General features: G+C 43.7%; 3 protein-coding genes across 6 annotated transcripts; 1 reads left to right on the forward strand and 2 right to left on the reverse strand.

The window, feature by feature from the left end:
* Window positions 1-9541: 9541 nt before the first annotated feature.
* Window positions 9542-30416, forward strand: PLEKHF1 (pleckstrin homology and FYVE domain containing 1). Of its 4 annotated transcripts, none has more exons than XM_070760272.1 (2): window positions 9542-10008; window positions 29016-30416. In XM_070760272.1, the coding sequence occupies exon 2, from the start codon at window positions 29029-29031 to the stop codon at window positions 29836-29838; it is 810 nt and encodes a 269-aa protein (XP_070616373.1). In that variant the 5' UTR covers window positions 9542-10008; window positions 29016-29028; the 3' UTR covers window positions 29839-30416. The 4 variants fall into 4 exon arrangements, with proteins under 4 accessions (XP_070616373.1, XP_070616374.1, XP_070616376.1 ...); XM_070760273.1 differs by lacking the exon at window positions 9542-10008 and adding an exon at window positions 22653-22810; XM_070760275.1 differs by lacking the exon at window positions 9542-10008 and adding an exon at window positions 22954-23068.
* Window positions 30417-38738: 8322 nt separating this feature from the next.
* LOC139172503 (protein C19orf12 homolog) lies at window positions 38739-42122 on the reverse strand. Its single transcript, XM_070761652.1, has 4 exons — window positions 42094-42122; window positions 41950-42001; window positions 39975-40150; window positions 38739-39071 (listed from the first exon to the last, which is right to left on the reverse strand). The coding sequence occupies exons 2-4, from the start codon at window positions 41967-41969 to the stop codon at window positions 38815-38817; spliced, it is 453 nt and encodes a 150-aa protein (XP_070617753.1). The 5' UTR covers window positions 41970-42001; window positions 42094-42122; the 3' UTR covers window positions 38739-38814.
* Window positions 42123-50418: 8296 nt separating this feature from the next.
* LOC139171832 (protein C19orf12 homolog) lies at window positions 50419-58212 on the reverse strand. The gene is made up of 3 exons (XM_070760276.1): window positions 57871-58212; window positions 53725-53900; window positions 50419-51525 (listed from the first exon to the last, which is right to left on the reverse strand). Exons 2-3 carry the CDS (start codon window positions 53882-53884, stop codon window positions 51260-51262), a joined length of 426 nt encoding a protein of 141 aa, XP_070616377.1. The 5' UTR covers window positions 53885-53900; window positions 57871-58212; the 3' UTR covers window positions 50419-51259.
* Window positions 58213-71072: the final 12860 nt, after the last annotated feature.

A 71072-nucleotide genomic window follows, 5' to 3' on the forward strand; every position in this document is an offset into this window, starting at 1 on the left:
CAGCCCCGTTTCCTCCCAGGAGATTCCTAAAGAGGCCCCGTGGAGGCTTCTTCCTGCCTTTTCCAGCCCCGTTTCCTCCCAGGAGATTCCTAAAGAGGCCCCGTGGAAGCTTCTTCCTGCCTTTTCCGGTTACAGTTTCAGAAGCTCAGGTTTGTAAGTGGAAAATGGTTCTTGAGAAGAGGAAGAAAAATCTTGAACATCCGGTTCTTATCTAGAAAAGTTTGTAAAGTAGAGATGTTCTTAGGTAGAGGTACCAGTGTACAGGGAGTCCTTCAATTACGACCACAATTGAGCCCAAAGTTCCCATCACTAAGCTCAGTGAATTTTGTTCCGTTTTACGATTTCCCTCACCGCAGTTTTTGGGTGAATAGCTGCAAGCAGTGATAGGCTGCCAAAATTTTTATTGCTACACTGCGGGCGTGGCTTATTTTGTGGGTGTGGCTTGATAGTCATGTGACCAGGTAGGAGTGGCTTGCCACCCATGTGACCAGGCGGGAATGGCTTGACAATCATTGTGACCGGGGATGGTTTAAAGATCATGTGACTGGGTGGGAGTGGCTTACCAAGCAAGATAAGTTTTCAAATAGGGGCTTGGACTGTTTTTTTAGTGGATTAAGTCACATTATTTGAATAGCCCCAAAAAGGACAAATGATCGACAACCTTATTTGTTGAGGAGCACAGTAGTTTAGTTTAGTTTAGTTTATTTAGATTTGTATGCCGCCCCTCTCCGAAGACTCGGGGCGGCTAACAACAATAAAGAAAACAATGTAACTAATCTAATATTAAAAAGTAATCTAAAAAACCCCAATTTAAGAGACCAATCATACCAACAAACATACCATGTATAAATTCTATAAGCCTAGGGGGAAGGGAGAAAAAATTTTCAATTCCCCCATGCCTGACGACAGAGGTGGGTTTTAAGGAGCTTGCGAAAGGCAAGGAGGGTGGGGGCAACTCTGATATCTGGGGGGAGCTGGTTCCAGAGGGTCGGGGCCGCCACAGAGAAGGCTCTTCTCCTGGGTCCTGCCAAATGACATTGTTTAGTCGACGGGACCCGGAGAAGGCCAACTCTGTGGGACCTAACCAGTCGCTGGGATTCGTAACATTTTAAGGTTTTGTACTGAACCCACAAGGTCCAGTACAAAACCTTAAAATGTTTTTCAGAAAATTCCCTTGCCTTTTTAATCAAAGCCATTTTTTCCCCTACGCACTCCGGTGAAGATTTGTGCCTATAACAGCGAACACACCGTTACAATTTTTTAAATTAACTTATCACGATCACACACGCTTGTTCCCGGTAATATTTTCTTTCTCCCCCAGTTCTAATATTTGAACTGGCTAATCTACCTAAGCTTTAGTGTTTGAAATATCTAATCATTTTGTCACGATTTCCTTTTGTACAATAAAAGAAAAAAAGGGTGGGGGGGGAAACCCAAGCAGGGGATTTTTTTTAAAAAAGGCTCTTTCAATAAAAGAAGAAGAATTAAAGAGAGAAATGTGCTGCCGTATAGTAAGGCTATAAAGTCAACAAACGCGCCATAAGTGGCTCAGCTCAAGACAAAAAATGAAAGCCAGTTGAAATATTGCTTGCGAACAGGCAGGCTTGGAAATTGAATTTGACACTGCGACAAGGTGGAAGATTTACATTAGAGAAATACATTTCATCAGCGGGAAAGGAAAAAAAACGTCACAAACTCTCAGCAGATGATTGCCCAACCACTCCTTGGCCACCATTTGTTTGAAATAGTATAGGGCAGTGATGGTGAACCTTTTTTTCCTCGGGTACCAAAGGAGAGTGGGTGCGCACTATCGTGCATGCGCAAATGCCCACAATGCTTGTGGAGGGCGAAAACAGCTTCTCTCGCCCCCCAGAAGCCCTCTGGAGGTCAGAAATGGCCTATTTCCCAACTTCTTGTGGGCCCAGTAGGCTCATGTTTTGCCCTCCCCAGGCTCGGAAGGAAGGAAGGAGAAGGAGGGAGGGAGGGAGGAAGGAAGGAAGGAAGGAAAGAAGGAAAGAAGGAAAGAAGGGAGGGAGGGAGGAAGGGAGGGAGGGACGGAGGGATGGAGGAAGGGAGGGAGGGAGGGACGGAGGAAGGGAGGGAGGGAGGGAGGGAGGGACGTAGGGATGGAGGGACGGAGGGAGGGAGGGAGGGAGGGAGGAAAGAAGGAGGGAGGGAGGGAGGAAGGAAGGAAGGGAAAGGAGAGGGAGGGAGGGAAGGAAGGAAGGAGGGAAGGGAAGGAAGGAGAGGGAGGAAGGGAGGGAGGGGGGACGGAGGAAGGGAGGGAGGGAGGGACAGATGGACGGAGGGAGGAAGGAAGGGACGGAGGGAGGGAGGAAGGGAAAGAAGGAGAGGGAGGGAAGGAAAGGAGGGAGGAGGGAAGGGAAGGAAGGAGAGGGAGGAAGGAAGGAAGGAGAGGGAGGGAGGGAGGGAGAACAAGAAGGAAAAAGGTAAGGAAGGAAAGGTGAAAAAGAAAGAAGAATAGGCAGAAGAAAGAAGAAAAAAGGGTGAAGAGGAAGGAAAATCAATCATTCCCATTCCGAAACAAACAGACACATATTCCATTCGTCGGCCAGGGGGCTAGGATCTAATGGCCCTGAGCCTGACAACAGAGATGAGTCTTCAAACTCTTGTGGAAGGCGAGGAGGGTGGGAGCAGTGTGAATCTCTGGGAAGTGCTGATTCCAGAGGAATGGAGCCACCACAGAGAAGGCTCTTTCCCACCAAATGACATTGTCTAGTTGACGGGACCTGGAGAAGGCCGACTCTTTGGGACCTAACCAGTCACTGGGGCTCATGCGGCAGTTTTTCCTCTACCGAAAACCCTATCAATTGTGGAGCTGACCAGAAACAGGGAGCCACAGAAGAAGAATGAAAAAGCCGCATGCGGCTCCAGAGCCGTGGGTTGCTGACTCCTGCCCTAGACCATTTCAGACAAACGGATGTCGAATCTCATCTTTAAAACCCTCCAGTGTTGGAACACCCACAACTTCTGGAGGCGGGTGGTTCCACTGAGTAATTGTTCTGACCTTCTGGAAAAAAAGAGAAGAAGTGTAATAGAGGACATGACTTCTGGGTTCTCCTTCCCCTCCTCCGGGTGAAAGTTAACGATTGCTTGGGGTTAGATCAAGGACATCTTCTCAGCCAGCGGAGATCAGATGAAGGGCATCCATTATACTAAACGCGGGACGGGACAACTACAATCTCGGAAGTGAGTCCAATCTTCTTTTCTTTCAGGACAGGGGTCTCCCAACCTGGACAACTTTACGACTTGTGGACTTCAACTCCCAGAATTGATTGATCGTGCAGAACGCGGCGAGAGCCATCGTGGGGCTTCCCAGATTCGCCCACGTTTCCACAACACTCCGTGGCTGCATTGGCTGCTGATCAGTTTCCGGTCACAATTCAAAGTGTTGGTTATGACCTTAAAGCCCTACATGGCAGTGGACCAGAGTACCTTCGGAACCGCCTGCTACCGCACGAATCCCAGCGACCGATAAGGTCCCACAGAGTTGGCCTTCTCTGGGTCCCGTCGACTAAACAATGTCGTTTGGCGGGCCCCAGGGGAAGAGCCTTCTCTGTGGCGCCCCCGGCCCTCTGGAATCAACTCCCCCCCAGAGATTAGAACTGCCCCCACCCTTCTTGTCTTCCGTAAATTACTCAAGACCCATCTATACCGCCAGGCATGGGGGAGTTGAGACACCTTTTCCCCCAGGCTTTTTATATTTTTATATTTATGTTTGTTATGTATGTGCTGTTTGCTTTTTAATATGATAGGGTTTTATATGCTTCTTTTAATATTAGATTTGTTTCGCGTTAATATTGTTTTATTACTGTTGTGAGCCGCCCCGAGTCTTCGGAGAGGGGCGGCATACAAATCGAATAAATTGAATTGAATTGAATTGAATTGATTGATTGGACTTGTATGCTGCCCCTTTGGGCAGGCGGCTCTGAGGACGCTGTGTGTTCCCTTGAAGAACGGGATGTGGGGGGAAACCAAAGACAGGGGGGGCAGAGGAAGGGAAGGGAAGTGCTTTGGGGCAGAGCAGCCGCCGCGTAGCAACTGAGCAGGCCAGGGGAAATAATAAAATAAAATAGAGGCCAGCAGGACCCAGCCAGGTGCTTTAAAAAAAATAAAATCTTTGGCCTGTTTTTCTCCTCCCTGCCTTTGGAATTAAAAAAAAAAACACCTAGAAATGTGAACACACACACACACTTGTGTCAGGGGTGGATTCTGTTACTGGTGCGCTTCAGGTCTCTTGCGTGCGCTCACATCTCCCTGCTAAATTGTGTTTCTGTGCATGCACCAGAAGCAAAATCGTGCACGCGTGTGAGATTTCGGCAATTGTTTTTGCTTTTTTGCGCGGAAGCAAAAAATCCCCAAAGCAAAACCATGCTGGGACGCAGCCACATACAAGGTACCCGAAGCTGTGCGTGCAGTGATCACTACTGGTGCGCCATAGAAACATAGAAGACTGACGGCAGAAAAAGACCTCATTTATTTATTACTTAGATTTGTATGCCGCCCCTCTCCGAAGACTCGGGGCGGCTCACAACATGTAAAAAAAACAAATCATAAGCAATCAAACAGATGTAAAATATTTAAATATTTAAAAAACCCCATATGCTAACAGTCACACACACAGACATACCATGCATAAAGTAAACGTGCCCAGGGGGAGATGTTTCAGTTCCCCCATGCCTGACGGCAAAGGTGGGTTTTAAGGAGTTTACAGAAGGCAGGAAGAGTAGGGGCAGTTCTAATCTCCGGGGGGAGTTGGTTCCAGAGGGCCGGGGCCGCCACAGAGAAGGCTCTTCCCCTGGGGCCCGCCAACCGACATTGTTTAGTTGACGGGACCCGGAGAAGGCCCACTCTGTGGGACCTAATCGGTCGCTGGGATTCGTGCGGCAGGAGGCGGTCTCGGAGATATTCTGGTCCGATGCCATGAAGGGCTTTAAAGGTCATAACCAACACTTTGAATTGTGACCGGAAATTGATCGGCAACCAATGCAGACTGCGGAGTGATGGTGAAACATGGGCATACCTAGGTAGGCCCATGACTGCTCTCGCAGCTGCATTTTGCACGATCTGAAGTTTCCGAACACTTTTCAAAGGTAGCCCCATGTAGAGAGCATTACAGTAGTCGAACCTCGAGGTGATGAGGGCATGAGTGACTGTGAGCAATGAGTCCCGGTCCAGATAGGGCCGCAACTGGTGCACCAGGCGAACCTGGGCAAACGCCCCCCTCGCCACAGCTGAAAGATGTTGTTCTAATGTGAGCTGTGGGTCGAGGAGGAAGCCCAAGTTGCGGACCCTCTCTGAGGGGGTCAATAATTCCCCCCCCCAGGGTGATGGACGGACAGATGGGATTGTCCTTGGGAGGCAGAACCCACAGCCACTCCGTCTTATCCGGGTTGAGCTTGAGTCTGTTGACACCCATCCAGGCCCCAACAGCCTCCAGGCACCGGCACATCACTTCCACCGCTTCGTTGACTGGGCATGGGGTGGAGATGTAAAGCTGGGTATCATCCGCATATTGATGATACCTCACCCCATGTCCTTGGATGATCTCGCCCAGCGGTTTCATGTAGATGTTGAATAGCAGGGGGGAGAGGACCGACCCCTGAGGCACTCCACAAGGGAGAAACCTAGGAGTCGACCTCTGGCCCCCCACTAACACCGACTGCGACCGGCCAGAGAGGTAGGAGGAGAACCACTGAAGGACAGTGCCTCCCACTCCCAACCCCTCCAGCCGGTGCAGAAGGATACCATGGTCGATGGTATCGAAAGCCGCTGAGAGGTCAAGGAGCACCAGGACAGAGGATAAACCTCTGTCCCGGGCCCGCCAGAGATCATCCATCAACGCGACCAAAGCGGTTTCCGTGCTGTAACCGGCCCTGAAACCCGACTGCTGGGGACCTAGATAATCGGCTTCTTCCAAGGACCGCTGGAGCTGGAGTGCCACCACCTTCTCGACAACCTTCCCCATAAAGGGAAGGTTGGAGACTGGACGATAGTTGTTAAGTACGGCTGGGTCCAGGGAGGGCTTCTTGAGGAGGGGGCGCACAAGCGCTTCTTTATAGAGTGATGGAAAAACTCCCCTCCCCAAGGAAGCGTTGGTAATCTCCTGGGCCCAGCTCCGTGTCACCTCCCTGCTGGCCGAAACCAACCAGGAGGGACACGGATCCAGTAAACAGGTGGCGGAACTCACAGCTCCGATGGCCTTGTCCACTTCATCAGGTGTCACCAGATCAAACTCTTCCCAGACAGGTGGACAAGTACGTGCCCCAGTCACCTCGACTGACTCGTTGTCAGTCGACTCTGTTACACAATTGGAGTCGAGATCGGCCCGGATCCGAGCGACTTTATCAGCGAAAAACGTGTTAAAATCCTCGGCACTACTCTGTAAGGGCTCCCCAACTCCCCCCTGGTTAAGAAGGGAGCGGGTCACCCTAAACAGAGCGGCCGGGCGGGATTCCGCTGATGCAATCAAGGCGGCATGGTACGCGCATCTTGCCGCCTTGAGCGCCACTTTGTAAGTCTTAATAAAAGCTCTTACAAGTGTTCGATCGGATTCAGACCTACTCTTCCTCCATCGCTTCTCTAGACGTCTCTTTTGGCGTTTCAACTCCCGGAGCTCCTCGTTGAACCATGGGGCTCTACGGGGTCTAGCGCCATGGAGAGGTCGCAAAGGCGCAATCCGGTCAAGAGCCCCCGCTGCAGCCCTGTTCCAGGCCTCCGCGAGAGACTCCGCCGAACTGTGGACGAGTGCCTCTGGAATAACCCCAAGCGCCGTCTGAAAGCCCTCTGGGTCCATCAGGCGCCTGGGGCGGAACATCTTCATTGGTTCCGCCTCCCTGCGGGGGAGGATTGGAGCCAGGAAGTCAAGCCGTAGTAGAAAATGGTCTGACCATGACAAAGGCAACACTTCTAAGCCCCTTAGTCTCAGATCATTACTCAATTGCTCGGAAAGGAATACCATGTCAGGTGCGTGCCCCCCCTCATGAGTCGGACCCTGAACTACTTGAGTCAGGTCCACGGCTGTCATGGTGGCCATGAACTCCTGTGCCAACCCAGAGGTTTCGCCGAGTGACAGCAGATTAAAGTCCCCCAAGACAATAAGTCTGGGGAACTCTACCGCCAACCCGGCTACCTCCTCGAGTAGCACAGGCAGGGCTTTTGACACGCAGCTGTGAGGCAGGTACGTGAGAAATAAGCCCACCTGAACTCCTAAGTCCAACTTCATCAAGAGAGACTCGCAACCCGCTATTTCCGGAGCAATGAGTCTACGCAGGCAAAGGCTCTCCCTGGCTACAATAGCCACTCCTCCCCCCCTCCCCTGGGGTCGCGGTTGATGCCATATCTGAAACCCGGCTGGGCAAATTTCAGAGAGAGGAACACCTCCCTCCGGGCCCAGCCAGGTTTCAGTAATACATGCCAGGTCGGCCTCCTCATCCAGGATCAAATCCCGGATGAGGAGAGCTTTATTAACCACCGACCTGGCATTCAACAGCAGCAACCTGAGCCCAGGGCCAGAGTTACACTCATCACCAGTACCCAAGATTGGGCTCACAGAGCCAGAACAGGGGACCGTTATTAAGCAACGGTCCCTCGTTCCCCTGGAACGGCTAACTCTGTGGCCCCCGCCATATCTGCCTCTCCCCAGCAACACAGGGATATTCCGACCCCCCGCCACCCCAGAGATCGGTGCCCCTCCCTCTCCTGTCTCCCGGGCGTCAGGTGGGCCAGACATATCATTCACACTACTATCGGTACATTCATCCATACCATACCTCATGGTCCATCTAGTCTGCCCTTATACTATTTCCTGTATTTTATCTTACAATGGATATATGTTTATCCCAGGCATGTTTAAATTCAGTTACTGTGGATTTACCAACCACGTCTGCTGGAAGTTTGTTCCAAGGATCTACTACTCTTTCAGTAAAATAATATTTTCTCATGTTGCTTTTGATCTTTCCCCCAACTAACTTCAGATTGTGTCCCCTTGTTCTTGTGTTCACTTTCCTATTAAAAACACTTCCCTCCTGGACCTTATTTAACCCTTTGACATATTTAAATGTTTCGATCATGTCCCCCTTTTCCTTCTGTCCTCCAGACTATACAGATTGAGTTCATTAAGTCTTTCCTGATACGTTTTATGCTTAAGACCTTCCACCATTCTTGTAGCCCGTCTTTGGACCCGTTCAATTTTGTCAATATCTTTTTGTAGGCGAGGTCTCCAGAACTGAACACAGTATTCCAAATGCGGTCTCACCAGCGCTCTATATAAGGGGATCACAATCTCCCTCTTCCTGCTTGTTATACCTCTAGCTATGCAGCCAAGCATCCTACTTGCTTTTCCTACCGCCCGACCACACTGCTCACCCATTTTGAAATAATGAAATCACTACCCCTAAATCCTTCTCTTCTGCCGCTTATGCACACCCTTTACAGACCTCTTAGAAAGGAGGAGAGATCAATTGTAGATAGTCCAAAGTTAAAGGTTTTGGGGTTAGGAGTAGAAACCACAGAATCAGGTGTAGTGCATTCCAGGTGTTGATTACTCTGTTGCTGAAGTCGTATTTTGTGCAGTCATGTTTGGAACGGTTGACATTTAGTTTAAATCGATTTCGTGCTCGTGTGTTGTTGCAGTTGAAGGTGAAGTAGTCGTTAACAGGTAGGACATTTTGGTATATGATTTTATGAACTATAATTAAGTCGGAACTGGGACGATGGAGTTGTACGTTGTCTAATCCAAGAATTTTAAGTCTGGCGGAGTAAGGTATTTTGTTGTGAGAAGAGGAGTGAAGGACTCTTCTTGTGAAATGTTTCTGGACTCTCTCAATTGTGTTGATGTCAGATATAATAATAATAATAATAATAATAATAATAATAATAATAATAATAATAATTTATTAGATTTGTATGCCGCCCCTCTCCGAAGATTCGGGGCAGCTCACAACAATGAAAAAAAACCAATATTATACTGGCACAAATCTAATATTAAAAAAAACTAAAAACCCTATCATAATTAAAAACCAAACAGCACATACATACCAAACATAAATTATAATAAGCCTGGGGGAAAGGTGTCTCAAATCCCCCATGCCTGGCGGTATAAATGAGTCTTGAGTAGTTTACGGAATGTGAATTATGCAATGTGGGTTCCATACAGGTGAGCTGTATTCGAGGATTGGTCTGACAAATGTTTTGTAAGCTCTTGTTTACATTGAGTTCGAATCTATTGTGCCCTCTTGTATTGTTGCGGTTGAAGCTGAAGTATTCAGCTTCACCGCTACGTGGGATTCCCCAAGTCTCCCCTACTTCGCTTGTCACATTTCTGCACCGTTCATTTTTTCCTCTCTTTTTTTTCCCATCCGTCCCCTCCCCACGCAAACAAATAAATAAACCACCAGGCTTCTATTGCGCCTTTTGTGATTGGCTTCTTCCTTTTCTTTCACGATTGTCCTCTCTCCTGCTCGGGGGCGGGGCGTGGGCGTGGTTTAAAGCCTTTGGAACGCCGAGGCTTGAGCGTTCCAGAACCGGACGGTCTGGCTTCGCTGGCGCCGCGCTGATTGGTTGGGACGCTCACATCATGGGGAGGGCTTGGAACATTGGGGAGTCCGAGCGTTCCAAAGATACTTTCTCCCGGGTCACTTTCTAGTCCTTCGGTCTCCTCGCCGCGGAGATCGAAAAAGAAAGAAAAGGAGGGGTGGAGAGGCATATAAGCGGGCATCTCTATTGGGATCTACTCTGGAATAAGCCGCTGGGGGGGGGGGTTCAGCGGATCCCGTTTCCAGTCGGATCCAGTGGATCTCTTATTAAGTCAGAACTCCAAAGTCTCGGGTTTGCAACGAACGTAGACCCGCCCGCTCTCGTGTTCCGTGCGGATCGGAGCAGAGGGATCTTTTTGTGAACCTGGCCCCCTGGGATCCCGGGGATCGAGAGGGCGGACGCCGAGGGCCGTCTCGTGTTTTGGAGCGGAGCCCAGAAAGTCACAAGAAGGTAGGTTGGGAATTGGGTTGGGCTCGTCCCGACGGTCTCCGCCCCGCGGTTCTTTCAGCATTGAAGAGGCGCGGGGATTAGGCGTGCTTTTCAACTTTGCACCGCCGCTGGGAAGTTGGACTTGGGGGGGGGGGGGGTTTGAGGGGGAAAAAGGATTAAAATACAATGCATCTGTCTGTCTGTCTATCCGCCCACCTACCTACCCTGACTGACTGTCTTTCTCATCTATCTATCAATAATCTATCTATCATCTATCTATCTATCTATCTATCTATCTATCTATCTATCTATCTATCTATCTATCTATCTATTATCTATCTATCCATCTATCATCTATATATTATCTATCTATCTATCTATCTATCTATCTATCTATTATCTATCTATCTATATATTATCTATCTATCTATCTATCTATCTATCTATCTTTTATCTATCTATCTATCTATCTATCCAGTCTATCTGTCTGCCTGCCTGCCTGCTTCTCTCTCTCTCTCTCTCTCTCTAACTATCTATCTAATCTCTCTCTCTCTATCTCTCTATCTCTCTATCTATATTTGTTTATTTGTCAAACATGCATAGGATAGTAGTTGTTTGTATAAACATAACATAAATTTAAAAAAGTAAGGATAAAAGAGGACAGTATGACGGGGGGGGGGTATGCACGCCCCATTCCAGTCCCATCCCTTCCTTTTCCCCCATTCCCCCAATACCACAAAGTTCCAACTTCATCAGACAGAATTCTTATGGGAATATTCCAAGAATAGTCTTCATACTTTGTTTCAAGCTGAGCGTGAAAGCCGCCTGTCCTTTCCAAGGGAATTTGGAAGTCCCTGTGCTGTTTGTTTGTTGATTTGATTTGATTTGATTTGATTATTCGATTTGACTTGATTTGTATGCCGCCCCTCTCTATAGACTCGGGGCGGCTAACAACAATAAGAAGAAACAGCATAAAACAAATCTAATATTTAAATTACTAAAAGCCCTTATTAAAAACCAAACATACACATAAACATACCATGCATAAATTGTATAGGCCTAGGGGGAAGGGGATATCTCAATTCCCCCATGCCTGACGACAGAGGTGGGTTTTAAGGAGCTTAAAAAAGGCGATGAGGGGGGGCAATTCTGATCTCTGGGGGGAGCTGGTTCCAGAGGGCTGGGGCCGCCACAGAGAAGGCTCTTCCCCTGGGCCCCGCCAAACGACATTGTTTCGTTGACAGGACCCGGAGAAGACCCACTCTGTGGGATTCGTGCGGCAGAAGGTGGTCCCGGAGATATTCTGGTCCGATGCCATGAATTCTGACCGGAAACTGCCATGAATTCTGACCAGAAACTGATCGGCAACCAATGCAGACTGCGGAGTGTTGGTGTGACATGGGCATATTTAGGAAAGCCCATGATTGCTCTCGCAGCTGCATTCTGCACGATCTGAAGTTTCCGAAAACTCTTCAAAGGTAGCCCCATGTAGAGAGCGTTACAGTAGTCGAGCCTCGAGGTGATGAGGGCATGAGTGACTGTGAGCAGTGACTCCCAGTCCAAATAGGGCCGCAACTGTTGCACCAGGCGAACCTGGGCAAACGCCCCCTCGCCACAGCTGAAAGATGTTATTAAAAAGGGCTTCTGTATGTGTATGCCTAGCTTCTCATTGTACTGGGGAAAAATCCCACTAATAGAAACGTTTATTAGACTATAGTATTAATGTTTTGAAATCTTGTTCAAATAACACAGGTCAGCAAAAAAAATATTTTTTTTGTAATCATCGCAGGTGACCTTGTATTTCTCTGAATCATTTTTTTTGTTCTGATTTCAAAAATGTATATAGTTTTTCAGTATCAGGTATAGTTTCCATGGAGCAGCAGCATTATTATAAGGTTTAGGAAATATACTGGCGACATTAAGAAAACAATAGTTACCACATACATTGAAAAGGTAGAAATAACGCAATAACAAAAATGCTTCTATATCAGAAACTTATTTATTTATTTATTTATTTATTTATTTTATTTTATTTGTATGCCGCCCCTCTCCGTGGACTCTGGGCGGCTAACAACACTGACAAAAAACAGAATGTAAAAATCCAATACTGCAACAGCTAAAAACCCTTGTTATAAAACCAATCATACATACAAACATACCATGCATAAATTGTAGAAGCCTAGGGGGAAAGATTATCTTAGTTCCCCCATGCCTGACGGCAGAGGTGGGTTTTGAGGAGCTTACGAAAGGCAAGGAGGGTGGGGGCTATTCTAATCTCTGGGGGGAGTTGGTTCCAGAGTATCAGGGCCGCCACAGAGAAGGCTCTTTCCCTGGGCCCCACCAACCGACATTGTTTAGTTGACGGGACCCAGAGAAGGCCCACTCTGTGGGACCTAACTGGTCACTGGGATTCGTGCGGCAGAAGGCGGTCCCTGAGATAATCTGGTCTGTGATAGAGCAAAACTTGGAATCAGCCCATCAAACTCCATAAAACAGACATATAACCTTTGTGGATGATTATTTTTGTGTGTGTTAACCAGTGTAGATGGCTTTTCTCAACCTGAAGCCCCCTCTAGTTTCTACTTCCATAATTCTTACATGAAAGAGGGCTGGCTAGGAACTGAAGATTGGAGGATACCAACCTGAAACTGATTCTAAAATCTAAAAAGATTGGCAAACCCAAAGCAAAAACTTGGGTTGCATCCAGTCAGTGCCTTCTCAGAAATCAGTGCTGTTGACCTCAAAGGATGAGACTTCGGATGAAAATCTCTCTTCCTGTCATGGAAAGTGATTTAAACTTGATCTGAACTGCCGAGCCAATTTTTGACTTCTCTGCCTTTCGCAACATCCTGAGTCACCACAAAAACTCAGAGCTTCCCACCGGACTTCTTCATATCCAAGTGCCAAATAGAGTGGTACCTCTACTTACGAACTTAATTCGTTCTGTGATGAGGTTCTTGAGTAGAAAAGTTTGTAAGAAGCAGCAATTTTTCCCATAGAAATCAATGTAAAAGCAAATAATGCGAGCGATTGGGGAAACCACAGGGAGGGAAGAGGCCCTGTTTCCTCCCAGGAGATTCCTAGAGAGACCCCATGGAGGCTTCTTCCTGCCTTTTTCCAGTCCTGTTTCCTCCCAGGAGATTCCTAGAGATGCCCCATGGAGGCTTTTTCCCACCTTTTCTGGCTCTGTTTCCTCCCAGGAGATTCCTAGAGAGGCTCCACGGAGGCTTCTCCTCACCTATTCCGGCCCTTTTTCCTCCCAGGAGATTCCTAGAGAGGCCCCACGGAGGCGTCTTCCTGCCTTTTCCAGCCCTGTTTCCTCCCAGGAGATTCCTAGAGAGACCCCACAGAGGCTTCTCCTTGCCTTTTTCGGTTACAGTTTTGGAGGCTCAGTTTTGTAAGTGGAAAATGGTTCTTGAGAAGGGCCCAAAAAATCTTGAACACCCGATTCTTATCTAGAAAAGTTCGTAAGTAGAGGCGTTCTTAGGTAGAGGTACCACTGTAACTGTTTGAAAGGCATAGAGCGGCGATGGCAAATCTTGTAAACACCGAATGCCAAACTGTGCGGGTGAGCATTCCTCATATTGAAAGGTTCTCATGCATGGACATGCGCAAATGTATCCATGCGCAGAAGAGACCCAAACACCAGCGGGCTGGCAGGAAGTGGGCATCTCAACACACGCAGTGCGGCAAAAGATAAAATCTTTATCTTTCATGAGTTTTGTCTTTTGCAGGGAAAGAGAAGCTCACGAAAGAAACGCCACGGAGATCTGACCTAGAGCGATGGCGCGCATGCCAGCAAAGAGGGCTCTGTGTGCCCCCTCTGGCATGTGTGCCATAGGTTCGCCATCGCGGGCATAGAACATCACCAGCAAAACAGGAAGGAATGTTAGCAAAAATTTCAGAAGAGAAGGATTTAGGGGTAGTGATTTCTGACAGTCTCAAAATGGGTGAACAGTGTGGTCGGGCGGTAGGGAAAGCAAGTAGGATGCTTGGCTGCATAGCTAGAGGTACAATAAGCAGGAAGAGGGAGATTGTGATCCCGCTGTATAGAGTGCTGGTGAGACCACATTTGGAATACTGTGTTCAGTTCTGGAGACCTCACCTACAAAAAGATATTGATCAAATTGAACGGGTCCAAAGACAGGCTACAAGAATGGTGGAAGGTCTTCAGCATAAAACGTATCAGGAAAGACTTCATGAACTCAATCTGTATAGTCTGGAGGACAGAAGGAAAAGGGGGGACATGATCAAAACATTTAAATATGTTAAAGGGTTAAATAAATTTCAGGAGAGAAGTGTTTTTAATAGGAAAGTGAACACAAGAACAAGGGGCCACAATCTGAAGTTAGTTGGGGGAAAGATCAAAAGCAACGTGAGAAAATATTATTTTACTGAAAGAGTAGTAGATCCTTGGAACAAACTTCCAGCAGACGTGGTTGGTAAATCCACAGTAACTGAATTTAAACATGCCTGGGATAAACATAGATCCATCCTCAGATAAAATACAGGAAATAGTATAAGGGCAGACTAGATGGATCGTGAGGTCTTTTTCTGCCGTCAGTCTTCTATGTTTCTATGTAACGTAACAAGTAATAAATCGCAGGAGAAGGGCAGCATAGAAATCTAAAATCTAATAAATAAATAAGAAAGAGAGAGAGAGAGAGAGAAAGAAAGAGAGAGAGAAAGAAAGAGAGAGAAAGAAAGAAAGAGAGAGAGAGAGAAAGAAAGAAAGAGAAAGAAAGAGAAAGAAAGGAAGAAAGAAAGAGAGAGAGAAAGAGAGAGAGAAAGAAAGAGAGAGAGATATAAAGAAAGAAAGAGAAAGGAAGAAAGGAAGAAAGAAAGAAAGGTTTCAGCAACCACTGTTGAAATTCTTGGTAAATTTAGCAATAGCAATAGCATTTAGACTTATATGTTGTTGAGTTGCTATGCTATGAGTTTTAATTAGGGTTTTAGAATATAGATTGGGTTTTTTTCTTGACTTCTTTTTATTGTTATTTGTAATCTTATATGGTAATTATATATTGTTGTAAGCTGCCCTGGGTCCTTCAGGGTTGGGCAGCCTAGAAGTCAAATTAAATAAATTAAATAAATAAATAATAAATACCGCTTCACAGTGTTTTACAGCCCTCTCTCTAAGCGGTTTACAGAGAGTCAGCCTATCGCCCCCAACAATCTGGGTCCTCATTTGACCGACCTTGGAAGGATGGAAGGCTGAGTCAACCTTGAGCCTGGTGAGATTCGATCTGCCAAACTGCTGGCAGCCGGTGATCAGTGGAAGTAGCTTGCAGTATTGTACCCTAACCACTGCACCACCAAGGCTCTTAATTTAATGGGTTCTAGACAATCCATGACCCATTAGATTGTCTTTTTAGAGATACGTGTTTCCCTAAAACAGAGAAACAAAATTAACACAGCTGGGCCCCCCCAAAAAAGAAGCCGCAACAAAAGGACTGATTTCCAACTTCCTGTCCGTTTCCTTAGTGACTTTCCTTGTAGGAAACTGGCAGGGAGCATTGGAAATGTCGACCAGCTGACAACGGCAATGCAGCAGCCAAAACTTTGCCAAATTTGAATTCCATGGGAGTCATGAGCTTTAGCGTTTGGATACATTCTTTAAGTTAGTTCATTTGAGGTATATGGCGTCGAAAATGGTTGCTTTAAGAGGCATCATTTCACCCAACTGAAGGCTACCAACAACCAAACTAGTGATGGGCTCCTACGGGTAGAGTCAGATAAGCAGAAATGGTAGAAAAATTATGAATTTTTTTCTTTTTTATTCCCTTCTGGGCTCTGGGTATGTTTTTCCTATTGCAGTAAAAGAGGTTGGGTGTGTATAATTTTGGAAGAGCTGTGCATACAGTTTATATAGTAGATAATGTATATTTTTGTGTACCTGTGTGTAATATTTTTATTATTATTATTATTATTATTATTATTATTATTATTATTATTATTAATTGGATTTGTATGCCGTCCCTCTCCGTAGACTCGGGGCGGCTAACAACAGTAATAAAAAACATCATGCAAATCTAATACTAAAAACAACTAAAATACCCTTATTATAAAACTTAACATCCATACAACAAGCATACCATGCATAAATTATAAAGGCTTAGGGGGAAAGAATGTCTCAATTCCCCCATGGCTGACGACAGAGGTGGGTTTTAAGGACCTTACGAAAGGCAAGGAGGGTGGGAGCAATTCTAATCTCTGGGGGGAGTTGATTCCAGAGGGTCGGGGCCGCCACAGAGAAGGCTTTTCTCCTGGGCCCCGCCAAGCGACATTGTTTTGTTGACGGGACCCGGAGAAGGCCCACTCTGTGGGACCTAACTGGTCGCTGGGATTCGTATGGTGTATATACATAGAATTACAGGGTAGATTTTGGATGTTCAGTAATAGTAAATAGAGAGGGAAATTGTATCTCTTTGAGGCTAGGCGAACCCAAACCATAACCCAAACCCTTGATGTGAGTGACATCAAATTTGCCACCTTTAAGCCAGTCACAAGACCTTAACCCAGTCACGTGATCTTCAAGCCACTCCCACCTGGTCTCGGGGCCAGAAAACCACGCCTACAAAATAAGCCACTCCCACAGTGTGGTAGTAAAAAATTTTTGCAGCCCTTCCCTGAACCAAACAGACACGGAAGTGTTAGTGGTGCATTGATATTGTAAAGCAGAGAGCTTGCTTTGTTAAGGCGCATTCTTCCGTTGGCGGAGAGATGCCAGCAGCAAGAGAGTGGGACGGGAATGAACATACAATGGTTGAATTGAGTATGAAATAGGGGGGGAAATGTGGCAGCTGATGGAAGATGCTTTTTCAGAGGGTTAAAATCCAATACTCTGCAGGTTCGAGCTGTGAGGATAAGGATCCCTCTACCTTTTCTGCCCCATTTAGAATTACGAACTTCTATTTATTTTTCCCCTCTACTTTTTCCTATCATTTTGAAATAATGGCAGAATTTGGCACAAAGAGGTAGGACTCAACAGAAAGGAGTTGGGGCCACTCAAGAAACAAAGATTTGTAAGCATTCTCCTTCTTTGCTGTTTTATCTCTGACGAGTCACAAATATCTCCGGGACCGCCTTCTGCCGCACGAATCCCAGAGTTGGCCTTCTCCGGGTCCCGTTGACCAAGCAATGTCGTTTGGCGGGACCCAGGAGAAGAGCCTTCTCGGTGGCGGCCCCGACCCTCTGGAACCAGCTCCCCCCAGATATCAGAGTTGCCCCCACCCTCCTTGTCTTTCGCAAACTCCTTAAAACCCACCTCTGTCGTCAGGCATGGGGGAATTGAAATTTCCCTTCCCGCTAGGCTTATAGAATTTATACATGGTATGCTTGTATGTATGAGTGGTTCTTTAAATTGGGGTTTTTTAGACTGTTTTTAATATTAGATTTGTTTACATTGTCTTTTTATATTGTTGTTAGCTGCCCCGAGTCTTCGGAGAGGGGCGGCATACAAATCTAATAAATACAAATACAAATTACGGTAATTTGTGGAGGCTAAACTTGGGCAGATAACCCACTCAGCTCCTATCGAATGGAGCAGAAAGTTCCGGAGAAGTAAGTGGCTTTTTTAAGTTAGTTCCAGACCAGGGGTGTCATACTCAAGGCCCGGGGGCCAGATCCAGCCTACAAGGTACTTAGATCTGGCCCAAGGGACCACCCTGGAAACAGTGAAGGATTGGCCTGTGGTGCCTTTGTCAGCAAAAACAGAGCTCCATTTTTTCTGGCAGAGGGTTGCAGGAGGCCTTTGCAGCTGAAAACAGAGTTCACAAGGGCTACAGGTGGCACTCCCAAGCTCCATTTTCACTGGGAGAGGGTTGCAGGAGGCTGTTGCAGCCAAAACAGAGCTTATGAGGGCCGTGGACAGCACTACCAAGCTCTGTTTTCACTGGGAGAGGGTTGCAGGAGGCTGTTGCAGCCGAAAACGGAGCTTACGAGGGCCGCGGACAACACTACCAAGCTCTGTTTTCACTGGGAGAGGGTTGCAGGAGGCCATTGCAGCCGAAAATGGAGCTTTCGAGGGCTGTGGACAGTACTCCCAAGCTCTGTTTTCACTGGGAGAGGGTTGCACAAGGCTGTCGCAGCCAAAAATGGAGCTTTCGAGGGCCACAGAGCGGGTTGCAGAAGGCCCTTGCAGCCTAAAATGGACTTATGAGGGCTGTGGGTGGCACTTCAAAGCTCCATTTTCACTGGAAGAGGGTTGCAGGAGGCTGTCACAGCCTAAAACAGAGCTTATGAGGGCTGCGAGTGGCACTCCCAAGCTCTGTTTTCACTGGGAGAAGGTTGCAGGAGGCCGTCGCAGCCAAAATCGGTGCTCAGGAGCCCATTTTCACTGGGAGAGCACGCGGGCCACCACAGGCATCAACGCAAGTGATGTTGAGCTGGCCACACCCACCCCAGCTCCCCAAAGTCAAACACAAGCCTGATGTGGTCCCTCAATGAAATTGAAATTGACAATGCCTGTTCTAGACCTTTATTCTAACAATTCCATCTCTGTCCCGCTTGGCTCATGACGTTTCTTCAGAAGCTGGTGGAATTGCAAAACAGGGAGAAAGGGATTCCTTTCCGCTCCTCAGGGGAGGTGGAGTGATGGATACTCTTAGTCATTCTGCCCAAGTGACATGCAGAGAGGGCCCGGCTTCACTTCTTGACTCATCTCTGATTTCTGAGCTAATAGCAACCACCCTTTTCTCTGGAATTAATTCAACGGTACTTACCATATTTTTCGGAGTACAAGACACACTTTCTCTCCCCTCTAAAAGAGGGTGGAAATGTTTATTTATTTATTTATTATTTAAATTTGTATGCCGCCCCTCTCCGCAGACTCGGGGCAGCTCACAACAAAGTGAAACAATTTACAACAAATCTAAATTACAGTTTAAAAATATTTTAAAAACCCCATTTTCTAAACAAACATACATACAGACATACCATTCATAAATTGTATATGCCCGGGGGAGATGTCTCAGTTCCCCCATGCCTGATGACAAAGGTGGGTTTTGAGGAGCTTACGAAAGGCAAGGAGAGTAGGGGCAGTTCTAATCTCCGGGGGGAGTTGGTTCCAGAGGGTCGGGGCCGCCACAGAGAAGGCTCTTCCCCTGGGGCCCGCCAACCGACATTGTTTAGTTGACGGGACCCGGAGAAGGCCCACTCTGTGGGACCTAATCGGTCGCTGGGATTCGTGCGGCAGCAGGCGGTCTCGGAGATATTATGGTCCAGTGCCATGAAGGGCTTTAAAGGTCATGTTGGGGTGGCACAGTAGTTAGAGTGCAGCACTGCAGGCTAGTTCAGCTAACTGCTAGCTGTAGATCAGCAGTTCAAATCTCACCACCGGCACAAGGTTGACTCAGCCTTCCTTCCTTCCAAGGTAGGTAAAATGAGGACCCAGATTGTTGGGGGCAAAAGGCCTGTTCTGTAAACCGCTTAGAGAGAGCTGAAAAGCACTATGAAGCAGTGTGTAAGTCTAAATGCTATTGCTATTTCTATTGCTATTGGTGTGTTTTATGCAACAGATATAGCCATTGTGGCCTCCCAAAGCTCCTCCACTGGGTCCCATTTTTGCAAAAAATCAGCCTGTTTTTGCAACAGAGTTGGAAGGGGCCTTGGAGGTCTTCTAGTCCAACCCCCTGCTTAAGCAGGAAACCCTACACTACTTCAGACAAATGGTTATCCAACATCTCAAAAATGTTCAGTATTGGAGCATTCACAAGTTCTTCAGGCAAGCTGTTCCACTCCAAGGGAGTTGGTTCCAGAGGACTGGAGTCGCAACAGAGAAGCCTCTTCCCTGTGGACCCGCCAGTCAACATTGTTTGGCCAATGGGACCTGGAGAAGGCTGACTCTGTGGGACTTAGCTAGTCACTGGAACATGTGAGGCAGAAGTTTGTTTGTTTGTCTGTTTGTTTCTCTGTCTGTTTGATTGATTGATTGATTGATTTGATTTGTATGCCACCCCTCTCCGAAGACTCGGGGCGGCTTACAATATATAATATGTTCTGTCGGGCTCTCTGGTAGACTCCTCCCAAAAATTCACAGGTACAAATTTCAGACACACACACGTTTGAAAATTCAAAATAATGTTCTTTATAATGAAAATTCACTTAAACAAAGCCCTCTTTTGGTATAGCAAAGAGCACTGGTCTCCAAACAAACTGGTAATTTGTACAAGTCCCTTATCAGTTCTGTGATACTTGGCTTGCAGCTGTGAGGCAATTCACAGTCCTTCTTCTTTCACAAAGTGACACACACTTTGCCCTGGTTTAGTTTCAAAGCGGGGGAAAATCAGCACAGAAAAGGTCAAAGTCAGTAAAGCAGTCACGAAACACAACGATCAGATAATCCTCCACAATGGCCAAACCCACAGGCTGCTATTTATAGCAGCCTCACTAACTACCACAGCCCCACCCAACCACAGGTGGCCTCATTTTCTTTGATAATAATCTCTCAGTTGTTGTTGCCTATGCATCGCTCTCCGCATGCGTGGCTGTGTCATTAACTCTTGTTCCGAATCCAAGGAGGAGCTAGATAATTGATCTCCTTCTGAGCTGTCTACCCTACTCTCCTCCTCCCTGTCACTCATGTCTTCTTGGTCAGAGGAGCCTTCCTCAGCAGACTCCACCGGGGGCAAAACAGGCCTGCAGCATGTGGATGTCTCCCCCATATCCACAGTCCTTGGGGCAGGAGCTGGGCCAGAGCTAACCACAACATAATATAAAACAATGAGATAGAAAGACAAATCTAATTAAAACTACATAACCTAAAATCCCAATATTTTAAAAAATCAATCATACACATTCAGATCTCAACCATACTTCACATTCATTGGCCTGGTGACATAAGTGAGTCTTAAGACTCTTGCGGAAAACGAGGAGGGTGGGGGCAGTGCGAAGCTCTAGGGGGAGCTGATTCCAGAGGACCGGGGCCTCCACAGAGAAGGCTCTTCCCTTATGCCCTGCCAAGCAACATTGTCTAGTTGACGGTATCTGAAGAAGGATGACTCTGTGGGATCTAACTGGTCCCTGGGACTCATACGGCAGAAGGTGATCTCGCAAGTAATCTGGCCCGATTCGCAATTGTTATGCTGGATGGGAGGAAGATATGGAAGTTGAAATTACCAGAGTCAAAGAATGTTATACAATGGGGAAACCTGTACGAAGCCCTAGCCATATAAACCACAATGCAACTCATGTGCAAACGTGAGACTTCATTTTTTTTTATCCCTCTCTGCAAAAAAATATCCTCTTTTACTTTTGGAGCACTCTGTTTTGAAGGGGCTGTGGATTAGTGTGGGGTTTTTTTGTGGGTGGGTGGGTGGTTTTTTTGTAGCATTGGTTGGCTCCTCAAACTGAAAGAGACTAGTTGTTGCAAAAAGAAAAGCTTTCTTACAAAACCAACCAGGCTTTGGATTGGCTAGAGCGATAACAATAGTTCCTTGAATTTTGCACAACTAATCCATATGGCGAAAGCCGCAATTCTGCAGGCTCTGGGAAGGAAGCCCAGCTAAAGAGGGAGGCATTATTTCCAAGACAGAACATGTAGCGCTCTGTTGTGAAAGGTCCTCTTTTAGCACTTCAAGGTCTCTGCAGCCAAGAAACTGGTGCTCTCTGTTTTAAAGTACAGTACAGTATACTTTCCAGAAATTTAAATGAAGGCTGTAGTTTGCACTGTTTGGGGAAGAAAATAATTGCCTGCTTGTCATGGAAGAGCTGGATTGTTTAAGTCAGTTCCTGCAAATGATACCCAGAATGTGAATAAAATAGTTATCTAAATCCTTTTTTTTCAAAATTTCCTTCCTTCCTTCCTTCCCTCCTTCCTACCCTCCTTCTTTCTTTTTCTTTCTATTGCTTATGAAGTCTTATCAGCTGGCTAGAGTCCCAGAAAGAGATAAGCACAACAATAATTATCCAGCTGGAATAATACTCAGAAGCAGAGACATTCAGAAGTTAGCTGGAAGCCCGGCGCTTCTCCGAAAGACAACAATGTGTCTCTTGAAATCCCAAGCCAAAAAAATAAGAACTGGAAACTAGATGCTAGAATGAAACCACATTGCTCTCTGCGCAGAAGCAGCATGACCCATTAGCAATGCTACTCACGAGTAAACCTCTTCCTGAGTAACCATTCTTGCCTCCTAGAGGCCCTGCAAATCCTAGCATCAATAAGAAGCTCCTCCTCTTCTCCTGAGTCACTCATCTGTTGCCAGGAACACAGGATGCCGGTATGGTGCCTCCACTGTCTCTACATCCTCTGAGTCCATGACTAATCATGCAGGACACGAACAGACCACAACACAACCTCTGTATTTTTGGCTGCAACGGTTTCTTGCAACCCCTTGCTGGTGAAAACGGAGGCCCTCCTGAACTCCAATTTCACTGGCAGAAGCACCTTAGGCTGGTTCTTCACTGTTGTACCCAGCTGGTGTGGCCTAGAGGTGGAGCTCTTGCCTCACAATCAGGAGGTTGTGGGTTAAATCCTAGGTAACGGCAGATGTTGCTTGGGCAGGGGGGTTGGACTAGATGACCTGCAAGGTCCCTTCCAACTCTGTTAATCGTTAAATCAGTTTCCCGGGCAGCCTCGCGGGCCAGATCTGGCCCCTGGACCTTAAGTTTGACACACACACAGAGACACACAGAGAGAGAATTTAGAGCATTCCACAGAATAGAACAGTGTAATTTCTCCACCCTTTGAATCGGTCCCTTTCATGAGATGGAAACTTGAAGTTGCTTTGAAAAAACACCCATCAGCAAAAAAGAGGTCTGTGAAAATCAGGAGGGCTTGGCTGCCTTTTACAAGGACAAGTTCCTACTTCCAATGAGCCAAGAGGTGAGAGGTGCTGCCGGGTTTTGTTTTTCACTTTAGTTTTTTTCCATCCTGCTGGAGTGCTTAAAACAAGTCATTACAGCCGTGTAAAGGAAAGACTAGGCGGTGGGAGGAAGGCCTTGGCAAGCTTTATTGTGGCTTTTTTGTTTCTCTTGAAATAAACAGAACTCTTCTAAATGAGCAACAGTGTACGAATCAGCCCTGTCTGAAAGAGAGTTTGGGTTAGGGGTGAAGGTCCCAGGATGGAAAACCAGGAAACCAGTGAGTTATAATCCTGCCTTGTCTCCTGAAAGCAGACTGGGTGACTTTGGGCCATTCTCTCTCCCCCCACCTCTCTCTCTCTCTCATCTCTGTGTGTGTGTGTGTGTGTCTCTCTCTCTTGTCTCTATCTGTCTATTTCTCTCTCTCTTTGTCTCTCTCTCTCTCTATCTAATCTCTGAGTCTGTATGTCTATTTCTCTTTCTTTCTCTCTCGTCTCTGTCTATTTCTCTCTCTCTTTGTCTCTCTCTCATCTCTGGGTCTGTCTCTGTCTGTCTATTTTTCTTTCTTTCTTTCTCTCTCTCTCATCTCTGTGTCTGTCTGTCTATTTCTTTATCTCTTTCTCTCTCTCTCTCTCATCTCTGTCTGTCTATTTCTCTCTCTTTCTCTCTCTCTCTCCTCTCTGTGTCTGTCTGTCTATTTCTTTATATCTCTCTTTCTCATCTCTGTCTGTCTATTTCTCTCTCTCTTTCTCTCTCTCTCTGTCTGTCTGTCTATTTCTCTCTCTCTCTTTCTCTGTCTGTCTGTCTGTCTATTTCTCTCTCTCTCTTTCTCTCTCTCTCATCTCTGTCTGTCTATTTCTCTCTCTCTCTTTCTTTCTCTCTCTCTCATCTCTGTCTATTTCTCTCTCTCTTTCTCTCTCTCTCTCATCTCTGTCTGTCTATTTCTCTCTCTCTGTCTCTCTCTCATCTCTGTCTATTTCTCTTTCTCTCTTTCTCTCTCTCTCTTGTCTTTATCTGTCTATTTCTCTCTTTGTCTCTCTCATCTCTGTGCCTGTGTCTGTCTCTTTCTTTTATCTCTCTCTCTCTCTCTTTCTTTCCCTCTCTCCCTCTGGCTGTAGAATTCTGGGAGTTGAAGTCCACAAGTCTTAAAGTCGCCAAGTTTGAAGACCTTTGGTGTAGGGTCCCCTGCTTGATCTCGAGGTTGGACTAGATCAGCGTTTCCCAACCGGTGTGCCGCGGCACACCGGTGTGCCGCGAGACATGGCCAGGTGTGCCGCTAAGCTCCAGCTGGGCGGGGCGCTGCCGGTACTTCCGTCCTGGGGCTCCCGCTCGCAGCTGTCCCCCGCCTCCTGCTCGATGCCGCGGTTTTCGGCGCTCTCCTGCTGGGCGCCAAAGAAGGAAGGCAGGAAGAAGGAGAGCTTTATTCTTCGCGCCTTTTCCCCGCCTTCCTTCTTTGGGACCCAGCAGGAGAGCGCCGAAAACCGCGGCATCGAGCAGGAGCCGGTTGACAGCTGTGAGCGGGAGCCCCAAGACTGAAGTACCGGCAGCGCCCCGCCCAGCTGGAGCTTTTCCTGCGTCGACGGCAAGTTTCCTTTGTGGCCCGGCGGGAGGGCACTGCCGATGGGAGCGGGGGGCGGGGGCAGCCGCAGTGGCCGCAGGCAGTCGTGGGGAGATGGCGGCGGCGAGAGGGAGCGCTCTCTCTCTCAGCTGACTGCAAGCGGGAGCCCTGACGGTGGCGGTTGGACGTGCTGCTAGATGTCGTACATGCTGGCGCTGCGGGCCTGGCATATACGGTGTCCAGCAGCACGTCCAGCTGCCGCCGTCAGGGCTCCCGCTTGCAGTCAGCTGAGAGAGAGAGAGAGAAAGAAAGAGAGACATATAAGAGAGGCAGAGAGAGAGAGAAAGAGAGACATAGCAAGAGAGGCAGAGAAAGAGACAGAGCAAGAAAGAGAGGCAGAGAAAGAGAGAGAGAGAAAGAGAGACATAGCAAGAGAGGCAGAGAGAGAGAGACAGAGCAAGAAAGAGAGGCAGAGAAAGAGAGACATAGCAAGAGAGGCAGAGAGAGAGAAAAAGAAAGAGAGACATAGCAAGAGAAAAAGAGAGACTTAGCAAGAGGCACAGAGAGAGAGAGAAAGAGAAAGAAAGAGAGACATAGCAAGAGAGACAGAGAGAGAGAAAGAGAGAAAGAGAAAGAAAGAGAGATAGCAAGAGAGGCAAAGAGAAAGAAAGAGACGTATAGCAAGACAGTGAAAGAGAGAGAGAGAGCAAGAGAGAGAGAAAAGCAAGAAAGAGATAGCAAGAGAGACAGAGAGAGAGAGAGAGCAAAGGAGAGAGAAAGACATAGAGGAAGGGAAGGAGGGAGAGAGAAAGAGAGCAAAAAAGAGAGAAAGAAAGAAAGAGGGATGGAGAGAGAGAAAGAAGGGAAGGAAGGAAAAGAGAAAGAGGGAGAAATAGAGCAAAAGGGAGGAAGAGAGAGGGTTTTTTTGTCCAAACTTTTCTTTAGCCCTCCCCCCGCCCCGCCCCCCCCCTTTCAGTGTTCCCCGGGATTTTGAAAATATGAATAATGTGCCGCGGCTCAAAAAAGGTTGGGAAACACTGGACTAGATGACCTACAAGGTCCCTTCTGACTCTTGTTAATATCTGGTACAAATGACCACTTTAATCCAGAAAAGAGCTTTTTTTTTTTTTGCCAAATTGTAGATCTCAAAAAGTTATGAAAATTAAGAAACTTTCACCCAGTGTAAGGAGAGCCAAAGTCTGTTGAATGCCAAATCTGTTGCAACTCCAGACTTATCACCGCAAATAACATTTCTACCCTCCATGACAAAAGCAATAGCAGACTGTCATATATTTGTAAGCCGGATATAAATGAACCACAAGATTGAGATTATGCTGTCGTTTCCCACCCGCCCCCTTGGTTAGAACCACCTTATTATTCTATTTCTTATTTCCTTAAGACGACTCTGTATACTTAGGGATGTAACATTCCCCCCAAAAACCGCTTATTTAAACATTTGTTGTAGATAAGAATCCTGCCCCAATATGACCTTTGGGCTTCTTTGTGAAAGGCCAGTTATATTGTATTTGTCTCTGGCAGAGAGATATGGGAACATTTTCTGTGAACTTCAGTTTACCTTTGTTCATGAGAAAATGACTCATATTTTCTCTCCCATATTTCAGAGCCTTTTGCTCGAGACCGGCATTGTTAAGCTTTGTTTAAACCGGAGGTCTTCAAACTTGGAAACTTTAAGACTTGGGGACTTCAACTCCCAGAAATCCCCAGCCAGCAGATTTTTTCTTCTTCTTTATTTTGAAGGGGGGCACTTTTATATAAGTGCTCTTAACCTCTCTCCTTCCTTCCCTCCCTCCCTCCCTCCCTTCCTTCCTGGTGCATATTGCTGGGGGCAAGAGGTTAACTCTGAAAACCGCCTAAGCGGTAAGAGGGCTGTACAGCACTGTGAAGTGGCATATAAGTCTAAGTGCTCTTATCCTCCCTCCCTCTCTCCCTTCTTTCCTCCCTCCCTCCCTTCTTTCCTCCCTCCCTCCCTTCTTTCCTTCCTTCTTTCCTCCCTTCTATCCTCCCTCCCTTCTTTCCTTCCTTCCTTCCTTCTTTCCTTCCTTCTTTCCTTCCTCCCTCCCTCCCTCCTTTCCTTCCTTTCCTCCTTCCCTTCCTCCCTCCCTCCCTCCCTCCCTTCTTTCCTTCCTTTCTTAGTGGTGCAATGGTTAGAATGCAGTATTTCAGGCTGACTCTGCCCACTGCCAGGAGTTCAATCCTGACCGGCTCAAGGTTGACTTAGCCTTCCATCCTTCCGAGGTCAGTCAAATGAGGATCCAGATTGTTGGGGGCAACAATCCCGAGTCTGCGGAGAGGGGCGGCATACAAATCAAACAAATAAACAAACAAATAATTAATAAATAAACAAATAATAAATAAATAAATAAATAAACAAACAAATAGGCTGACTCTGCAAACCACTTAGAGAGGGCTTGAAAGTAATATTTATTAATTCGATTTCTAGGGCGCCCTTCTCCAAGGACTCAGAGCAGCTTACAACATAAGTAATACATAAGTAATACATAAAAACACGTTAGAAATAGAAAATTTTATACTAAAGTAAAAATTAACCCCAATAAAACATTTTAAAAAACCTTTCCAACTATGGAGCATTATAAATCTAAGCGCTGTTGCTATTTTGTCCACCTGACCATGAGGATGCTGCAATGATTGTAAGTGTGAAAAACAGTTGTGAGTCACTTTTTTTCAGCGCCACTGCAACTTTGGCCACTAAACAAATGATGGTAAAGTTGAGGGATACCTTGTATAGACTCTGTTCTTGTCTTGATCTTAAACATTACACTCCAGGGGAGGGATTCAGGAAAGGGTTTCCACATTGTGCTTTTGGAAATCCTGGATCTTGAAAATCCTGGTGAAATTAGCTTTTAAGAGAGACGGGTTTATTTTTTGTGGTTTGGTGACACTGTGGAACTTGTGTGTGTATGTGTGTGTGTAAAACTGGATTTCTTTGACGGCCAGATCAGTGAGATGGGACGGATGCCTCCTGCAGACCCTGCCAGCCAAAATATTGCATGGGGGGCCCCCGTGCCCTGTTTTGGCCGCCAGAATGTTGCAGGAGGCTATCCAGGCCCTAAAACGTGCAGCCCCCCATGACCCATTTTGGCTGCCAGAGGCACTGCAGGCTAGTGCTTTGTTATTTCCATTTGATTTGATTTGATGTTTGTTTGTTTGTTTGTTTTGTTTATTTTGTTCATTTTGTTTATTTATTCAAGTTTTATGATGCCCTTCTCCTTAGACTCAGGGCGGTTTACCACATTTATTTATTTATTTATTTATTTATTTTTATTTATTTTAATATTTGTATGCCGCCCCTCTCCGCAGACTCGTTAGCAATAGCACATTTTTAACAGAGCCAGCCTATTGCCCCCACAATCTGGGTCCTCATTTTACCCACCTTGGAAGGATGGAAGGCTGAGTCAACCTTGAACCGGTGATGAGATTTGTACCGCTGACCTACAGATCTACAGTCGGCTTCAGTGGCCTGCAGTACAGCACTTTACCTGCTGCGCCACCCTGGCTCTTCTTTAAGCACTCTGTGGGCTTTGAGTTCGATCAAGGAAAAGGGGGGACATGATCGAAACATTTAAATATGTTAAAGGGTTAAATAAGGTCCAGGAGGGAAGTGTTTTTAATAGGAAAGTGAACACGAGAACAAGGGGACTGTTGTGATTCAGCCTGAGGCTCCTCAGGGACCGGCTGCGTCTCTGCTGGATCCAGGCCCGGAGGAGGAGGACAGTGAACAGGAGGGGGAGGACCAGGCAGACGGGGGAGAGGAAAGTCAGGAAGAGGATGAGGGGGAGCAGCCTGAGAGCCCCGGAGGGGGCCTCTCCCCAGCCAGTAGCCTGGCCTCATTGGATGAGGAAGCACAGGCTATAATTGACATGAGACAGCGATGTGCAGCTCAGAGACGGGACCAATTAGAAAGGTATTGGCATCACTGAATTGGCAACAGCTGGGTTTGGGTGTGGTTTTCCTCAGCAGGGTTTAAAAGGCAGGCAAGCCCTTTCAGCCATGTGGAGCGTTATCAACTGGAAGTTCTGTGACCCTGCTTTGCTTCTCGGCGTCTCTGATCTTGGCTTGTGGCCTAGAAGACTGGAAGACTTGGGGGAGGCGTATGTTTGTTATCTCCAGTGTTGTTTTTGACAGCAAGAATCCTGTTTTACTTCATGGCCTTCATGAAACATCTTTGAAGTTTCAGTGTGTTCCTGTTTGTAAGGATATTTTCTGTTACCTGTGTTTGCTTTGAATTCTATAAACTGCCTTTGATTTTTACCAGTGTGTCTGGCTTCTCTTTTTGGGTTGGTGTTTGCTTCTGGAGGGACCCAGATAGAACAGGGACACAATCTGAAGTTAGTTGGGGGAAAGATCAGAAGCAACGTGAGAAAATATTATTTTACTGAAAGAGTAGTAGATGCTTGGAACAAACTTCCAGCAGACGTGGTAGATAAATCCACAGTAACTGAATTTAAACATGCCTGGGATAAACATATATCCATCCTAAGATAAAATACAGAAAATAGTATAAGGACAGACTAGATGGACCCTGAGGTCTTTTTCTGCCGTCAGACTTCTATGTTTCTATGTTTCTATACTCCTGCTGCAGAACAAACTGTAGCTGGTCTTGACATTTACTGTTTGGATTTTTTTGCAGGTGACTTCTTAAGATGGTAGACTACCTGGCTAATACCGAGATCAACAGTCAACGGATTTCCACGGTGGAAAACTGTTTTGGGACATCCGGTCAGCCCTTGGCTGTGCCAGGAAGGGTCCTTCTGGGCGAAGGGATTTTGACCAAAGAATGCCGCAAGAAAGCCAAGCCCAGGATTTTCTTCCTTTTCAACGACCTCCTGGTGTACGGCAGCATTGTGATCAACAAACGGAAGTACAGCTGCCAACACATTATCCCCCTGGATGAAGTCACACTGGAGATTCTCCCGGACACCTTGCAAATGAAGAACCGATGGATGATCAAGACCTCCAAGAAGTCCTTTGTGGTTTCGGCAGCTTCATTGACCGAGCGCAAAGAGTGGGTCAGCCACCTGGAGGAATGCATTCGACACCTGTTATCCAAAACGGGACAACCGCCTCCGACGGAATACGCAGCCCCCTGGATTCCAGATAAGGCCACAGATATCTGCATGCGTTGCACCCACACCAAGTTCTCGGCGCTCATCCGAAGGCACCACTGTCGGAAGTGTGGCTTCGTCGTGTGCGGCGACTGTTCCCGACAGCGTTTTCTCATGCCACGACTGTCCTCCAAACCGTTGAGGGTTTGCAATCTTTGCTACAAGCAGCTGATGGCCAAAAAGAAGGAATTGGGAGACGAGGCAAAGCCAATTCATTCTCCCCTGCCTGGCTCAGAGGTTTCTAGTGGGGATGAGAGTGACAGGTCTGATGAGGAGAAACTAGAACAGTGGCCAGCCGAGACGGAATTTTACACGTCGGATGTGAGCTGGTCATCCTTCCACAGTTGATTGCTCCGTGGACTTTCTTCTCTTTAAAAGCTGTCGTACTTTTGAAAACATTCACGGACTGGTGAAATAACTAACTTTGTGGAATGACTTTGTACTCTACTCAGTCTGGGGTTTTTTTGTTTTATAAATAATGGAGAGCAACTATCCTCAAGACAATATGTAAACTTCTGATTGGGTCCTCTAAGACTGAGTCATTCCTCTTGATGCTCCAAATTGGATTAAATTATGTTGTGTATTTTGGGGAAAATGTAAGTCTTCTGTATTTAATTTTTGAGATAGTCAGCATCTGTACTCATCCAATGTTGAATTTGGGAAATTCAACAGAACTGTAGGTAAAAATATCTCCGAGTTGTGTCTCTGGAACAAATCCATCAAACCGAAACATGAATTCTGGCAATCCAGAAATCAAAATAATTTCCACAAGATCACTCAGCCTTGAAAATAGAGGGTATGAAGCACTAAATGGAAGTTGTTTGATGAAATTTACAAAAGTATTACATTTCAGAAACTCAGCTGTTTATTTAATTTTTTAAAATCAACTTGAGATCAAGAAGGATTAAAAACTGACATTGCTTTGACTGCTTACTTTTGAATAATTTATTTTAAAAAGTTTGGGGAATTGGGTTTAGATATTTGGGGTCCTTTTTCTAGGTTATGTTCATATAACCCACGATACTATGGTTTGTTGAATGTGTTTTTCACTTGGAGTGTTGTTGAACTTAACCAGGAAACCAAAGTTTAGTGCAATTTAGAAATACAACTAGTCACCTGTTTGTGATGAGCAGAGAATTTTGATAATTAATGATCTTTTATCACATGAAGCCTTTGAACACCTAAAAAAAGTTGAGTGAATAGAAAACTGATTTGTAGGCAGTACTGAATTTATTAGAAAGAGCCAATTATTTTTAATAAGTCAAGTGTATTCTAAATTATGCTTTTAACATATGCCACTTCCAGATAGAATAGTGCCTCTCTTAATAGAGTTGTCATTAAAATAAACCACACTCTACATGCCACAGATATGGACTTTGGTGTTAAGAGATTATTATTGCATGAATTTGATTGTAAAGACCTTAATTTTGCTGATCATCTGAAAGCACTCTCATCTTTCCAAATTGCATAAAAATATCAGATGTGGATAGCCATAGCAAAAAAGTAGATTTGCCCATCACGTCGTCACAGTGGCATCATGTGATGTATTGAGACTCCTCCCCTTCACTAAACTGGGCAGGGGCGTGCCCACACGTGATGCATTCAGCTCTGATCTAGAGTAGGAATGGGGAACTATGGCATCTGTATGACCTGTGGACTTCAATTCCCAGAATTCCTGAGTCATCCATGGAAGGAAGGAAGGAAGGAAGGAAGGAAGGAAGGAAGGAAGGAAGGAAGGAAGGAAGGAAGGCATAGATGATAGAAAATAAAGAGATAGATAGATAAGATGGATGGATAGATAGATAGATAGATAGATAGATAGATAGATAGATAGATAGATAGATAGATAGATAGATAGATAATGATAGATATAGATGATAGATAGGATGGGTACATAGATAGTTAATTATATAGATGACAGATAGGTAGGTAAGTAGGTAGATAGACAGACAGAGATAGATGATAGGATAGATGGATGGATGGAGAGAGAGAGAGATGATGATATAGATGACAGACAGGTAAGGTAAGTAGGTAGGTAGATAGATAGAGAGAGAGAGAGAGAGAAACAGACAGACAGACAGAGATAGATGATAGGATGAATGGATGGAGAGAGAGAGATAATGATAGACATAGATGATAGATAGGATGGGTACATAGATAGTTAATGACAGATATAGGTGACAGGTAGGTAGGTAGGTAGGTAGATAGATAGAAAGATAGATAGACAGACAGACAGACATGATAGGATAGATGGATGGAGAGAGAGAGAGATGATAGATATAGATGATTGATAGATTGATAAATAGATAGAGAGATGATGGGATAGAGAGATAGAGTGAGATGAGTTGAAGATGAGTGAAGGCAAGAAAAAAAAGGTTAATTTCTCGCAGCTGTTCCTTGCATGCTGCAATTTCCTAATGCAGCCTTCCCATCTAAATATCTTTCAAATATCTTGGTCTTCCATCCCATAATTGTCACCCTGCTTTACCCACTGCCTCCTTGAACTGTAGGGAGATGTTCTCAATCATAAGCCAAGAATCCTAAAGATAAATTAAAAACAGACCGTCCTTCCATTTTCTGATGTCGAAATATTTTTTTCCAACTCAGTCCAAAAAATAACAACAACAATGATAATGATATTTTAATGAGGAACAGAACATCCAGTTCCAATTGTAACAGTGTTGGACCAATGACACCAATGAATTCAACAACATCTGTGGGGTTTTTTTAACTTCCTTACTTCCTACCCAGAATTGAAGAAGATGCTTGGATGAGAAGTGAAATATTTCCAAGAGAGCTGGGGGAGAAAACTCCAGAAAGTTCAGTTGCCTTTTGGGGGGGGGGGGGGGATAACACTTTTGGGGTTTTCTTAGAATGGTGGAGGGCAAATCCAAATAAAACTCAGCCCGTAGTATCCTTTTTGCAAAATCGGGCATTTCCTTATTCAACGGAAGATGTGGTATGTATTTCTTGGAAACCCATTCAAGCTGTATTTTGTATTTTTGTATTTTCTTGTATTTTGCAATGCTGCTATTTTTATGTGCCACCTTGCGGCAAACCCTAGTGGTTAAAAAAGCTTGCCCCAGGGTGACACGTCCCTTGGCTACCTCTTTCTGTGTCAAAGACAAATTTATTTATTTTTATTTTGTCCAATACACGATGAGAGTTTTAGTGGGTATATATGTTGTGGTTAGCTCTGACCCAGCTCCTGCCCCAAGGACTGTGGATGTGGGGGAGACATCCACATGCTGCAGGCCTGTTTTGCCCCCGGTGGAATCTGCTGATGAAGGCTCCTCTGACCAAGAAGACATAAGTGACAGGGAGGAGAGTGTGGCACACAGCTCAGAAGGAGATCAATTATCTCGCTCCTTGGATTCAGAACAAGAGTTAATGATACAGCCACGCATGCGGAGAGCGATGCATAGGCAACAACAGAGAGATTATCAAAGAAAATGAGGCCACCTGTGGTTGGGTGGGGCTGTGGTAATTAGTGTGGGTTTGGCCATTGTGGAGGATTATCTGATTCTTATGTTTCATGACTGCTTTCCTGACTTTGACTTTTTGTGTGCTGATTTTTCCCTGCTTTGAACCTAAACCAGAGCAAAGTGTGTTTCACTTTGTGAAAGAAGGACTTTGAATTGCCTCACAGCTGCAAGCTAAGTATCACAGGACTGATAAGGGACTTGTACAAATTACCAGTTTGTTTGGAGACGAGTGCTCTTTGCTATAACAAAAGAGGGCTTTGTTTAAGTGAATTTTCATTATAAAGAACATTATTTTGAATTTTCAAACGTGTGTGTCTGAAATTTGTGCCTGTGAATTTTTGGGAGGATTCTACCAGAGAGCCCGACAGAACATCAATGAAAGAAAGAAGAAGAGATATAGGAATAGAAGAAAGGTATAGGAGATATAGGAGAGCAATAGGACAGGGGACGGAAGGCACTCTAATGCACTTGTACACGCCCATTACTGACCTCTTAGGAATCTGGAGAGGTCAACCATAGATAATCTAAGTGTAAAGTGTTGGGGGTTTGGGGATGACAGTATGGAGTCCGGTAATGAGTTCCATGCTTCAACAACTCGGTTACTGAAGTCATATTTTTTACAGTCAATTTTGGAGCGGTTAATATTAAGTTTAAATCTGCTGTGTGCTCTTGTGTTGTTGTGGTTGAAGCTGAAGTAGTCGCCGACAGGCAGGACGTTGCAGCATATGATCTTGTGGGCAATACTTAGATCTTGTTTAAGGCGTCTTAGTTCTAGGCTTTCTAGGCCCAGGATTGAAAGTCTAGTCTTGTAGAGTATTCTATTTCGAGTGGAGGAGTGAAGGGCTCTTCTGGTGAAGTATCTTTGGACATTTTCAAGGGTGTTAATGTCTGAGATGCGATATGGGTTCCAAAGAGATGAGCTGTATTCGAGGATGGGTTTGGCAAAAGTTTTGTAAGCATTGTGAGATTGCCAGAGCAGAAGAATCCATCTTCTATTCACACTCGATCAAATCATAGAAAAACAGCAGCACAAGATGAGCATTGGACAAAAAAAAAATCCTCTCTCAAATGATTGTTAGGTACAAAATGTGGCTTGCTGCAGAAGAGAAACCAAAATGAAAAATTGGAAATCAGCTCTTGAGTTTAAAGGCTGAAGAAGGCCTATGTGCAACTTATCAATAATCAGATCAGCTAAGCAGCACTCTGCACAGCAACGTTAAAACTGAAAGTAAAACCGTTTTCTTTTGTGTCGTTTTGAGGCTCTTTGGGTTTATTTACACAGTTTGGGTGTATTCTGCAAAACCAAAAGTGAATTAACTCAACAATCTGGGTTTAAAGATGTGCAGAAATGATAGGTGAAAAAAAACAGGTAAGTGACCTTTTTTAAAACAACAAAAGCTTTTTAAAGTTAAAGTTCTTAATTAATTTAAATAATTAATTTAATAAATTAAAACAATCTTAATTTAAGACATTAATTGCAGTCATATGATCATAGTTTGGGTGCTTGTCACCTGACATATACCATATTTTTCGGAGTATAAGACGCACCCCCCCCCCCCCAAAAAAGAGGGGATAGAAATGTTGGTGCGTCTTATATACTGAATACAGCCATTTCTGGCCTCCTGAGGTCCTGGCCCTGCATCCCATTTTTGTGAAAAATGTGCCATTTTCTGCAAAAATGGGGAGATTTGTGCTTTTCCCCCAGCCCCTGGGAGCACTCTGCAGGCTTCCCAAACCTTCTGCGCAGCCCATTTTTGCAAAAAAAGGTTGGAAAATGGGCCGTTTTTTGCAAAAACGTGCATTTTTGCCTTCTCCCCCCCCCCAGTCCCCAGGCAAGCTTCCCAAACCCTCTGTATGCCCTTTTTTTTCACCAAAGTGGGTGAAAAACAAGTCAATTTTTGGAAAAACCAGGGTGCGCAGGGGGTTTGGGAGGCCAGTAGGGTGCTCCTATGGTCTTGGTGCATCTTATAGATCGGTGCGTCTTATAGTCTGAAAAATATGTTTTTTTATTATGATTGCAACATTCCAACTTCACCCAATTGCCACTTACAACATTTCCAGCTAGTTTACCTGCAAGCAAAAGTCAACAGAGAAACCTGGATTGTTGGCATTAGTTCAAGGACTGTGACCAAAAAAGACAATAAAAATCAGGTGTGACTCACTTAATGACCATCTTGCTTGGCAAGCATTCTGGTCCCAGCTGTGGTGGTAAGTCAAGGACATACCTATCCACAAAAGATCTAGGTGAGAAAAGTAGTGATACCCCCAAGATTGTGTCTTGGCCAGAAGAGGTTGGTTGCATACCACTTACCTTAAAAGTTTGTCCTGCTTCTCAAAAGTGGGCATGGGCGCAGGGCTGGCACTGGGGCTGGGCCAGGATGGAGGTGCCAGTCCCGCTCGCAGCCGACTGCTCTTCTGCCGCCCCGCGGCTACTGCCCGATGCTGCTGTTGCCGGCGTGGTGTATGAGAGAGAAATAGCAAGAGAGAGAGAACGAGACACACACAGAGAAAGAGAGTGAAAGAAAGAAAGCAAGAGAGAAAGAGAGAGAAAGCAAGAGAAAGAAAGCAAGAGAGAGAAAGCAAGAGAGAAAGAGAAAGCAAGAGAAAGAAAGCAAGAGAGAAAGAGAAAGAACAAGAGAGAGAAAGCAAGAGAGAGAGAAAGCAAAGCAAGAGAAAGTGAGCGAGAGAAAGAGAAAACGAGAGAGAACGAGACACAGAGTGAGAGAAAGAAAGCAAGAGAAAGAAAGCAAGAGAAAGAGAAAGCAAAGAAAGAAAGAGAAAGAAAGAAAGAGAGAAACAGAAAGCAAAGAAAGCAAGAGTGAGCGAGAGAAAGAAAGAAAGAGAAAAAGCAAAGAAAGCAAGAGTGAGAAAGAGAGAGAGAACGAGACACAGAGAGAGAGTGAGAGAAAGAGAAAGAAAGCAAGAGAAAGAGAGAGAAAGCAAAGAAAGCAAGAGAGTGAGAGAAAGAAAGAAAGAGAGAGAGAACAAGACACACAGAGAGAAAGAGTGAGAGAGAAAGCAAGAGAGAAAAAGAGAAAGCAAAGAAAGCAAGAGAGTGAGCGAGAGAAAGAAAGCAAGAGATAGAAAGCAAAGAAAGCAAGAGTGAATGAGAGAGAGAGAGAAAGAAAGCAAGAGAGAGAGAGAAAGCAAAGAAAGCAAGAGAGAGAGAGAGAAAAAATCAGATGTGACTCACTTAATGACCATCTTGCTTGGTAAGCATTCTGGTCCCAGCTCTGGTTGTAAGTAAAGGACATACCTATCCACAAAAGATCTAGGTGAGAAAAGTAGTGATACCCCCAAGATTGCGTCTTGGCCAGAAGAGGTAAACACACAAACAAGGAGGGAGGAGGGAGGGATGGAAAAAGAGAGGAGAGTATCATTTTGGTTGGTGGTGTGTCCCAGGATTTTGTAAATGTAAAAAATGTGCCGCAGCTCAAAAAAGGTTGAAAATCACTGTTGTAAAGAGCTCAGCTTCAAAGAGCCCTCTTGTGCCTTTTCTTAACCATTACACTTAAGCAGGGGTGAGTTCCACTTATCTTTGCCACCGGATGCCATCGCAATGTTTTGTGCGTGCACACTTGCTCTTTTTGCGCGAACACCCCCTTGGGCAATTTCATTTCCGTGCATACTCAAAAGGTGGATTGAGCCCGAAACAGTTTTAAAGAACAGTCTCTTCTTTAAAACCTCCATTGTTAGAGCATTCACAACTTCTGAATGCAAGTTGTTCCTCCGATTGTCCTCACCATCAGTCAATTTCTGCTTAGTTCTAGGTTGCTTCTCTCCTTGGTTAGTTTTCACCCATTGCTTCTTGTCCTCGCTTCAGTTGCTTTGGAGAACAGGTTGACCCTCACTTCTTTGGGGCAGACCCTCCAAATATTGGAACACTCTTATGTCACTCCTAATCCTTTTTTCTCTTTTTCAAATTTATTTTTAAAAATAATTTTTATTGAATATAAACATTAAAAAACACATTTGAAATATTAAAATACAAACGCTAATCAAAACCATACAAACAAAACAAACAAACAGAAAAAAACCACAAACTAAAACAATAGTGAATCTGACTTCCCCCACTGATTTTGCTTGTCAGAAAGTCGCAAATTATCCTAGCAACTGACATAAATATGACTCCGGTTCCAATCATCTGAGTTTTGATCACTTGACCACAAGGATGCTACAATGGTCATTAAGTGAAAATGGTCCTAACTTACTTTGTCTGTGCCACTGTAACTTTAAATGGTCACTGAATGAACTGTTGTAAGTTGAGGATTCCTGTATTTTCATTTAAAAAACAAACAAACTGTAAAACCTCGACGTTGGATTTTTAATATTCTTTGTTATTCTCAGATCTTCTTTTTCTCTGCCTGTTGGAACATTCTCTGCTGAAGGCAACTTGAGTTTGGGAAACCTAGTTTAGCATCGCTGAAGGAAGGAGAAATAATGGCCATACAGTCCACACATTAAAATTCAGCTTTATTTGCATTTTATCTTCAGAAGATGAATCATATGCTATACTTTCAGCTTCCAATTATTTCAATTTTCCACTTCCCTCACCCTCTCAAAATTAAGACAGAAGGAGCAAAAACACGTCCCCATGGAAATGTTAACCCCCACCTCTGAGAAATTCCAAATAATTTGACGCTGATCATTCTAATATGGCCAAGAGGACACTACATAATTCAGTCACAGTGCAATTATCTACATTAGGTTTCTCCAACTTGGTATTCTGAAGATACGTTATCTACCAGCCTCTCTCTATCCAGCCAAAAAATATATTTATTTTTATTTATTTATTATTTAGATTTGTATGCCGCCCCTCTCCGCAGACTTGGGGCGGCTCACAACAGAATACAACAATTCATGACAAATCTAAATTATAATTTAAAATATTTAAAAAAAACCATTTACTAAGCAAACATACACACAAACATACCATACATAAATTGTATATGCCTGGGGGAGATGTCTCAGTTCCCCCATGCCTGACGACAAAGGTGGGTTTTAAGGAGTTTACGAAAGGCAGGGAGAGTAGGGGCAGTTCTAATCTCTGGGGGGAGTTGGTTCCAGAGAGTCGGGGCCGCCACAGAGAAGGCTCTTCCCCTGGGGCCCACCAACTGACATTGTTTAGTTGACGGGACCCGGAGAAGGCCCACTCTGTGGGACCTAATCAGTCGCTGGGATTCATGCGGCAGAAGGCAGTCTCGGAGATATTCTGGTCCAGTGCCATGAAGGGCTTTAAAGGTCATGACCAACACTTTGAATTGTGACCGGAAATTGATCGTCAACCAATGCAGACTGCCGAGTGTTGGTGAAACATGGGCATACCTAGGTAAGCCCATGACTGCTCTCGCAGCTGCATTCTGCACGATCTGAAGTTTCCGAACACTTTTCAAAGGTAGCCCCATGTAGAGAGCATTACAGTAGTCGAACCTCGAGGTGATGAGGGCAAGACAATTTAGGTAAGACAATTGGTCATAGATCCCACCCTTGAAACTGGGCAGGAAAGGCCGACACCTGTATAGTGTATTATTATTCATATAGAATGATGCACATCAAAGAACAGCCAATGGTGAGGTTATCATAGTGCCAAATTGATCCACATTTGGCTATTGAAATAGGGATGAATTATGAAAAGGGGAGAAAGAAAAACCAGAATAGGCAAAGCAAAGCTTACCTTGTTCATTTTCCAAAAAATATTATTTGGGGTTCAAAAAAACAAAACAAGGTTACCATGATGTTATTCCTATAAAAACCATGATCTTAAGAAATCTAAAATGCCAGAGAAAAGGAGCCAAGAGCACTCACAACCCCTTGAAACCCACATCTGAGTCTAGTTTCCCTACTGGATTTTCCGTCTGAGTTTACTAGTGATACAGCATGTCAGGACTCCAAATATTTTCTCTTCAAGGGCATCGTTGGCCATGACCAAGGCTTTGAATTGGGCTACATTGGTGCAGCTAAGATCCTGAATAATGGCATAGACAATTCTGTAAAGCCGCTGCTGCACCACAGGACGCTGTCCCAGGATAATCTGAGGAGTGAGCTTGAACTTCCCGTAGGTCATCCAGGCCACAAACAAGCTACCAACGGCACCTCCTAGAAAAACAGAACAGATAAGTAAGCCAGCTTTCAGCTTTCCCTGGCAAACTTAGCATTGATCAATTGACTATTGGCAAAGGCAAGAAACATTGTTTCGGATCCAGATAAAGGATCTGGAATATATTTAAGTTGCATTGTCCTATTATGTATCTACTTATAAACAGGGGTGGGCAGCAGGCAGTTCCACCGGCGGGAATGAAGATGCCTGCACAGCTCCAGCTGATCGGCGGCTGTCACTTCCTGGATTACTGGTCTTGGCTTGGCTCTCCATTTTTCCCCTGCTACTGCTGCTGCATCTGCGCTCCTTGCTTTTTTCCTCTTTCCTCCTTCCTGGCCTCGGAGCAACTTCCTTCTCACCTGCCTGGCTCCCCTCTAGCCTCTTGTGGCCACCTCCTGCCTGAGGTGGAAGCAGAAGGCGTGGGTGGAAGCGGCGCTGGCAGCATTTATGCTTCTGGGAGCACCTGTTTTCCTAGCTGCCCAGCCTGGGATGGGGGAACGACCCAGGAAGGAGAGCGCAGAAAACATGGAGCAAATTGTCACCCTAGCGAGTGACACTGGTAAGGTGGTAAGTCAAGGACTTAACAGTTCACTTGAACGTTGATGATTGTTCAAGTCATTCCCACCACATCACATGGCCGGCAATCACTCCTACCCAGTCACATGACCATTAAGCCACACCCACAAAATAAGTCATGCTCAAAATTGACTCAGCCTTCCATCCTTCCGAGGTGGGTAAAAGGAGGACAATTGGGGGCAACAGGCTGACACTATAAATCACTTAGAAGTATATCAGCTTAAGTACTATTGCTATTTTCCTCCCCCCCCCCCCATTAAAGCTACAGCTTGGTGCATCTAAAGCTCCTGAATGCCCTTATGCACATATCCGAAGCATTAATTTACCGACTGCAAATCCAGATGTGCCTGCCATCAAGCCACCGAAGAAAGCCGTAGCTCCTGCCACCAAGGCGCCTACTCTGGCGTCCTTGAATTCAGCTTTCCTTTTTTGCTTTTCAGAAACAAGGCAGAGGAGCTGCATCACACCTCTGATGTTGACGGGCATTTTAACTTCTCTGGACCTGAACAAAAGAACATAAGAAGAGCCATGCTGAATCAGGCTAAAACCCATCGCGTCCAGCATTCTGTCTCACACAGTGGCCCATCAATGGGGATCTTGAGCAGAAAGAGACCCCCAACAAATGGTACCCAAGGGAATCCTGCCTGCCCCAACCAACATAGATGTTGGTTTATGTTTGGTATGTATGTGTTGTGTTGTTGGGGTTTTAGATATGTTTTATTTTAATATTAGATTTGTCTCACTGTTATATTGTTTTTGTATTACTGTTGTGAGCCGCCCCGAGTCTTCGGACAGGGGCGGCATACAAATCTAATAAATAATAATAAAATAATAATAATAGAGGCGGCACATGGACCTCCGTTTCAATAACCACCAACACACTTGGCATCCATGAATCTCTCTAATCCTGCCTTGAAGCTATCAAGGCTGACAGCTATCACGACTTCTTCTGGAAGTGAATTCCATAAACCAACGACCCTCTGGGTTTAAGAAATATTTCCTTATATTTGTCCTCACTTTCTTACCTATGAGCTTTAGGGAGTGACCCCCTCATCCTAGTATTGTGTGATAGAGAAAATAATTTTTCTCTATCCACCTTTTCTATCCCATGCGTGATTTTATACACTTCGATCAATTCATCCCTTAAATGCCGTCTTTCAAGGCTGAAGGGACCAAGGCGTTGCAACCTGGTTTCATAGGGGAGATACTGAAATAGTTGTAAAATAACTTTAATCCAGTTATCCCCCCATCCCCTTACACAGAAACCTTAGAGCAGCATGTTTATATTTGTAGGTGTACATAGTAATTCATTCACACACAAACACACATACATGCACAGAGAGAGAGAGAGAGAGAGAGAGAGACTTAATAATCACTGAACCACTCCATTATCTGCTGGGCCATGCTTTCAGAGGTATTTTACTACCTAAACAGAGAAGCAGAATAATCAAGGGCAAAAGGTGAAGGGAAGTGACTTCCAACTTCCCGCTGGCTTCCCCATTGACTTTCTTAACAGGAAGCAAAAATCAAGAAACTGCAGCAGGGCAACAACACTGAAGCAGATGCAACTTTGCCAAACTTCCATCCACCAGGATATCATATGTCCAGCTTTTGGACATATTCTGTAGGGAAAAAATGAAAAAATGAAGATGCGTGCGCAGCTCCAGCTGATCGGCGGCTGTCACTGCCTGGATTACTGGTCTCGGCTCGGGTGTCCTTTTTTCCCCTGTGTCTACGCTCCTTGCTTTTTTCCTCTTTCCTCCTTCCTGGCCTTGGATGAGCTTCCCTCTCTCATGCCCGGTTCCTCTCCAGTCTCACGCGGCCACCTCCCACCCGAGGTGCAAGTAGAGACCGTGGATGGAAGTGGCGCTGGCAACATTTATGCTTCTGGCAACATCCGTTCGCCTAGCTTCCCAGCCTGACGCGGGGGGGTGGGGGCGACCCAGGAAGGAGAGCGTGAGAAACGCAAAGTAAATTGTCACCCCAGCGAGTGACACTGATAGGGTTGTAAGTCGAGGACTTAACAGTTCACTGGAACGATGGTGATCATTCAAGTCACTCCCACCTGATCACATGGCTGGCAAGCCACTCCTACCCTGTCACGTGACCATTAAGCCACACCCACAAAATAAGTCATGCCCAGAGTGTGGCAGCAAAAGTTTTGGCTGCCCATTACTGCTTGGAGGCGTTGCGGCACAGGTAGTGAAGGTATTTCTGAATGTGTCCAGCATGCGGGCAAAACAACGTCCCCTGTGTTTTCACATTCGAGGAGAAAACCAGTGCAGTAACTTTATTGCTTACCAGTCTGCTTCAGTGTACATTTGATCATCCGACGAAGAATAAGAAGGTGCTACTTTCAGGAAGGGAAAAAAAAAAATCTCAATATATGGAATGAAGCTGTTAAACACGTCTAAGAAGACAAAGAGTCACTTGTTCCAGGCTTACCAGGATCGGGAAGCAAAGGCTTCTCAGCATCTGAGTAAGGAGCAGGGGTAGTTTGCGTACTTTGCAACTCCGTGGAATCAGAGTCAAGTTCCTGGGAAGTTGGATTGTGAGATTCCATGGCAGTTTCTACTTTCAAGAAAGAAAAGAACAGAAAAACTCAATATATGGAATGAAGCTGTTCAATTCAACGAAGACGACAAAGAGTCACTTATTATCCTATGGGGGGGAGACTAACTATCTCTTCCCCACCACCACCACCTTTTTTCTGACTGTAATACATGAGAATGGTATGATAGAATAGAATAGAATAGAATTTTTATTGGCCAAGTGTGATTGGACACACAAGGAATTTGTCTTGGTGCATATGCTCTCAACGTACATAAAATAAAATATACATTTGTCAAGAATCATGTGGTACAACACTTAATGATTGTCATAGGGGTCAAATAAGCAATGAAGAAGCAATATTAATAAAAATCTTAGGATATACGCAACAAGTTACAGTCATACAGTCAACATGGGAGGAAATGGGTGATAGGAATGATGAGAAAAACTAGTAGAATAGAAGTGCAGATTTAGTAGAAAGTCTGACAGTGTTGAGGGAATTATTTGTTTAGTAGAGTGATGGCGTTCGGGGAAAAACTGTTCTTGTGTCTAGTTGTCTTGGTGTGCAGTGCTCTGTAGTGACGTTCTGAGGATAGGAGTTGAAACAATTTGTGTCCAGGATGTGAGGGGTCAGAAAATATTTTACCCGCATGATTGTGCAGTAATGATTGTTTTTAATATTTATGGGTTTTAAATTTAGCTTTTTATCTAATACAGTATTGGAGTTGTATTCTGTATATTATATTATTGTTTTTGTGAGCCGCCCCGAGTCTTCGGAGAGGGGCGGCATACAAATCTAATAAATAAAATAAATAAAAAATAAAATTTCCAGACTTACCAGGAGATGGACTCACAGGCCTCTCCTCTGAGTGAATGGCAGTGGCAGTATGAGTATCCTGCTATACCATAACATCTTTTTTTAAAAAATTAATATTTTTATTGATTTTTTAAAAATAAGATTTTAACATAAAACAGGTGCTCTGAGAGTAATGCCCACCACCAGACAAGCATTCACAACCCACCACCAAACCGGGGGTGTTTCTTGTATATACCATTTTAACTCAACAGCAAAGTATCTGTTTACATATTATAGAGTAAATTATAGAATAAATCCAATTTATTCCTTGTAGCATGGTCTTGGATCAGTTGTCGCAAGTCAGTTTCATTAACCGAATTCATCCTTTTATCCATAATCTCAAATTGAATGTGGTCCACCATGTACCGGTACCAATTTTGCATTGTCCTTCCAACCCAAGACTATTACCACCTGAGCGCTTTCTATCGCTGCTTGTTTTATTTCTCTAAATTCTCCCATTGCATTGCTTTTAACTAATACTGCCATTTCCTTAGTAATTATCCATCCTATATTTAACATCGTATTAATATCCTCTTGCACTTTTTGCCAAAAGTTCTGCGTTACCGGGCATTCCCAAAGTATATGCATGAACACTCCTTTATCTTGACACCCATGCCAACAGATACCTTTAACATTCTGCTGAAAATATGCAAGTTGTACGGGTGTGTAATACCACTTATGTAATATTTTCCTTCTCATTTCCTTAACCCTTGTATTCTTAATTTTCTTGATATTCTCCACTATATTTTTCATCTCTTGCGCCTCTACTTGTATTTCACTCTGCCACCATTTAGTCAATCCTTGGGTCACATCCCCGTCTGACTGCACTAACATCTTATATATATGACTTGCTTGCGCCTTGGCACCCTCACTTTTCCCTCTTATTATTTTCCCTAACTCTATCTCCTCCCTAAATAGTGCTTCTTTATTCTCCCTTTCATTCAGATACTACCATGACATAAGAATAGATATCCTCGGAACCTGGTTCACAAGATGCCATGGCAGGTGCTACTTTCAGGAAGAAAAAGAAAAATCTCAATACCCCGAATGAGGTTGTTATATATTTATTTTATTTATTTATTATTTAGATTTGTATGTTAAACTCATGTAAGAAGAAGGGCTAAACAAGGTCCAGGAGGGAAGTGTTTTTAATAAGAAAGTGAACCCAAGAACAAGAGGGCACAATCTGAGGTTAGTTGGAGAAAAGATCAGAAGCAACGTGAGAAAATATTATTTGACTGAAAGAGTAGTAGATCCTTGGAACAAACTTCCAGCAGACGTGGTTGGTAAATCCACAGTAACTGAATTTAAACATGCCTGGGATAAACATAGATCCATCCTAAGATAAAATACAGGAAATAGTATGAGGGCAGACTGGACCATGAGATCTTTTTCTGCCATCAGTCTTCTATGTTTCTATGTAACGTAGATGCTTGGAACAAACTCCCAGCAGACGTGGTTGGTAAAGCCACAGTAACTGAATTTAAACATGCCTGGAATCAGCGATGGACTATGAGACGGAACGCTAAATTGCACTTGCCGCCGCGGTTGATAAGTATTATTATTATTATTTATTAGATTTGTATGCCGCCCCTCTCCGTAGCTGGTGTGGCCAGCACGATTCTGCACCTGTGGAGGTAGTAAAATCATGCACAGAGCCACAGGTGCACCTGTGTTTTGGCTTGTGTGGAAGCAAAAAAACTTGCTGAAACACGGGCGCACCTGCAGCTCTGTGCGCGATTTTGCTACCTCCACAGGTGCAGAAACAAAATCGCGCTGGCCCCGTAGCGGTGGTGAGCCCAATTTAGTGTTCCAGCTCATAGCCCACCGCTGCCTGGGATAAACATATATCCAAGGGTGGGCTACTGCCCGGATGGGGGGGGGAACATGGTGGGGTAGCGAAAATGGAGCTCCACCCTGTTCTGTCGAGCTCTCTGATAGAGTCCTCCCACAAATGCACAGAGACAATTTCAGACACACACACGTTTGAAAATTCAAAACAATGTTCTTTATAATGAAACTTCACTTAAACTAAGCCCTCTTTTGGTGTAGCAAAGAGCACTCGTCTCCAAACAAACTGGTAATTTGTACAAGTCCCTTATCAGTTCTGTGATACTTGGCTTGCAGCTGTGAGGCAATTCACAGTCCTTCTTCTTTCACAAAGTGAAACACACTTTGCCCTGGTTTAGTTTCACAACGGGGAAAAATCAGCACACAAAAAGTCAGTAAAGCAGTCACGAAACACGATCAGATAATCCTCCACAATGGCCAAACCCACAGGCTGCTATTTATAGCAGCCTCACTAATGACCACAGCCCCACCCAACCACAGGTGGCCTCATTTTCTTTGATAATAATCTCTCAATTGTTGTTGCCTATGCATCGCTCTCCACATGCGTGGCTGTATCATTAACTCTTGTTCTGAATCAAAATAATTGATCTCCTTCTGAGCTGTCTGCCACACTCTCCTTCTCCCTGTCACTCATGTCTTCTTGGTCAGAGGAGCCTTCATCATCAGATTCCACCGGGGGCAAAACAGGCCTGCAGCATGTGGATGTCTCCCCCACATCCACAGTCCTTGGGGCAGGAGCTGGGCCAGAGCTAACCACAACACACCCCAGAACACCCAATTTGTGCTGAAAGATGTTGAAAGAAAATGCATAAGCCACGCCCACAGTGTGGTAGTAAAAATTTGGGTAGCCCTTCACTGCATAGATCCATCCTAAGATAAAATACAGGAAATAGTATGAGGGCAGACTAGATGGACCATGAGGTCTTTTTCTGCCGTCAATCTTCTATGTTTCTATGTTTCTAAAACAAAATGGCTTACCTGTTTAGTCCTTCAGCTCTTACTTCTTCCACCACCAGACTCAATATGGAACCAAGGTGGGAACGGATCTCAATAAAAGGCGACCCTGCCTGGTGCTTTCACTTTACAGGGAAATCACCAGATGCTCTGCAATAAATGTTTGAGAGATAAGCTGTAGCAGTTGATTTAAGTAATTAGTTTATAGGGCCACCCATCTTAAGATCCTAGAAAGCTCCCAGTGAAAATGAAACCAAAACTAAAAAGCAATCATAAAAGAGAAAAACAATACATTGATAAAGCTTGCTTGTTTGCAATCCTACCGCAGGACCAGAGTAAAAGGAAAATATTAATGACTTTCCCAAGGACAGAGAGAGATCCTGTGGAATCACTGGAGAGCATGCCTCAAGATAAGGTTAGTTTTATAGATGGCATACGTCACCAGAGAGATTAGCAGAAATGTTTAAGAATACAGGGTGCGTTCCAAAAGTAATGCAATTTTTTTTTAAAGTAACTTATTGAACAGATTTGCACAAACACTTAAAATTCTTCAAAGTACTGTCCTTGGGCCTCTACACATTTTTTCCAGCAACTCTGCCATTACCGGTACACGCCCTGGAAGGTGTCTTCGGGGACCTCATGCAAGGTCTTCGTCACGGCTGATTGGATCTCTTCTATGGATGAAAAACGGGTTCCTTTCAGGGCTGCCTTAATCCCAGGGAACAAAAAGAAGTCTGATGGAGCGACGTCAGGACTATAGGGGGGTAAGGCAGCGTTGGCACCTGGTGTTTGGCCGGGAACTTGCAGACTCGTAGCGTGTTGTGGCAAGGCGCGTTGTCATAATGGAGTTGCCAGGTAGCAGAAATTTCTCATCCTGATGATCCTTTTTCGGAGTCTTTCCAGCACATCCACATAGTAGGCAGCGTCAATTGTCCGTGAGGAACAAACTCCTTATGGACCACTCTTTTACTGTTGCAAAAGACTGTGAGCATTGCTTTCACTTTTGATTTGCTCATGCTTGCCTTTTTGGGCTTGGGGGACTGGTCGGTGTGCCACTCAGAGCTTTGGCATTTTGTTTCTGAGTCATATTCAAAAACCCAGGTTTCATCACCAGTGATGACGTTGTCCAAATAACCAGGTTCAATTTCTATACATTGCAGAAGTTCACTTGAAATTTCCGATTCCATTTTTTTCGTGACACGGTCGGCATGCAGAGGTTTACAATAACTGATGTCCTGCCACTTCCACAGCTTGGAGAGCACTGAGACCGGTTTCGCAGCAGAGCTTAGTGTCCTCTCCCCACCTACTCCAAGTGCTTTGGTCCTACTCTGACCAATAGGAGCAGCGTGGGAAATTCAATTGCATTACTTTTGCAACGCACCCTGTAGTTCGATGAAATGTTGGAAATGCCCTAGAGTGTGCCCACCCTATTGTGCTCATTTGTCATACATAGAGGCTGTTCAAGTACTTGTAGGTTGTAAATGGATTTTTCTTCTGCAGCTGTGGAGTCTTTCGATTTCCAAATGATGTTTTGCAGGGATTTCGTTGGTTTGTGTGTTACAGTGATGCCAAAAGACCCAGTTTAAAAGTTTTAATTTTAAAAAACTATATAGAGACACACATAGATAAGAAAACCTGTATCACTTGACAAACTATGTGAACATGCCATGGCAGGATTCTGCATCATGTAGCACGTTGTATGTGAAGAAAGATAGCACCCATCCCTCTTGGAGGACTGAAATATTTTGGTGCCATCTTACCTGCAGGATAAAAGACTGGACCATCTTATCTACACGACAGAGGACCATCACCCTCAGGACATAAAAGGATTAGCCCACTACTCACCTAGCAGAGGAACTCACCACTTGGCACCTGGGGATATTACATCACCCAGCACAGTTCAACCAGACCTGTCTCAGACAAAGTAGGATTTGCACATGACCCTTACAGCAACCGATGGAGTGCCTGCTCTTGGCACGGGAGGGGCTCCGGTTTGGAGCCCAGGAGAGGATGTACATGACACTTCCTCTCCACTCCAGGTGTTTAGCCGCACCAAGACCATGTGCTTAATGGTTCAGCTCCATTAAACCAGCTTTCCAAGCAGTCTCCTATCCATGTTTCCAGTGTCTTTCTCCCCACTTGGAACTGAACCCAGACAGACAGTTGGATTAATACCTGACTGATATGTAAACACATTTTTAGGAAGGTAATGCTGGTTACCTGGAGTTGCCTCTCAGCAGGACGGGCAGCATGCAAATTTAAATACCACAGAAACATAGAAAAACCCATTTCATTAGAATTCAAATAAATTTATTGGAAAGCTGCTAGTGAGAGTACAAATACTACTTTCCTCTTGGCTTATTTAGTTGGTCACAGACACAATAGAGGTACTGTAATTCTAATAATGCAATTGGGACTGGCAACTCTGTGTCACTAAGTGCAGTTGTTCAGTACAGTGAGATATCATGTAATTGCAAAAGATTTCATATCACTATCTGCAAGTTATTTGTTGGCTTCCTCGCTGATTTTCCTTCTCCCAACCATCTGAGAAGTGGTAAATAGTCCATGACCAAGAGTTACCTGCATTATCATATTTCACAGTAGACTTTGAAAGAAGCTTTACGTCGAAACATTATCTAAAAGCTTGAATCTGTCAATAAAACTATGAATCTCACACAGATATTATTTTATGATTGGTTTATTTTCCTATGACCAGAAGCACATTATGACTACAACACACTTCCCGTGACTACAAACATGAGTTTGAACTGGCCATGAGTAATAAGTGGACAAGGTCATGGGAGCTGTGAGTTCCTCCATCTGTTTATTGGACCCGTGTCCCTTCTAGCCGGTTTCGGCCAGCAGGGAAGTGACACAAAGCTGGATCCAAGCGGTGACCAATGCTTCACTGAGGAAAAGGTCCTTTCTGCCCCTGTTAAAGGAGGTGGTGGTGCACCGTTTCCTCAAGAACCCTTCCCTGGATCCGGCTATTCTGAATAACTATTGTCCCTTCCCCTTTTGGGGGAAGGTTGTTGAGAAGTTGGTGGCGCTCCAGCTCCTGTGGTCCATAGATGAAGCAGATTATTCTAGACCAGTGATGGCAAACCTTCTTTTCCTCAGGGCCAAAAGAACATGCACATACGCTATTGTGCATGCACGAAGGCCCACACCCATAATTCAATTCCTGGGGAATTGTCCATCATGTCCATTTTGGCGCATGTTACAATTTTTAAAATTAATTCTTCTTCTTGTGGGATTTCTTCCCCTTTCCATTTTTGTGCATAAATTATTCTTGTTGCCATTAGGATATGTATGATCAAATATCAAATTTCTTTGATATAGTTTTTGGAAAATATACCTAATTTTAAAAAATCTGGGGGCTTTTTTATTTCCCATTTTATAATTTCTTTTAATAATTTCTCAATCATATTCCAATATACTTTGGCTTTGGGACATGTCCACCGCTGGTGATAGTATGAACCAATTTCTTATTCACACTCTAGTATTTTTCTAATAATAACTTTATCATTTGGTACCTTGTCCTGTTTCTAGTGTTGTGCCAATGTTATTTTCCTTTTCAGTAGACTAAGACATACCCAATTCCTGCAACTGTTTTTCATATATTTTAGGACTGATAACTGAAGACGTTTGAAAGGCCAACCACCCACTGAATGCAAACTTATAACTTACCTCCTGGTACGATGGCCTGTAAACAAGATAAAGGTACACAATTATTAACTTACCAATCTTGTCGTGATGCTTGCTATCCATTGTACAAAATGTATTGTCCAAAGTCTACCATTCTCCCTTAGGTACAGCCTTGAAGTCCTTTCCAAAACAGTCTCTTATAGGAATTCCCTTGTTCCTGCTGATAAATTTTCTACAAGGCCTGCTAAATTATCACCTAGTGTTCCCTGAATCACCTTCAAAGTTTACATTGTCCCATTGTATCTGTCTTTCTCAAGACGCCTTCCCATTCACCAATTTCTCGTGTGAGATAAGGCAATTTTTCATTGCTAGATTTCTATGACAGGTAGTCCTTGACTTATGACCACAATTGAGTCAAAATATTTCTGTGGCTTATGGGAAACATTTGTTCAGTGACTTTTTGCCCCATCTTACGACCTTTCCTGCCACAGTTGTTAAGTGAATCACTGCATATGTTAAGTGAATCTGGCTTTCCCCCATTGATTTTGCTTGTCAGAAAGTCGCAAATTATCCCAGCATAAATATGAGTCCGTTGCCAAGCATCTGAGTTTTGATCACTTGAACATGAGGATGCTAAAATGGTCGTTAAGTGAAAATGGTCCTAAGTTTGTGCTACTGTAACTTTGAATGGCATTGAATGAACTGTCGTAAGTTGAGGGTTCCTGTATTTTCATTTTTTAAAAACCCCAAAAAACCTTGACGTTGCAATTTTAATATTCTTTGTTACCCCAAAATCTTTCTTCCTTCTCTCCAGCTGTTGGAATGTTCTCAGCTGAAGGCAACTTGAGTTCGGGAAACCCAGCTTAGCATAGCTGAAGGAAGGAGAAATAATGGCCATACAACCTTGGCAGTTTACACATTAAAATTTCAGCTTTATTTGCATTTTATCTTCAAAAGATGAATCACCTGCTACACTTTTGGCTCCCAATGATTTCAACTTTTCACTTCCCTCCCCCTCTCAAAATTAAGGCAGAATTAGAAGAAACACATCCCCATGGAAAACTTAACCCCCCTTCTGAGAAATTTCAAATAATTTGAAGCTGATCATTCTACTATGGCCAACTACGAAATTCAACCACAGTGCAGTTATCTACATGAGGTTTCTCCAACTTGGCATCCTGAAGTTATGTTATCCACCAGCCTCTCTCTCTCCAGCCAAAGGACATATTTGGGTGAGACAATATGGTCACAGATCCCACCCTTGAAACTGGGCAGGAGAGGCCGACACCTGTGCAGTATATTCATCTAGAACGATGCACATCAAAGAGCAGCCAATGGTGACGTCATCATAATGCCAATGCCATGACTTGCATCCTTGACCACAATGCAAGGATGCAACGGTAGCACTTTCTTTGATGGCGTCACTGTCGCAGCGGTCACTGCTTAGAAGATAAGATGAATGAGAGGTATTTACTCAGCAAGGCATTCAAAGTCCAGTTTTTGGGGTGGCATAAATAAAATTTTAAAATAAATACAGCAAACATTGAGGCTCAAACCGATCCACCCTTGGCTATTGAAATAGGGACCGATTGTGAAAAGTGGGGGAGGGGGGAAAAACAGGATTGGCAAACCAAAGCTTGCCTTATTGTTATTCCTATAAAAAAACCATGATTTTAAGAAATCTAAAATACCAATAAGGGTCAGAAAGGAGCCAAGGGCACTCACACAACCCCTTAAAAGCCACATCGAAGTCTAGTTTCCATACTGGATTTCCCCTCTGAGTTCATTAGTGATATAGCTTGTCAGCACTCCCAGTAATTTCTCTTGAAGGGCACCGTTGGCCATGACCAAGGCTGTGAGTTGGGCTACGTCGGTCCAGTCCAGTTTCTGAATAATGGCACAGACGTTTTCGTAAAGCCGCTGCTGCTCCACAGGAGGCAGTTCCAGGATAATCTGAGGAATGGGCTTGAACTGTCCGGAGGTCATCCAGGCCCCGAGCAAGCCCCCAACGGCACCTCCTAGAAAAACAGGACAGATAAGCCAGCTTTCAACTTTGTCTGGCAAACTTATCATTGAATGATAGAATCAATTGGCTTTTGCAAAGGCAAGAGGCATTTTTTTACATGCAGGTAAGGGATCTGGAATATATTTAAGTTGCACTGTCCTATTATCTTTCTTTCTTTCTTCTTTCTTTCTTTTTCTCTCTCTCTCTCTCATTACTGTGTGTCTTTCTCTGTTTCTCTCTCCCCCCGTGTATGTGTGTCTGTCTGCCTCTGTCTATTTCATCTCTCTCTCTTCATGTCTGTCTGTCTGCTTGCCTGTCTCTGTCTATTTCTCTCTTTCTTTCTTTCTTTCTTTCTTTCTCTCTCTCTCCTTCCTTCCTCCCTCTCTCTTTTTCTTTCTTTCTTTCTTTCTCTTTCTCGCTCTCTCCTTCTTTCTTCCTCCCTCCCTCCCTCTTTCTTTCTTTTTTCTTTCTTTTTCTCTCTCTCTCTCTCATTACTGTGTGTGTCTTTCTCTGTTTCTCTCTCCCCCCATGTATGTCTGTCTGTCTGCCTTGTCTATTTCATCTCTCTCTCTCTCTTCATGTCTGTCTGTCTGTTTGCCTGTCTCTGTCTATTTCTCTCTTTCTCTTTCCTTCTTTATTCCTTCCTCCCTCCCTCCCTCCCTCTCTCTCTCTGTTTCTTTCTTTCTTCAGTCATTTATTTGGATTTCTACGCCGCCCTTCTTCATCGGACTCAGGGGCAGCTTACAAAATATTATCAATTCAAAATACAAATTTATGAAACCCAAGCATAAAATCTAAATCTTAAAACCACAGACATTTAAAACCATTTCAACCATGTACTATGTAAGAGGACGTGGTGGCAGCCCCGAGTCCGCGGAGAGGGGCGGCATACAAATCTAAATAATAAATAAATAAAATAAATAAATAAACAGTGGTTAGAATGCAGCACAGCAGCCTGCAACCTCCTAACTGCAGTTGGCAGTTCGATACATACTGGCACAAGGTTGACTCAGCCTTCCATCCTTCCGAGGTGGGTAAAATGAGACCCAGATTGTTGGGGGCAATAGGCTGACTTTATAAAACCGCTTAGACAGGGCTGTAAAACACATTAAAGCGGTATATAAGTCTAAGGGCTATCGCTCTTTACAAGAGCATTTAACGCAATTTTCACAACTGTAGCAACTTGAAGATTGTGGACTTCAATTCCCAGGATTCCCCAGCCAGCATGATTAGCATGATTGAGAAACCCTTATTTAGTATATTAATTAATGGATCTTCTCTACCTGTTACACACAAAGTATACTTCCAATAACGAGTTTCATCCCTAGCATTTTATACCCTTTAAATTCCTACCTGTTCTATATTTTAGATCATCTATATCACACATATAAATATTTGCATTATTGTTTTACTTTACTGTTTACAATGGCTCTGCCCTGTCGCTCTACAATCTAGAACTGTAAGGATGATCAACTTGACTTTGGAAAGTGGGTTCAATTTAAAGATAATTGCATTCAGGTCATTCTTTGTCAAGTGGACCAGGTGAAATTGAAGCCTCATTTGGAAAGAAACCATCACAAAAACAACATATATGATAGAAAAAAATATGTTCTTTCTAATTAAATAAAATGAAGATGATTGAAGGTGAGAAAACAGAGAGTGATAGAAAAAAACTTGCTCTAATGAAGATGATTGTATGTGATGTAATAGAGCTCTCTGTTTTCTCATATTCAATCATCTTCATTTTATTTCATTTTTTTCCTATCATATATGTTGTTTTTGTGATGGTTTCTTTTCAAATAAGGCTGGGGAAAAAACAGACACCTGCTCCGGTTGACAAAGAAGGACCTATTAATTAATGTAATTAAGCTGTGGCCCCTTCCCCATCTTCAGAGCCTTGGTGGCACAGTGGTTAGAGTGAGGTACTGCAGGTTACTTCTGCTGACTGCCTGCAATTTGGCAGTTCGACTCTCACCAGGCTCAAGGTTGACTCTGCTTTCCATCCTTCCAAGGTAGGTAAAATGAAGACCCAGATGGTTGGGGGCAAGAGGCTGATTCTGGAAACCGCTTAGAGAGGGCTGTAAAAGCACTGCAAAGTGGTACATCAGCCTAAGTGCTATTGCTATCTTCCTCCTCCTCCCATTAAAGCTACAGTTCGGTGTATCTAAACCTCCTGGATTCACTTATGCCGATATCCGAAGCATGAATTTACCGACTGCAAGGCCAGGTGGGCCTGCCATCAACCCTCCGAAGAAAGCCGTTGCTCCCACCACAAAGGCGCCTCGTCCGGAGTGCTTGAAGGCAGCTTTCATTTTTCGCTCTTCAGAAACATGGCAGAGGAGTTGCATCACATCTCTGACGTTGACAGGCATCGTGACTTCTCTGGACCTGAAATAGTTGTAAAAGAACCTCAATCCAGCTCTCTCTCTCTCTCTCTCTTCCACATCCCATCACAAACAGAGCTTAGAACCACGTTTATATTTATAGGTGTACATAGTAATTTATTCACACACAAACAGAGAGAGAGAGACACTTAATAATCACCCCATTACTTGCAGGGCCATGCTTTCAGACATACAGTGGTACCTCTACTTAAGAACGCCTCTACTTAAGAACCTTTCTAGATAAAAACCGGGTGTTCAAGATTTTTTTGCCCCTTCTTAAGAACCATTTTCTACTTAAGAATTCGAGCCTGGAAAAATTTCCCAGGAAATTTGAGAGCAGCACAAAGGCCCGGCCAGTTTCCTGCCATTCCCCCTGGGTTTCTCTCTCTGGGGCAGTGTATGGGAGGCAGCCTCGCGCCGGGTGTATGGGAGGCGCATGCTCCTCCTCGCCACCAGAGTCCCTCTTTTTTTTTTTTAAGCCTTAAAGTTTTGGATTTTTTTGATTCCTCTCACCTCACCTTCTTCCTTTGGCAGCGACTGTCTTCCTCCTCCTCCTCCCACCCTAATTCCGAGCTTTTATTTCTTTCCTGATGGGTTTGCACACATTATTTGCTTTTATATTGATTCCGATGGGAAAAATTGCTTCTACTTACAAACATTTCTACTTAAGAACCTGGTCACGGAACGAATTAAGTTCTTAAGTAGAGGTACCACTGTAGTATTATTATTATTATTATTATTATTATTATTATTATTATTATTTATTAGATTTGTATGCCACCCCTCTCCGTAGACTCGGGGCGGCTCACAGCAATAATAAAAACAATATACAGTAACAAATCTAATATTCAAAAATATCTAAAACACCCCTTATTTAAAAGCAAAACATACACACAAACATACCATACATAAACTATATAGGCCTGGGGGAGATGTCTGAATTCCCCCATGCCTGACGGCAGAGGTAGGTTTTAAGGAGTTTACGAAAAGCAAGGAGGGTGGGGGCAATCCTAATCTCCAGAGGGAGCTGGTTCGAAAGGGTCGGGGCTGCCACAGAGAAGGCTCTTCCCATGGGTCCCGCCAGACGACAGTGTTTAGTCTACGGGACCTGGAGAAGGCCAACTCTGTGGGACCTAACCGGTTGCTGGGATTCGTGCAGCAGAAGGCGGTCCTGGAGATATTCTGGTCCGATGCCATGAAGGGCTTTATAGGTCCTAACCAACACTTTGAATTGTGACCGGAAACTGATCGGCAACCAATGCAGACTGCGGAGTGTTGGTGTAACATGGGCATATTTAGGGAAGCCCATGATTGCTCTCGCAGCTGCATTCTGCACGATCTGAAGTTTCTGAACACTCTTCAAAGGTAGAGAGCGTTACAGTAGTCGAACCTTGACTATCACTGCCTAAACAGAGAAACAGAACGATCAAGGGCAAAAGTCAAAACCAGATCCAAAGGGCAAAAGGAGAAGGGAAATGATTTCTGATTTCCTGCTGGGTTTCTTAACAGGAAGCCAATGGGAAATACTGGAGATGAAAATCACGAGACTGATTTTCAGCAACACTGAAGCAGATAACAACTTTGCCAAACTTTCATCCCCCAGGAGCGATGTCCAGATTTTGGGTGCGTTCTGTAAGGGAAAACTATTTGAGGCATGTTGACTCAAAAATCGTTGCCCCGTGATGCACTGTCTCACCCAATTGAAGGTTGCAATCAAACAGACACAACAGTCTTAACCAGGGGCCTCCAACCTTGGCAACTTTAGTTGCCAAGGTTGGAGACCCCAGGTCTTAACTTTATTTAAGTGCTTGTAGCTATGATCTGTGTAGTGCTTGAATACCAGAATCATACACACTGAAACAGTAAAATGTCTCTCCCTCCCTCCCCACTTTCTCTTTCTCTTTCTCCTCCTCTCCAGAATATTCTGGCTTTTTCTGCTATATGTAGCAGGCCTCACAATTTGATTGCCATATCAGCAGTCAAAAGATTATTTGTAGCGGGAGAAAAAATAAGAATGAACCACTTCATAGAAACACAGAAGATTGACGGCAGAAAAAGACCTCCATCTAGTCTGCCCTTATACTATTTCCTGTATTTTATCTTAGGATGGATCTATGTTTCTCCCAGGCATGTTTAAATTCAGTCACTGTGGATTGACCAACCACGTCTGCTGGAAGTTTGTTCCAAGGATCTACTACTCTTTCAGTAAAATAATATTTTCTCACGTTGCTTCTCATCTTTCCTCCAACTCATCTCAGATTGTGCTCCCTTGTTCCTGCGTTCACTTCCTTATTAAAAACACTTCCCTCCTGAACCTTATTTAACCCTTTAACATATTTAAATATTTCGATCATGTCCCCCCCTTTCCCTTCTGCCCTCCAGACTATACAGATTGAGTTCATGAAGTCTTTCCTGATATATTTTCAGCACTTCCCTGAAGCCTTGCCCCGAGCCTTAATTACTAAGGCCATCGACAAGGGAATTTTGCCCAAAGAACTCAGAGAGGGGCGGCATAGAAATCCAATAAACAAACAAAATAATAATAACAACAATAATAATAATAATAATAATAACAACAACAACAACAACAATAATAATAATGGAACCAGAGTCCAACTCCCGAAGGGCAGGCGGGCAGGCAAGAACTCAATGTAAAAAAAAACCTCAATGTAAACCGCTCTAAACTTAACTGCAGAAAATAGGACTTCAGCAACAGGGGGATCAATGCCTGGAATGCACTACCTGACTCTGTGGTTTCTTCCTCAAACCCCCAAAAAACTTTAACCTTAGACTGTCTACAGTTGACCTCACCCCATTCCGAAGAGGTCTGTAAGGGGTGTGCATACGTGCACTCTATCACGCCTACCATCCCTGTCCTACTGTAGTGTTGTCCAAATTTATCTGTACCTACTTTGCTTTCCTTTATGTTCATACCAATGCCTGCTATCTTGTACAAGTTTTGACAAATAAATAAACAAATAAACAAACAAACAAAGAGGCCCTAGACTTGAAATACAATTTAAAAGATTAGAGATTAGAACAGCCCCCACCTTCCTTGTCTTTTGCAAGTTACTCAAGACCCACCTATATCGCCAGGCATGGGGGAACTAAGACATCTCCCCCAGGCTTTCTTATATTTTATATTTGGTATGTATGTGTTGTATGGTTTTTAACAGTTGGGGTTTTTTATATAATTTTTATTATTAGATTTGTTCCATTGTTATACTGTTTTTATTACTGTTGTGAGCCGCCCCGAGTCTTCGGAGAGGGGTGGCATATAAATCTAATAAATTATTATTATTATCATTATCATTATTATCATTATCATTATCATTATTATTAAAACTACAGTATATTGCCTCTGATCTGATCGAAATGTTGTTTCTTAAAATCATATACTCAAATGTCCTTCCTCTTAATAACTACTTCACCTTCATCCGCAGCAATACACAAGTTAATAATAATAATAATAATAATAATAATAATAATAATAATAATAATAACAATAATAATAATATGTAAACCGCTCCAAACTCGACAGCAGAAAATACAACTCCAGCAATCAATGCCTGGAACGCACTACCTGCCTCTGTGATTTCTTCCCCAAACCCCAAAAACTTTAACCTTAAGACTGTCTACTGTTGACCTTTCCACATTTCTAAGAGGTCTGTAAGGGGCATAAGGGTACCACTCTGCCTACCCTCCCTGTCTTACTGTCCTAACGTCTTTTCGTTACTTTTTACTTATGTTTATACAAACTATCACTATCCTATGTTTCACAAACAAATAAACAAAGAGGCACTTGGCGAAGTCTCTCCTTAAACCGAAGGGACTAGCGCCTAGGCATTCAAGTTCTCTGCCGGTTTGGGGAGGGGTGCGGGCGCGCCACCTCCTTGTTTTCCCTTCCCTGCGGCTTGTAAAGCCGGTCTCCGTTTGCCCGGCTGCCTCCCCACCTCCTTTCCATGCTTCCCTACCTCGGGCCGGGGCCCGTGCAGATCCCGGCGCCAGCAAGGCCGCGGAGGGAGCGACGGGCCGGAGATCCTTGGAAGCGAGCGCAAAGGGCGGGCGACGCCTTGCTTGGCCGCGACTGGCGACCTCGGATCCTTCCCGGGACTTTGAACCCTTTTCCTCGCCGGCAAGGATTCTGCAGGGTGGGAGTTTTGGGCAGCCTGGCTCCCCCTTCAAAGCGGAAAAGGGGGCGGGGAGCCAACCGAAGCCTGCGATCTGCGGTTGCCCAGCTGCGCCTCTTCTCCGAAAGCGCAGGCGCTTGGCGCAAAGCACCTCTCGCATTATCCGCCGGGGAGGTGCAGCGCCCGACAACTCTGTGAATGAGTAACGCTCATTTATTTACTTATTTTGTCAAGCACGCATTGCTACTATACAAAGTATACCATTGCTGGCATACAAAAATATAACAATGTTTATAGAATAGAATAGAATAGAATTTTATTGGCCAAGTGTGATTGTCTTGGTGCAGATGCTCTCAGCATCCATACAGCGCACGTGATCCTAGTGTAATATATAAGTTTGGGGAATTGGGTTTAGATATTTGGGGTACTTTTTCTAGGTTATGTTCATAGAGACCTCACCTGCAAAAAGATATTGATAAAATTGAACGGGTCCAAAGACGGGCTACAAAAATGGTGGAAGCTCTTAAGCATAAAACTTATCAGGAAAGATTTAATGAACTCAATCTGTGTAGTCTGGAGGGCAGAAGGGAGAGGGGGGACATGATCAAAACATTTTAAGATGTTAAATAAGGTTCAGGAGGGAAGAGTTTTTAATAGGAAAGTGGACACAAGAACAAGGGGGCACAATCTGAGGTTAGTTGGGGGAAAGATCAGAAGCAACGTGAGAAAACATTATTTTACTGAAAAGTAGTAGATGCTTGGAACAAACTTCCAGCAGACGTGATTGGTAACTGAATTTAAACATGCCTGGGATAAACATATATCCATCCTAAGATAAATACAGGAAATAGTATAAGGGCAGACTAGAGGGACCATGAGGTCTTTTTCTGCTGTCAGTCTTCTATGTTTCTATATAACCCACAATACTGTGGCTTGTTGAATGGGTTGACATCATCTGATCAGCTTTAAAAAAAATATTCAAAGCAATGTCAGATTTTAATTCTTCTTGATCTCAAGTTGATAATCGATTGATTTAGGTTCCCTTCTTACATTCCTTTCTTAATTACTAATTGCTTCTTAATTACCTTCTTATACTTAAAAGTGTTGTTGAACTTAACCAGTAAACCAAAGTTGAGGGCAATTTAGAAATACAACTAGTGACTTGTTTGTGATGAACAGAGAATTTTGATAGCCACGGATCCTTTATCACATGAAGCAGATGCCTTAGAACACCTAAAAAGAAGTTGGGTGAATATAAAATTGATCTGTAGGTGTGTTGAATTATATTTATGAGAAAGAGCCAATTATTTTTAATAAGCTGAATGTATTCTATGCTTTTAACATATGCCACTTCCAGATAGAATAGTACCTCTCTTAATAGAGTTGTCATTTAAAAAAATGACTCTATATGCCACAGATATGGACTTTGGAGTTAAGAGATTATTATTGTTATGAATGTGATTGTAAAGACCTTAATTTTGCTGATCAGCTGAAAGCACTCTCATCTTTCCAAATTGCATAAAAGTATCAGATGTGGAGACCCAGAGCAAAAAAGTAGGTTTGAACATCAAGGTTGCATCATGTGACATATCAGGACTTTGCTAAACCGGGCATGGGTGTGGCCAGCGCATGATGCATCCAGCCTGTGGGCCAGGAGTTTGACAGCCCTGATCTAGAGTAGGAATGGTTATGTGATTATGTGAGTAATTAAATATTGTATTTTGGAGTCTCTCTCTTTCGCACACATTTATTTATTTATTTATTTATTTATTATTTATTTATTTATTAAATTTGTAACAGTATAGAACCGTCGCTTTCTTTATCTGTTTTATCTCTCTCTCTCTCTCTCTCTCTCTCTCTTTCTCTGTGTGTGTGTGTCTCACTCTCTCACACACAAACATATGGGGTCTTTCTTTCGCACACATAGAACCGTCTCTTTCTTTGTCTGTCTCTCTATGTCCGTCTATCTGTCTGTCTGTCTCTCTCTCGTCTCTCTCACTCTCTCTCTCTCTCTCTCACACACACACAAACAAACACATGGAGTCTCTCTCTTTCACACACATAGAACCAGTGATGGGCTACCAACATTTTTACTACCACACTGTGGGCGTGGCTTATGCATTTTGTTTCAACATCTTTCAGTGCAAATCGGGTGCGCTGGAGCTCCATTTTCACGACCCCACTGTGTTTCCCCCTGTCCAGGCGGTAGCCCACCCCTGATTATCTACTATATAAAGTGTACGTACACACACGCATGCACAGCTCCTCTAAAATTATACACAAACTCATTTACGGTGATAGGAAAAACATACCCAGAGCCCAGAAGGGGGAAAAAATCAAAATGTTGCTACTGGTACTGTGTACCTGACCAAAATGTTGCTACTGGTACTGCGTACCTGACCGTACCTGTAGGAGCCCATCACTGCAAAGAACCCTCTCTTTCTTTGTTTGTCTGACTCTGTCTATCTCTCTCTTTGTCTCTGTCCTGTCTGTCTGTCTCTCTCTCTCTCTCTCTCACACACACACACACACACACAAATATAGGGAATATCTCCAGTGGTGAGATTCAGATTTTTTTTACTACCAGTTCTGTGGGCATGGCAGGGGAAGAATACTGTAAAATCTCCATTTCCTCCCCATTCCAGGGGAAGGATCCTGCAATACTCCCATTTCCTCAGCTGGGAGACAGATGGAGGTAGTAGTTACTGGTTCTCCGAACTACTCAAATTTTCCGCTACTGGTTCTCCAGAACCTGATGAATCCGACCTCTGAACCTCTCTCTCCTCCTTCCCAAGCACACATTTTCAAACATATACTCATTTTATTCAGTCCATGATACTGAGAGGGGGGCTGGTGGACGTTCATTCCCTTATGTTGAACCCATGTCTCCAGCATCTTTGAGTGTAATTCTTAGTGTCATCCTGGACAAATCCGTGGAGAATGGTCTCCTCTTTTGCCTGAGGGTATATTCAGGGGTTGCAAATGTCTGCCTTTGAGATACACCCGAGACACATTTTTATGCAATCCATTTTTTATAAGCTACATCTGTAGTTTGTGGATGGTTGCTTTTCTGTTATGGTTGTCTTGGGCGAACCAGGCAGGAAATCAGACTGGATAGGCAAAATCTACTTCATTGTAGGGCAGAATAAAATGCTATTCTATAACTGTTAATTGAGGGCTCCTGTCTCTGATAATTTCCTAAGGAGGGAGGGTAGGAAAAAAGAGAGAAGGTAGGAAAGAAGGAGAAAAAGTTGAAAGAGAGAGAAGGAAGGAAAAGAGAGAAAGTAAAGAAAGGCACATCACTCTAAATGTATATTGCTTTGGAGAAAGAAAGAAAGAAAGTGAGGAAGGAAGGAAAGAAAAAAGAAAAGCATTTCATTGCAAAAGCAGATTGCTTTGGAGACAGACAGAAAGAGAGAGAGAAAGAGAAAGAAAGAAAGAAAGAAAAGATAGAGGAAGGAAGAAAGGAAGATATACTGGGAAATTTAGCAAAAGAAGAAAACAGAAAAGAAGCTAACAAGTTTAGGAATTGGGTGAAGAACAAGTTTTTTCAAGGAAAGAAAGAGGATGAAAGGAAAAGGGGAGGGAGGAAAAAATAGAGGGAAGCCCAATCACACTGAAAAAGTTGTTGCAGAAAAACAAGACACAATGTCTGGAATAACATTTTTATTACACAAAGAGCGCTCTCTTGTGGAAGCCTTATAATGTATCTGAAACAATTTAAAATACTGTAGATCAGTGGTCTCCAACCTTATGGGTCCAAGGGACTGGTAAATAACAATCCAGAATGAACCCAATGTTTGGCTTAACAGTGGTGGCATTTGCTTGAGAATGGCTGCAAAAACAGGTCATAGAATTGGGCTGATCTTGTGGGTGACAAGATTTATGACGGTCATGAATTATGACTGATGGGCAAAGCCCATTATGGTCATAACTCGAGGAATACCTGTATAGCTCAGCTTCTGCCATCAGTATAAATTTTGGACCTGGCATGGAGTCTAAAACTGGCAAGCAAGTCTTTTTCTTTCTTCCTTAGAGGATAAAATCACCCCTATATTCATTCTGCCTTTTTATAGTGTTAAGAAATCAAAATGATGCCAGCTGAATCAATTTTTTTCAAACTACCATCTCGCATATCCAAAGAAAAGACCAGGGAGGTCAAGAATTAAGAATTCTTTATTTCATTCGATTACCATGTTTTCCCAAAAATAAGGCCTTGTCTTTCTTTCTTTCTTTCTTTCTTTCTTTCTTTCTTTCTTTCTTTCTTTCTTTCTTTCTTTCCTTCCTTCCTTCCTTCCTTCCTTCCAAATATACTACGATGCAAATTACTACAGAGAGGTTCAACCATTGAGTAGATTAAAACTACCTATCTATAAATACTGGGATTACCTAGCTAATTTTGACACCATGAGCTAAATGCTTTATTACAAACATGTTAACAGAATGTTTCTTATGAAACGGATTCAGATTGTGTTCAAGGCTTTGCGCCCTTCACTGCATTATGGAAAACTCCCTGCCTGCAGAAAGCTAACCCTTCAGTGATAAGCTCATGCCAAACTTTTCTCAGGGACTATATAAGTAAAAAGTGGGTTAAAAAAAAAAAGAACCTGCCTTTTCTCAAAGAATTAATCCTGGAAGTGTTTTTTTTTTTTACACTGCCTATTCATGCTCATGACAAATTGCCACAGGACAAGATTCCCAACAGAAATCTTTTTGCAAGCAGACAGACTTAAAAGCAGGAATGTTGCAGAGAGAAAAAAAATAAGTAAAGAGTTCCTTTGCTATCTGTTCAGACAGTAGATGTCTCCCTTTGCTTGCGGCTTTGTTGTGTGTGTGTGATGCACTTTGCCACGCACATCAGCCAATATGAATTATTTTCCTTTTCCAGGCTAACGTTCCCATCATGCTTTGTAGGGAAAAAAACCACAAGGGAGAGGAGATAATGTGGAGTACAACAGACAGAGCATCATGAAAGCAACAAATTATAACCTTCACCGAAGAGCAACACACACACACAAGCAACCTTAGCAGGATCGCAAGCCTAGATCTTGAGTCGGGAGCTCTTGCTGCTTGCCAGCAGATTCAAGAGAATCCTTGGGGAGATTTAAGGGATTCCTTTCAATCCTAAGATTGCTGTGACAACCTCGAGAACAACCAAATGGATTACAGGCACAAACGGGGAAGAGACGCAGCTTGAGAATAATGCAGCCAAGATAATAGAGTTACTGTACCGGTAGCAGAAGGAAATGTTAGGGGAATTGCGATGAAAGAGAAGCAACATAGCTGTAAACCTTGGAGGACTCTTCCACATTATGAAACTTGGCAGAACTTGGGTTTTTTTCCCCTGTTTTTTAAGTGGCAGCTCTAGTCCATGAACAATGAGGCTAAAAGCCATGTAAGTGTCAGTGGTGTACTAGCAAAAGGGGGGGGGGGAAGAAACACACCCAACCCCAAAACAAAACCCCTTATCTAATCACATTGCATGAAAAATCAGGAGGACTAAAGCGCCATGGACCGCTTTCTCCCAACTCTGGGGAGATATTAAGGATGAATGGAACGCTGTGGGTTTGAACGGGATGTGAAAAAAACCTTTGGAGTAATTGTATTCTTGGAGCAAAAGTATCCTCCCGTCTGCAAAAACCTCTCTGCGAATAGGGGGGGGGGGATACACCCTGCATTTAAATAAAATGATTTGCATGAGGGTAAAATGTTTTTGTTCTGTTTGCCTAAGCACACAATGCTGTTCGCATTATTTAGACGCATAATCTGGCATCCATGGGGGGGGAAAAGAAGAGATTTAGAATCTCTTAAGACTATAAAAGACAGCTACTTTAGTTTAAAGTTAAAATGCTGAACCAGGAGACCATGAATTGCAGGCATAAAGCCAGCTGGATAATCTCGGTCCAATCCTTCTCTCTTCGCCCTAGGAAGAAGAGTAATCATGGAGATAGAGAACTATTGAAAAGAAAGGAAAAGATAAAAGTGTCGGACTTTAGGGAATGGTGCTCATCTCCATTTCTTAGCCAAGGGAACTGGTTTTGTCCAAAGACATTTCCGTGGTCATGAGCCAGCATGACTACACGCCGAGACACATGGAATGCTATTACCTTTCTACTAAAGTGGTACCTATTTATCTACTTGCATTATGCTTTCGAACTGCTAGGTGAGACAAGGAGTGGGAGCTCACCCCACCGAGCAGTTCGAAAGCATAATGCAAGTAGATAAATAGGTACCACTTTAGTAGAAAGGTAATAGCATTCCATGTTTTGGACACCCGGCTGTCGGCTTTTCAGCTGAGAAGCTCGGCATCTTTAACCACTTAGCCATCACGACCCCATTGTTGAAAAGAAGCAGCTCAAATAATCTCTGATGTTGTGAGATGATTTCAGCCATAGGTTTTCATACCATGCCCTATGGTGGTATGGAATCAATCTGGACCAAAATCCCTGCACTCAACATAAATCAAACTTATTTAGCCAAACCACTTCGGCAGGGCTTCAAGCATGCTGCCCGTTCTCACTTACCAACACAGGAACATGTAGCATATATCAAAATGAAGCTGGTCCTTCATTCACATTCCTACTTCTCAGCATAGTCACCATTTCTCTCAATAGCAATGTTCCACCTTCAAATGAAAGCTCTTCCTTCCTTCCTTCCTTATTTATTTATTGGATTTGTATGCCGCCCCTTTCCGTAGACTCGGGGCGGCAAACAACAGTGGTAAAAACAACATGCAACAATCCAATACTAAAACAGCTAAAAACCCTTATTTTAAAACCAATCATACATACAAACATACCATACATAAATTGTAGAAGCCTAGGGGGAAAGAATATCTCAGTTCCCCCATGCCTGACGACAGAGGTGGGTTTTAAGAAGCTTACGAAAGGCAAGAAGGGTGGGGGCTATTCTAATCTCTGGGGGGGAGTTGGTTCCAGAGGGCCGGGGCCGCCACAGAGAATGCTCTTCCACTGGATCCCTCCCTTCCTTCCTTCCTTCCTTCCTTCCTTCCTTCCTTCCTTCCTTCCTTCATTCATTCATTCATTCATTTAATTTTTATGCCGCCCTTCTCCTTAGACTCAGGGCTGCTTACAACATGTTAGCAATAGCACTTTTTTTAACAGAGCCAGCCTATTGCCCCCACAATCCAGGTCCTCATTTTACCTACCCTGGAAGAATGGAAGGCCGATATAACTCTACCTCATAAAATTTTCTTGATCATTCTTTGAGCCACTTCTTCACTGCAGTTTTCACTTCCTCGTCACTGGAATAACGTTTGCCTCTCAAACCCTCTTTCATGGGCCCAAAGAGATGATCGTCTGAAGGCACAAACCCACGCAAACACATTTTGTAATCATCTGTGAATGTTCACAGGGGTTTCCCCCTCAGCAACAATGAATTTCAACCGCTGCGCTTTGTTTTTGACGCGACTCTAAAGGGGCAGCCATTTTGAATTTTCCTTGCGAGTCTACAAACCTGAAAAGTAAGAAACAAAATATTTTAGAACGTAAATGACATAATCATTTATAACTGGGAAAAAAATGAGGTATTTTTATCTAAAACTTCACCTGAAGTAAAGAAAATGGCATTACTTTTTGACTCATTCTCGTGTGTGTGTGTGTGTGTGTGTGTGAAGCTTTGGTAGAAGGTTTGGTAGGGAAGGTTTGCCTATTTGCCGATGACTTCTAAAGTGTGCAATAGGGTTGATATTCCTGGAGGGGTCTGTAATATGGTAAATGATTTAGCTTTACTAGATAAATGGTCAAAGCAATGGAAACTGCAGTTTAATGTTTCCAAATGTAAAATAATGCACTTGGGGAAAAGGAATCCTCAATCTGAGTATTGCATTGGCAGTTCTGTGCTAGCAAAAACTTCAGAAGAGAAGGATTTCTGACAGTCTCAAAATGGGTGAGCAGTGTGGTCGGGCGGTAGAAAAAGCAAATAGGATGCTTGGCTGCATAGCTAGAGGTATAACAAGCAGGAAGAGGGAGATTGTGATCCCCTTATATAGAGCGCTGGTGAGACCACATTTGGAGTACTGTGTTCAGTTCTGGAGACCTCACCTACAAAAAGATATTGACAAAATTGAATGGGTCCAAAGACGGGCTACAAGAATGGTGGAAGGTCTTCAGCATAAAACGTATCATGAAAGACTTAATGAACTCAATCTGTATAATATGGAGGACAGAAGGAAAAGGGGGGACATGTTCGAAACATTTAAATATGTTAAAGGGTTAAATAAGGTTCAGCAGGGAAGTGTTTTTAATAGGAAAGTGAACACAAGAACAAGGGGACACAATCTGAAGTTAGTTGGGGGAAAGATCAAAGGCAACATGAGAAAATATTATTTCACTGAAAGAGTAGTAGATCCTTGGAACAAACTTCCAGCAAATGTGGTTGGTAAATCCACAGTAACTGAATTTAAACATGCCTGGGATAAACATATATCCATTGTAAGATAAAATGCAGGAAATAATATAAGGGCAGACTAGATGGACCATGAGGTCTTTTTCTACCGTCAGTCTTCTACTGTATGTTTCTATTTATTTATTTATTTATTTATTTATTTATTTATTTATTTATTTATTAATAGAGTTGAAAGGGACCGTTAGGTCATCGAGTCCAACCCCCTGCCTGAGCAGGAAACCCTACAGCACCCCAGCCAAATGGAAGTCCAATCTCCTCTTGAAGGTGTCCAGAGTTGGGGAGTTCACCACCTCCCCTGGCAGGCAGTTCCATTGGTTGATCGCTCTGACCGTCAGGAAGTTCTTCCTTATTTCCAGGTTGAATCTCTCCTTGGTCATGCTTCTAAGCTTGGGATGTTTCTAAAATCTGCATCTATGGAGCCTACAAATGGTGCACAAAACTGCGAGCAGACTAGTGTAGTTCATCAGCTTTGGTTTTGAAGCTCATGAAAAGACTTCTACCTCCTCATTTTCCTATTCTACTCTAAATAAGAATACTGCGGAATATTTTGTAATTTCTTGATATCACTAGAGTGTGCTGCAGTTCACAAAATCTTAACAGAGCGACTGGATTCTTAGTGAACCATCTTAGTTAAGGCTACTCTTTATTTAAAATCCAGTCAAAACGTCTCCAACGGAGCAGGCATCTAGGTTTGAAGCAATGCATATTGATGAGAGCCCACGAGCGGAACACAATTGTGTTCATCGGCCTGTACTGTATTTTTAAAACATGGCATGTTCAAGTCTCTGTGACATTTACCATATTTTTCAAAGTATAAGAATGCACTCCCCCCCCCTAAAAGAGCCTGAAAATTTGTGTGCGTCTTATACTCCAAATGTAGCTTTTTGAAACTTTTTTTCACCAGGCCTAACAAGGTGCTAATGATTTTCTTGGCTCTTCCTGCTACTCCGAATAAGTTTTTTTTCCAGCCCTAAGTCTTTACAGGCTTGTTTTCATTGCTACTCCCTCCAAATAGGATTTTTTAAAACAGTTTTAGAGTTCCTCTGTGTATCCGTGTTCTGTCGGACTCTCTGGTACGCTCCTCCCAAAAATTCACAGGTACAAATTTCAGACACACACACGTTTGAAAATTCAAAATAATGTTCTTTATAATGAAAATTCACTTAAACCAAACCCTCTTTTGATATAGCAAAGAGCACTGGTCTCCAAACAAACTGGTAATTTGTACAAGTCCCTTATCAGTTCTGTGATACTTAGCTTGCAGCTGTGAGGCAATTCACAGTCCTTCTTCTTTCACAAAGTGACACACACTTTGCTCTGGTTTAGTTTCCAAGCGGGGAAAAATCAGCACACAAAAGGTCGAAGTCAGTAAAGCAGTCACGAAACACAACGATCAGATAATCCTCCACAATGGCCAAATCCACAGGCTGCTATTTATAGCAGCCTCACTAATTACCACAGCCCCACCCAACCACAGGTGGCCTCATTTTCTTTGATAATAATCTCTCAGTTGTTGCTACCTATGCATCGCTCTCCGCATGCGTGGCTGTATCATTAACTCTTGTTCTGAATCCAAGGAGGAGCTAAATAATTGATCTCCTTCTGAGCTGTCTGCCCCACTCTCCTCCTCCCTGTCACTCATGTCTTCTTGGTCAGAGGAGCCTTCATCAGCAGATTCCACTGGGGGGGGCAAAACAGGCCTGCAGCATGTGGATGTCTCCCCCACATCCACAGTCCTTGGGGCAGGAGCTGGGCCAGAGCTAACCACAACAGAAAGGAGTTGAAAAGTGTTCGTAGTCAAGGATGAAACAGCAATAGTTGTGAAAGAAAAGCAGCCCATAGGTCCCGAGATGCCTCTTGTTAATTTTAAGGGACAGTTAATATGCTGTGTATTATTTATCACGTCCCATTTTCCATTTAAGATACTGCCTTTCAAACTTAATTTATTGGAAACGAAAGATGTTTTCTAAAAATAACTTTGAAGCTGCTAAAAAATGCAGCTTTCCACTTGTAAGTTTCCACCAGCTGGGCCTGTCTGGTTTAGAACTGACACCCTTGAGAATTCAAAATAAGATTTAAAATTGGGGGGGGGGAGAGGGAAACAGGAGGAGGAATGGCTTATGGAAAAACGATGGATTCTATTATTATTATCCCATTACCTAAATATTATCCAGAATCCACTTTACTTAGGTGATTTTTAAACCCTGGGTTGAACAGCGAGATGGAAAGAGGACTACTGTCAGTCCAAAGAACAAGAACACGAGAAGTTACTTCTAAGTACTATCATTTCTTTATTTGTAGAATAGAATAGAATAGAATAGAATAGAATAGAATGAATAGAATAAAATAGAATACTTTATTGGCTGAGTGTGATTGGACATGCAAGGAATTTGTCTTTGGTGCAGATGCTCTCAGTGTACATAAAAGAAAAGATACAATTGTCAAGAATCATGAGGTACAACGCTTAATGATTGTCCTAGGATTCAAATAAGCAATCAGGAAACAATCAATATTAATACAAATTGTAAGGATACAAGCAACAAGTTACAGCCATACAATCATAAGTGGGAGAAGTTGGGTGATGGGAAGGATTGTCGTTTGGTGGGGCCCAGGGGAAGAGCCTTCTCTGTGGCGGCCCCGGCCCTCTGGAACCAACTCCCCCCGGAGATTAGAATTGCCCCCACCCTCCTTGCCTTTTGTAAACTCCTTAAAACGCACCTCTGTCGTCAAGCGTGGGGGAACTGAGACATTTCCCCCTGCCTATTTAATTCTAGTGTATGATATGACTGTATGTATGTTTTTTATATTGGGGTTCCCTGCTTTTAGATTTTTAAATGTGTAATTGTTATCTTAGATTTTAATTATTAGATTTGTCAATATATATTGTTTTTGTCACTGTTGTGAGCCGCCCTGAGTCTGCGGAGAGGGGTGGCATACAAATCTAATAAATAAATAAATAAATAAAATAAATAAATAAGGATGAGAGGATTAATAGTGATAGTAATATAGCCTTAGTGAATAGTTTGACAGTGGTTAGGGAATTATTTCTTTAGCAGAGTGATGTCATTCAGGAAAAAAAAAACAGTTCTTGTGTCTAGTTGTCTTGGCGTGCAGTGCTATCTTGAGAGAGGGGCGGCATACAAGTCTAATAAATAATAATAATAATAATAATAATAATAATAATAATAATAATAATAATATGGATCATCGACATCGCAATCCCAGGGGACAGCAGAATTGAGGAGAAGCAGCTAGAGAAATTAGTGAAATACGAAGATCTAAAAATCGAGCTGCAACGACTCTGGCATAAGTCAGTGAAAGTGGTCCCAGTGGTACTTGGCACGCTGGGCGCAGTGCCAAAGGATCTCAGCCGACATTTGAAAACCACCGGAATGGACAAAATCTCCATCTGTCAATTGCAAAAGGCCGCTTCACTGGGATCGGCAAACATAATTCGCCGCTACATCACGCAGTCCTAGGTGCTTGGGAAGCGCCCGACTGGTGATGAAATACGAAATCCAGCATGGTGATCTCGTTTGCTGTGTTGTATTGACATTAATAATAATAATAATAATAATAATAATAATAATAATAATATCCTATCACCCATTTCCTCCTGGTTGTTGCTCCACCTCTAGGCCACTGCACCACTGCTTAAAAGTGACCAATATTTTTCCCAATTAAAGAAGAAAAGGTTTTTTTTTTAAAAAAGCATGCTTTTAATATAATTATTCCTAAAACTATTCAAAGCATTATCTGTTTTCAGAGATATTCCACTTTATTTAGGAGAGGAAGGAACAACTGCCTTAGATATCTTCTGGTGCGACTTGCATACATCTTTAAACCAATGTGTTTTGTCCTTCCCATTGTTTGGGGTGTGCAAATCTGCAAATGATTACTACGTTGATATAATTAGTTGGCTAAAATGCTTTTCACAGCATAATCACACTGGTACATGACTACTTGAATCCTCACACAGAGCTGTGAAAAGAAAAACAGATTGTGAATGCAACACTCTCTCTACCATGTAAAGTAATATTGTGCTATTTTTAAACACAGGGCAAAATGCTTTAACTAAATAAACACTGCTTCCCCCCCCCCACCCCAAAAAATTCATTTTTTCCGTGTTCATCATCTTCCAAAACATTTTTAGATGTTCTTTACGAATGTGACAGACAAGGGGAAAAACCTACTTCTAATCTAATCTGAGCAGTTTTCTATGGCAGTGATTTTCAACCTTTTTTGAGCTGCGGCACATTTTTTACATATACAAAATCATGGGGCACATTGAGGGGGGGGAGGATGGGGGGGCTAAAAAAAGTTTGGACAAAAAAATTATCTCTCTCTCTTCCTCCCTTTCGCTCTATTTCTCTCCCTCTTTCTCTCTCTTCCTTCCTTCCTCTCTCTCTCCATCCCTCTTTCTTTCTCTCTTCCTTCCTTCCTCTCTTTTTTTGCTCTCTTTCTCTCTCTCTCCTTCCCTCCCTCTCTTTCTTTCTTTCTCTCTCTTGCTTTCTTTCTCTCTCTCTCTTTCTCTCTCCTCTCTCTCTTTCTTTCTCTCTCTTGCTTTCTTTCTTTCTCTCTCTTTCTCTCTCTTGCTGAGCTTCGCGGCACACCTGACC

The sequence above is a fragment of the Erythrolamprus reginae genome, chromosome 9 (assembly GCF_031021105.1).
Source record: "Erythrolamprus reginae isolate rEryReg1 chromosome 9, rEryReg1.hap1, whole genome shotgun sequence".
NCBI lineage: Eukaryota > Metazoa > Chordata > Lepidosauria > Squamata > Dipsadidae > Erythrolamprus > Erythrolamprus reginae.

Coding starts and splice junctions, on each gene's coding strand:
- LOC139172503 (XM_070761652.1), bottom strand. CDS start 41,969: ATGTACACTGAAGCAGACTG. Junction 40,151..41,949: donor ATGTACACTGAAGCAGACTG/GTAAGCAATAAA, acceptor TCTTTTGTTCAG/GTCCAGAGAAGTTAAAATGC. Junction 39,072..39,974: donor CACATCTGGATTTGCAGTCG/GTAAATTAATGC, acceptor CTGTTTTTCTAG/GAGGTGCCGTTGGTAGCTTG.
- PLEKHF1 (XM_070760272.1), top strand. CDS start 29,029: ATGGTAGACTACCTGGCTAATACCGAGATCAACAGTCAACGGATTTCC.
- LOC139171832 (XM_070760276.1), bottom strand. CDS start 53,884: ATGCCTGTCAACGTCAGAGATGTGATGCAACTCCTCTGCCATGTTTCT. Junction 51,526..53,724: donor CCCACCTGGCCTTGCAGTCG/GTAAATTCATGC, acceptor CTGTTTTTCTAG/GAGGTGCCGTTGGGGGCTTG.